The sequence below is a fragment of the Pelodiscus sinensis genome, chromosome 1, assembly GCF_052426305.1.
Source record: "Pelodiscus sinensis isolate ZL-2025 chromosome 1, ASM5242630v1, whole genome shotgun sequence".
NCBI classification, from domain to species: Eukaryota; Metazoa; Chordata; order Testudines; family Trionychidae; genus Pelodiscus; species Pelodiscus sinensis.
The window spans coordinates 332,446,854-332,518,942 of record NC_143052.1 but is presented as its reverse complement, the minus strand read 5'-3'; the positions used below and the strand labels follow the sequence as shown (position 1 = coordinate 332,518,942).

Below are 72,089 nucleotides of genomic sequence, written 5' to 3'. Positions count from 1 at the left end.
CAGTCAAAGCGGTTTGTTTATTTACCGGTGCTGCAGTCTCAGAACCTCATGGCTCCTATTGGCTCCATTTTGCCATTTGCAGACAAGGGGATCCACAGGAAGAGGCATGGGCTGGGCCACTGCTTCTCGCGGCTCCCCTTGGCTGCAAATGGCAAAACAGAGCCAATAGGAGCTGCGAGGCTCAGTGGCCATGGCACTGATAAAATAAACAAACCGGCATGGCTAATTATCAGGTTTCTCAAAGCAGTTTTGCAGACAACTTTGAGAAACACTGGTATAGACAATGAGAGAACACTTCCATTCTCAGTTTAATGTGGACCAAGAGGAAAACTTGTTAGAGTAATTAATTTGATGGATACACTAATTAGAAGGATTGTAAAAACTCTCCTTACATTTCCTGCCATGAAGATGCTGTGGGATTTAAAACCATTATGATTCTAATGGAACTTGTTAGACCACTTACACTGTCAATATTTCTTTGTATGGTGTTAACACATACCTGCTTCTGCTAACATCAGTTTCATCTCATTGTGTGAGGAATCTATTAAATTTTATAACAGCCAGTTAGATTTGAGGCTTACTCAAATGTAGAAACATTGCAATGCAGGTGTTTTCTAATCCTTCTTGGTTCACTACACATAAGACATGCACAAGGCACTGTTATTAGTAGAAAATACATTGAGCTAACATTTCAGTGCCATTCTTAAGATTTCATAGGAAGAATAGAACAGCTGAATAATTTGTCTAGGGAGCTATCCACAGTAATTTCAATAATATCCTGTCCCTGAGGAAAGAATCAAACTCTTTTCAGGTAATGAATACTTAATAGTTTGCCTTTTGTTTCAGAACCCTCTTGTCCATCTCTTTCTGCCCCCTTCCCTGAATGCACCCCTTCACAGCTTTCATGATACCCATTATTATTTTAAAGACACTGTCTTATGTGAAACATGGAAGTAATTCATCTGCCTGTGATAAGAATCCAGGATCCTAATGCTGTAACACTTCTTCTTCCCTACACTCTATTAGGGTATGTCTACACTACCCCCCTAGTTTGAACTAGGGGGGGTAATGTAGTCATACGGAGTTGCAAATGAAGCCCGGGATTTGAATTTCCCGTGCTTCATTTGCATAAAGCCGGCCGGCGCCATTTTTAAATGCCGACTAGTTTGGACCCCGTGCTGCGCGGCTACACGTGGCACAGACTAGCTAGGCTTCCTAATCCGAACTAGCGCGTGTAGGCGCGCGGCACGGGGTCCGAACTAGTCAGCATTTAAAAATGGTGCCGGCTGGCTTTATGCAAATGAAGCCCGGGAAATTCAAATCTCGGGCTTCATTTGCAACTCCGTATGACTAAATTACCCCCCCCCTAGTTCGAACTAGGGGGGTAGTGTAGACATACCCTTACTCTTATTTATCATGCCACATCCATCATTAGATTTGAGGTATTTTGTATTTGCTTTCATTGCACATGTGTAGTAAGCATCAGAACAGAGGATTTGCAACATTGGAGCAGATCATTGGCCCAGTACAACATGCAGTACAGCACTGTGCCTCTGACAAAAGTCCATACCTAATGGGCTGGCTAATGCTTTGCCCTAAGGGCTAGAACTGCTGACTTTTGGCAGGCAGAAAATTCCCGAGAAAATGACATATGTTCCTGCTGGAAACTTGAGCTCTCCATGCTTGAGTGGTGATTCATATCAGTCTTTCTCCAGCCAGATCCTTAAAAACATCAAATGTTGAATAACCCATCACTTTGTCTATCTCCATCCTGTCTTAGTTAGAATACTTGATACTTACACTGTGTCTTCCATCCAAAGTACCATATGGTGTATATAAGACAGCTCATTGAAAGACTGAAGTCAAGAACAAACAAGCAGTACTCAATAGTCCAGAGAGAAAGGATAGTTTTGATAATGGATGCCCACCTGCCTACTTTTACTAAACATGTTGTGGCTCAGTTAGGGTATGTCTACACTTGCACCCTAGTTTGAACTAGGGATGCAAATGTAGGCATTCGAAATAGTCAATGAAGCGGGGATTTAAATATCCTGCACTTCATTAGCATGACCTCACCGGCACGTTACTCCTCTCAACAGCTGTTTCGAAAATGAAAGTGTGAGCTGGGATCCATTAGTTTGAACCAAAGCTTTTGGTTGAAACTAACTTTACTCCTCAAAAAAATGAGGAGTAACATTAGTTCAAACCAAGGGCTTTGGTTCGAACTAATGGGTCCCGATGCGCACTTTCACTTTTGAAACAGCTGTTGAGAGGAGTAATGTGCCGGCGAGATCATGCTAATGAAGCACAGCATATTTAAATCCCCACTTCATTGACTATTTTGAATGCCTACATTTGCATCCCTAGTTTGAATTAGGGTGCAAGTGTAGACATACCATTAGGGGCCTGATTTTTCTATCCATGCATTTAGAGAGATTTTCATTCATATGAAGTTAGACAGCATAAGATTTATGAGCCAGTTCACAGTTTAAGGGTGCATTCCTTGCACTGGTCCTCTAGGAGGTGATGAGTTTCACAAATAATCTGTATATCCAGATAACACAATCATCCATGCAAACCCAGTACCTGCAAATTAGGTGTAAGAGGTTACAAAGTGAGATCTTTGATGTTCCTTGTAGAGGACACTACCAACTATAAACCAGGTAATCTGACCTGCTTTGTCCTCACTAATGCTATTAGTATTACATCTAACACAGAAGATCAAATTATGAGAGGAAAAGATTTCCTGGAGACGATGAAGAGTGAGCACCTTTGTTTCATCTTAATGATTATCGTATTGTGGTTTGTTATTGAAGAAGATTAAGGGTGAGAATGCTTTTTGAACATGAACACTGTTTGATTGTGAAAGCTTACAATTCACATTCATTGAAGGATCTAAAGCTAATCCTATTTCCCCCTCTGAAATGAGTGTTGTTTGGATATGATTTAGGTATATAATTTGGCTTTCACCTGATGAAGAAAAAAGGCTGTCATTTTAAATTAGGAAGTTGATTTCTAAAGAAAATGCATTGATTTTAGCAGCTGAGGTTTCTAAGTGAACTGATTATTCACAGGAGATTAACATGTGGACATAATTTTCTAAAGGATTTCCCTGAGGGCTAATATGGGAAAATGAGTCAGATGTGTTACATTGATTAATGCAGCCATTGGGCCATCATCATTCGAGCAATCAATTAAATCAATGTAATGGGGCCAACAGTAACTGCCCAAACTATATTATAAAGGGGAAGTCAGTGAGATGGTAAGGAATAAATAAAATGCCTTCACAGCAAGAACACATGCAAAGGTTGTGCCACTGAATGTACCAGTAGCTTCTATTTTTATTTTAGATTGACTAACCATCAACCACAGATATACTATCATAATCTTCACATATATATGATTGTTCAGAAGTGCTTATACTTCAAAATGTGTGGCCTGGCCTGGGGGGGAGGGACAGCAACTGAAGTGTATGATTATTGGCTATAACCTTTATTCTTGGACTGAAAAAATAAAGAAAAATAAAGACTCCTCGCCATCAGCTGTTGTTGACTTTCATACAAGATGTCAGACTGCCTATTTTACACACACACACACACACACACACACACACACACACACACACACACAAAGGGCAATAATTTGATGTTTGTCTTTGATTTGTAAAAGACCCTCAAATCAGACACAGTAGCAGAATAAATTAAGAACAAACTGACATAGAAATAAAAATCAGCACTAATTTAGTTGGGGGGAGCGAAAGGTAGCCACTAGAGATTAAAGATAAGTTGTCAAGATAAAAAAATATTGAAAAATACCATTACAACAGTTACTATCAACTTTTGATTACTAAAGCTGTAGGGATCTCTCATAACTAAGCTACATGTCCACATTTACCCTGGTGTATTTGGGATTATGCTAACTGGACAATGAAACTAGACTGGGCAGCTTCAATTGGATTTCTAGACAGCATCTCTGCTCATCAGCAAGGCACACCAGGCCTTAGGCAGCCTCATCCCTCCGATCTGTTTGACATTTCATTAGTGGCTAGTTTAGGTGGCTTCCTACTCAATTTCCTGATTTTTCAGGCCCCTTTCCTTAGCACTTAACTCTCACCATTATACCAGTAGGTAGCAGATGGCTGGTAGGTAGATGTTGAAATAGCAAGTGGAATAATGACTAAGTACATTTGAGGAGCTGGGCCTAAGTATCTAAGTCACTTTTGAATATGGGACTTAGCTGTTCAAGTCTTTTAGGCCTTGCAATACTAAGCCAGAACCACACCAAAGTACTTCTAAAAATCTGGCCTCGGTGCCTCAAGTGTGGCATCCAAAAGTTGTGACTCTTAAAATCAGTAGCCCCTTTTAAAATGTTGGGCTTCCATTTCAATTTAAAACTTATGATTTTCAGGTTATAAAAATTTAAGGGCAGAAGGGACCACCATGATCACTAGTGTGACCTCCTGCATAATGCAGGCAATAGAATTTCTCCAAGCGATACCTACAGCTCAATTTGTGGCTGAACTAGAGTATGTATCTAGGTGGGAAAGTCAGTTTTCTGAGTAATGATTTTAAAGCTAAATGGAAGTGCACACTTATAATCTGTCACTAAAATTTCAATCCTAAATGCCTATTGTGAGGGTTCAAGATTCATATTACACCTATGTGGAGGACAGATTTTCAGAAGGACAGATTTTCTATTGAGGTCAGTGGAGATCATATGTCGCCACTTACCCGGAGATCGATGCTACGGAGATCAATCTCCCTGGGTTCAATTTAGTGGGTCTAGTAAAAACTTGCCAAATCAACCATGGGGGAGCTCCCATAGACTCAGGTACTCCACCAAGTCACAAGGAGTCAGGGAAGTCATCACGAGAGTTTCTCCAATAGACCTCCTGCAGTGGGGATGCCATGGAAATGCGACCTAAGTCACATTGACTTCAACTATGCTATTCTCATAGCTGGAGTTGTGTATTTTAGGTTGACTTTCTTCCCCAGTGTAGTCCTGGCCTGAATTCAGATCAGGCCTCTAGTTTCTCCACCCACAAATACAACAAGTCTATATTTATTTATTTATTTATTTATTTATTAGTACTATTGATATGCCTTTACTCATTGCCTCACAATAAGCACTCCAGTAACTGCTTCTTGCAGTGTAGGTTTTCCCCCCATTTAAATAGAAATAATTTTTATCATATAATTTTCCCACTTTCCTCAAGGCCCAAATCTTGTAACACATAGCTCCACTATACTCCGGCTGACAGCCCCATCTGTTTGACATATGCATGTACTCTCACTTGAAATTGTTTTCTTAATACGATTAGCTGATTATAAATCTCCCTTTTAAGATAATCTCCTATATGTTCCTTAACATTTGAAAGGCATTTTGCAATGAATTTGTCCTCATTTGCCTTTTTTAATATCCATTTTTTCTGTCTTTCCCTCCTCATTTGCCTTATTGGGTGCTAAATCATATCCCAAATAGATCTACTATGAACAGAGTAGGTGACCAGTGTGTGGTAAAGCCATGACAGACTCCATTGATTTTGTGCTTGCAAATTGTGAAAGGAAAAAAGGGGGCAAAATTGCACACATGCAAGTACTTGTGTGTGTGCAATTTAGGTTATTTACCCACCAGGTATCTGATTTACAGGTGCAATATAGTGTCCAGATGTCTGTAACTTAAATGCAAATAATTGTGAGCAAAATTGTGATCATCCATACATGGAACACATACATATGAACAGCATTACTGTACCTGTAAGTGAACATGTGTAAATATAGATCAAACATTAGTGTAATGTTGCATGTATATGTTTTGTATAAATAGCAAATATTATAGCATTAAGCTATATTAAATAAAACCTCAAAACATTCCCTGGCTTTTCCTGGCTTTTCTCTACTTCAATCTTTTATAGCACTTTTTTCCAATGTCTTTTGTTTTTTAATATCTTATATCTACATAGCTGCCTTCCAAAAGCACCTGGAGAAGTTGCATCACTTCAAATAGTTACTTAGGCTACCTCTAGACTACAAAGAAAAGTCAGAAAAAGATACACAAATTGCAAACCTCAATTTGCATATCTTTTCCTGCTTTTCTTTCGAAAGAAGCTTTTCCGAAATTTGGCACGTCTACACGGCACCAAGTTTCAGAAAAACTTGCTCTTTCAACACATCCCCTATGCCTCATAGAACAAGGTTTACAGGGATGGTGAAAGAGCGCGTCTGCATTTCTGATTTTTTTTTTTCGGAAAAGTGGATGCGTTCCTTAGACACAGCATAGCTTTTCCAGGATTCTTCTGGTATCCCGGAAAAGTGCTGCAGTCTAGACGTAGCCTTAGGCCTAAGTTTTTGCCTGCTTTGCCTCAAAATGACCTTAGCAAAGATCATACTAAGAACCAACCATATTATTTACCATAATTTCTGAACTGGCCAAGAGGTCTAGTGTTGATGGTTAATTACATATATCTCTGGTATAACACAGCCCATTGAATTTCATTCAATTACCCCTGTATTGAGCCCAATAACTTGTGGATTATACACTTTTTACTTAGGTAGCATTAAAATAGCACTTGATATATTGCAGGTGAGGAATATTTGGGATCACACACGTTATCTATCTGTTGGTTTTGAATAGCATGGATCACTGCAGTGCCTAAGTATTGAGAAAGACCTATTCTCCCTCCTTGGCTAACTAGTTCAGCTCTCTTTTTGGGAAGGAGATTTCCCATAATTCTTCACTGAAAAGAATTTCGCAGAACACCAGAAAACCATTGTCACAATGACTACTTGATAACAAGAGGGTTCATGACACTGTCCTAGTTATAACCTTCCCCAGCTTCATTCTGTGCCTTCATTACAGGGACCTCCTGAATGTAAGGAGATATTCAGGCTAAACAACAGTGTAGTCCTTCCCATCACACAATGAGCACCTAAGCAGCTTATTGCAAACAACAAAATAAGAGGTGCCTTTAAACATTGATATGTAGCTCAATAGCTATCTCTGGGTTTAATAATATAATATGTCACTAGCCTCTCCAGTACGTACTTTTATCACCTTTTATACACATAATTGCCTGGAAAGATTGCTCTGTTAAACATCTTACTTTTCCCCAACATATTTCTGGCACCAGAGTAAGGCCTTTAAGTTTGAGCTGCAGATCATACAAAAAAGAAAGGAAGTCAGCTAGAAAAAGAAAAAAACAACCATAGACATCTTTAGAAAATGTACATTTCCCCATACACACTGCTTCCATCCCATGCACCCCTTCTAGCAGAGCCTATCCTGGTGGCCATGGACACAATATTTCTAGCAAGATTTTTGCATCCGATAATAAGAACACCACATTAGGGATGTCTTATGTCCCCCTGATCTGAATGTAGCAAAGACGTTACAATGAGCAGTTGCTTTGGGAAATGTTTGTCTTCAGCCTCTTCTACTTGTCCTGCTTTCGCAGTTGTATGTTTATAGTGGGGCATTTCTTAGTGTATTATGTCAAAGAGAAAAATTAAAAAACAATGAATGGTCAAAGAGGGCGATGACATCACAGCCTTTTCTTGCATACTGCCTGATGGACTGTCATAGATATTCCTGGCCTCAAGTGCACACATCGCCACGTGTCCTTAGGGCAGGTAATCACACATGCTACATTGGGTGCAATAAACAGGATATCCCCCCCCCCCACACACACACATACTCTGCTGCTGGGCTCTGCCTGCATTCTCTCCTACAGATAATTAGATTATTGATAGGCTTTATTTAAATCAGGTAGCTTTGGTTTCAGTTTAGTTTAAAAGTTGTAAAGAATGCCAAGTGTACCTAACCCTCTCATAATAAAATTTCATCACTGAATGGATGAGAAGGAAATGAAAAAGTGAGGCTAAAGGCAGGCTAATATATATATGCATCGGGACTGTAATCTGTTCTGAGAAAGCCTGAAGAAAATAGCAGGTTCATTCTAAAAGCCAACAGTGAACAAAAATCTTCATGGAAATGGGGTGAAAATGTAGTTCTTAATGCCCGTAATGGTTCATATATTATAAACCCTGGACTATTATGAATATTTAGTACAAGCAAATGTACCCAGCATTACTCGTGTCCTTAAGTGTAGTAATGTGTTTTTTTAATTAAAGGAAAAATGTGCATGTTTTATTTAAATGATGGGGTTCAGGGCAGGGGGTGGAGGGTGCAGGAACAGGGAAGGAGGTTGAGTGTGTGGAGGGGCTCACAGCAGGGAGTGGAGGGTGTAGGCGTCAGGGCATGGGGTGAGGAGCTCAGGGAAGGCAGTGGGGAAATGTGCAGGTGTCAGGGCAGGGTAGGGCTTCAAGGCAGGGAGTGGCAGGAGTAAGGGCAGAGGGTGGAAAGTGGGGGGCCTCAGGGTAGGAGCTGGAGAGTGGAGGAGTCAAGGCAAAGGTTGGGGAACTCAGGGCAGAGGGAATGAGGTAGGGGGCTCAGAGCAGGCGGTGGAGGGGCAGGAGGCTCAGAGCATGGGACTGGGAGGTTGGGAGTGCTTACAGGGGCCGCTTGTTGGGCTAAGAGTAGTTCTGCTCAACCAGCAGGTCCTCCGAGGGGGCCAGAGCTGCACTTGCTGGCTGTCGGCTCCTCCCAGGCAGTCAGGACTGCACTCAATGGCTAGAGTCTCGTCCTGCTAGTCTGTGGGGAGCCAGGGCTCCAGGAACTGCCCTGACCTGCAGCTGGTCCACAGTTCCTGGCCCCAGCATTTCCCCCCAGGGGGCCAGTGTGTGGTTCCCAGCCTCTCCTCTAGGGGTATTTTCTGGGGGGCTTCTCTTTGGGTGGGAGCAGTTCCTGGCACCAGCCTCTCTTGGAAGGGAATCTCCTTGGAGGGAGGGAGAGGGAGAAAGAGAGGGGGGATGGGCTGCGCTGCCTGGCCCTGGACTGCGCTCCCTGGCCCTGGCCCTGGCCCTGGCCCTGGCCCTGCGCTGCCTGGCCCTGATTGGCGGTGGGGCTCCCCACCATCTGGCACTGTTTGAGGGGAGGGAGGCCACTTACACAGTCTGGTGGCTAGCAATGTGGAGCCCTAGTCCCAGCAGGACACTCTCTTGTTGGTGTGGCCATCCCGCTGTGTTCAGTCTGCAGTATAGCTGTCCTTCCAATCAGCCTCCTCCCTTTCCATGGACTCACAGACAGACAGATGCATGGACTCTCAGATAGATAGATAGATAGATAGATAGATAGATAGATAGATAGATAGATAGATAGATAGATAGATAGATAGATGACCTACTGCACAACACAGGCCAGAGTATTTCATCCAGTGATTTCTGCTTCTAGCTCAAAAACTTGTGTTTGGGCAATAGCATCTTTTCAAAGCTACCTCTACACTACTAGTTAGAGGTATCTACACATACTCATGCTAGGTTGACAAGAACTAATGCTAATATAAACAGCAGTGTAGCCCTGGACAGCAGTAATGGTAGAATGGGCTACCTGTGCCAAGGACAAACTTTCCTGAAAAGAGTGGGTATGTAGTTAGCCTCTGCTATTGCTGCTCATGTTACTTCACCTATACAGGCATGTCTATTCACACGAGCTACATGAGAGCTTCAGAGCATGTGTGTACACAACTTTGAACTCAAACCTGGAACTGGTAGTATTGATGTAGCGCAAGAAGTCATTTAAACCCAGCATTACTTTACCATCCTTCTACTCTATATTTAAGGCATCCTGTCATTGTAATTTATGTTTACAGATGTTTTAATGTCTTCTATTGTTTCCTGAGTTGAAATTCGAGGTTGCCATAATGCTACTTGATGGCAAGCCATGTTTCATAGATATTGTACATTGAGCTAGTTGTTCAATCCAGTGAATACCTTTGAAGCACTTTGGAGCAGAGTATTTTGGAGCAGACTTCTAGTAAGAGAATGCAGTGGGAAGAAATATTTTAATATTTTACTAGCTGATGGCTCTTTGCCCTCCCTGTAGTATTGCTCCTCACAATGTTCATCTTGGAATTTCTACAGACCTCTTCCCATACTGACAGTGCTTATATGCCACTAATGGCATTTCCCTCCCTGCAGCCTTTATGTTTACCTGATATTTGTGAACTTTTGTAATTCTAGCTTCTCTTTTGTATGCACTCTTTGAACCCTTAAGGTGCAATACATGGTCTCCTCAAGGTGCAATACATGGCTGAGGCCTCATTCCCAAAGAAATTCCTCATTGTGCTCATTAAAACTTGTGATGCTAGTGCAAGCCCAAAGAATAAATGCACAAGTTAATCAGGAAGATGTTGGGTTTTTTTTTTAAGTAAATGTAACACCTGGGAGATGTCCTAGCTTGAAAGATTTGAGCTTCCATTTTTTTGCTGATAAACTAAAATACAGGTGGAGTGCAGTGTTGCTTCCCCCTCCCCACCCTCGCAGGATCCCTCCCATAAGCCTATAATTGAGATTCCATTTTGTGACTGGGCACTACTGCCCCACACTCCAAAACCCCCCGCGCCAGTCATATACGGGGCACAGCGAACCAGGGTGAGTGTGTGCACTGCGTGCTCTTGCACCATCAACCAGCTGCGCGGGCGGTGCCCGTGTGTGATGGGGCGTTCTGGCCCCACCCCTTAAATGCCCCTCTCCCATGTCAGCCAAGGGTGAGGGGAAAGGTGGCAAGTCAGAGTGCGTGCATGCGTAATGTGCGAGGGGGCCGCCAAACAGCTGTTTGGGGCAGTGCCCGGGGAAGGCGCATAGAAGGGCAGAGAGAGCGTGATGTGGGGAAGAGAGGGTGGGGCCTGGATGAGGATGAAAGAGGGAGGTATCCACCGGGGAGGGACAAGATGCCGAGCCTGGACATGGGTAATTTGAAAAGGGAGATGGAGAACCCAAAGGGGTGTAGGGATGAAGGCAGTAGGGAAGTTAAGGGAGCCAGGTAAAGGGAGAGGAAGCAGTCCAGGGCAGGGCATTCGCAGGTCGCCCGCGGGCTAGCGAATTTCGGCGGGAAGCCCCACCAGCCGGACCAGACCTCACTAGGTCCGAGTCCTTAGGGTCCTGGGCTAGGGTCCATCAGTGAGGGCAGGCCCGGACCCCCCTCTCTCTGCTGCTCCAGGTGGCGTTACTAGACTACATCTCATCCCGGTGTGAACTCTCTCAAGACAAGATTTAAAGGCTAATGTTAGCTAGACATGACACGGGGCGGACTTCGGGGCCTGTGGGATGGGTGGCAGTTATGGTGTACAGGCAGTCCCTGGGTTACGTACAAGATAGGGACTATAGGTTTGTTCTTAAGTTGAATTTGAATGTAAGTCGGAACTGGCTCCAGATTCAGCTGCTGCTGCTGAAACTGACCAGGGGCTGACTACAGGAAGCTGGAGGCAGAATTGCTCTGCCCCCAGCTTCCTGGAATCAGCCACTGATCAGTTTCAACAGCGGCTGAATCTCGAGCCTGGGACAGAACAGCTGGGCTGCCAGGTAGGTCCCTGCAGGACCAACCCGACAGCACCCCAGCTGCTCTACCCCAGGGTCCACAACAAAAGCCTGGTCTGCTGGGGGGGGGGGGCACTAGCTGCGCCCCCCCCCCAGCAGACCAGGGACACCGGGAGCAAAGCCTCAGCGGCGGCGGAGTCCCGCGCCTCCCCGGCTTTGCCAGAGCAAAGCCTCAGAGGCGCGGGACCCCTCTGCCTCCCCGGCTTTGCTCCAGGTGTCCCTGGTCTGCTGGAGACAGTCCCCAGCAGACCAGGGGCACCTGGAGCAGCTTTTCTCGCCCCGGAGGTCGAGGTGGCGGGACCGCTGCGCTCTGGGCAGTCCCGCTGCCTGCGAGCTCCGGGGCAAGAAAGCCCCGTTCGTAAGTGCGGATCCAACATAAGTTGGATCCGCGTAACTCAGGGACTGCCTGTATAAATAAAGGCACAGGGTGATAAAACCTTACACATTTCCAGAGGAAAGAGAGTATGAGTTTTATGTCCATTTAATCCTTGAATAACCAAGGTTCATGTAGTAATCATAGTATTTTTTGTTGGTGTCAAATCCAGCCCTCCAAGAATTGGACTGTGACCTCTCCCCAATTCATCTTCTATAGAGAACCACAGAGCTATTTGAACATAACTTTCTGTTGCTGTTGAACTGCAGACAAGTCTACCAGGGCATGTTCATCAGATTAGCTGTGACTCTGTAGCTCTGCTAGGGTTAACTCCTTATCTTTATAAACTGATATTCCAAGAATCAAAACATAAAAAGAATGTAGACTTTGGGTGCTTTATGTGCTGAAGTTGCAAATAAGATGACTGTTGTTTTCATCAAATTAATATTCCCAAATTATTCAATGGGGCTCATGTCTGATTTTGAGATTCACACTAATACTGCAGAACTCTTGCCACATGTTGTGGCTTTATGACAAATCTTCCAATATTTGCTGTTTCTCCAGCTTCTGGAGTCATGTTATGTGGGAATCTCAGTTTTTATTAAAAAACTCCAATATCTCTAACCCTCATGGCTGCAACAAGCTTGAGAACAGAAATTTTAAAGGATGCAAAAACCAAAAGCAACTCCTTCAAATGTATTATTTAAAATACTTGTGATTTTTTTTAGTCAACCTCATATTTGAGAGTTAACTCATTTTTTACTCATTTTTGTATGATTGGGATAGGTAACTATGCTGCAAACACAGTTGTGCATTCAGAATTAATGATGGGTCCAGTTGATAACTACCTCATTTGCAAGCACAGGCAGTTTGTTACCGTTCTGAGTTCCATAACTACATGCTCAGTTCAGATTAATTTATTATGGGCCCAAAAGTATGACTTTAAAATCAGAAACTGAACTGAATCCATTTCAGAAATCACGGGCTTAAACTTCCTCTTTAAAATGGAAAAGATTAATTAGGGTGTGAAGGGAAAGGGGAAAGGAAACGCTTCTTTCTCAAATGTATAATATTTTTATTAATGCCAAACACTCAACTTAAAAGTTTAAGGAATGTTATATATAGTGTGTTAAAACAAATGACAGTCCAAAGGAAACAATTCTAAAAATAAAGTAATGAAGCAGAGAAGTGTTGCATGAGAGTAGCTGAATTTAAATATGGTTAAAAAAATGATTCATTTACATTTATTTTGTCTGGTTAATTTTAGAGAACATACATTACTCTGTGTTCGGCCAGAAATGGTTTTTATTATTATTATCACCATAAGAACCTTTGTCATATGCTTAAATGCAAGTGCACTGAATGTATTTTGCATTAACTATTTCCCAGCAATTAATATAAATTACATTTTACTGCATTCAAATATATTTGCCATTTATATTTAATTAAGGTAGACAAGTTTCTTTAAAAAACTGTGGGCAACCCAACTCCAACAAAAGAAAAGAAAAGAAAAGAAAAGAAAAGAAAAGAAAAGAAAAGAAAAGAAAAGAAAAGAAAAGCCCAATTAGTTATAGATTTAAACCAGAATCAATAGGCTCCAGAAACAAAGTGTCAGCTATGCAGACAATTGAAGATATGTACACAAAGGACATGATGGCCCAACTTTGTATTGTTGGGAATAAGCTAATTTCTGATTTGAAAAAGTTAAGGACAACTTTGTTCTCTTCAATATTAATACATAAGAAGAATGATGCCTGATTTTTAAGAGTAGTCAAATATCTGCTGCTTCCATGGGAGTTCACCCCATCAAATTCACTATACTTAGTCAGGTGTAAGAGAGCCAAATTTGCCTTTCTGTGTGTAAATTTCCCCCTCTGAAAAGTGGGGTTAATAATATTTACATGCTTCTCCCAGAGCATATAAGAATCAGTTAGATCCTGGTTGTACAAAACATTGAAGATACAATGCAACGTCAAAATGCAAAAATAACATAACCATAGTTATTCCTCTGGGCACATTTTGGATGGGAGAAATTTGCAAAGTCTGGCACTAAAATATCAAAATCTTTCCAAAATTCTGAAAAAAAGAGAAACTTCTCTATTGAGAGATGTCAAGCCTTATTTTCCTCTGCCTAGCAATTTGTATGCTCATTTGTACTGTAAAAAGCTAACAGTGTGATGTGAGTGGCAAATTATATTCTGGTATCTTTTTAAACCCATTTTGCACAGATGACAATAACTACACAATGCCCAACTTTCATTTCTTATAGCAGGGCTTTCCAGAAGTTTAGCGAAAAAGCCTTTTTGCCTTGCAATACCCATGGAATTCAAAAGCTCACTCCCCAATACTAGAGAGGACAAGATAATACCAAATATATCAGTAACATGAAAGAAAATCCCATCCAATCAGGGATTGAAATAATAAAACTAAATTTCATGCTCTGTCCAGACAGGATCTAGTCAAAACACGATCACATTCATATTAAATTAGAGAGCATTCTCTCTGAAGTGCTGACATCCTCTCAGCATGCAGAATCTCTGTTTACCCTAGTGGTGTTTGTGCATTTCTGGTTTATTGTAAGTGTCTCATCATCTCAGTAAAATAAAAACAGTGCACAGTCATCAGGAAAAAATCTGGAATGATGTGATCTTTACATACCTTAAAGGGATCTGATTCTTCACTGCATTGCAGTGTTTTCGTACAGCATAACAAAGCGGAACTACTTAAGACCACAGAACTGACATACATCTCCTGCAATCCAGAGAGAGTCAGGGAAGAATTCGGCTCTGATATATGAGATAATGGACAATCTTTGGTTGTTATAAAAAAACACAGGGCTGAACAAAGGATGGGCAGTGGAGAGCTTACCAGACATTGATACAGTAAGTTAAAGGAAAGAGATTTGTTTCTCAATGTTTTATTTTTGTTTCTTTTTAACAAGGAAATATTCTGTTCTTTGGTTAGGCAAAGCTCTCACACGGGCCTCTCTAGAAGGAGATTCCATTTCTGTTTCAGGAGCATTGATTAGAATCTGCTGTGGACAAGTGAAGATGAGGACAGATAAAGCACATTAGTCCCTTTGAGACCTACTTACAACACAGTTTAGTTCAACAATCTCATACATATTAATTTCTGGGAAAGCAAGACACCAGACATCTCTGGTCCCAATGAGGCATTTAGTTCCATAACTAAAACACTGAGTCTCAGAAAGTATTTAGACAGATAAGGCCATGTCTTCACTAAGTGGAAGATTAACACTGTCACTATCGATCTTCCAGAGTTTCATTTAGTGAGTCTAAGAAAGACTTAGAGAGGGCCCCAGTTGGTGCCAGTACTGCTCTTACTCGTGAAGAGTAAGGAAAGGTAATGACTGCTGTGGAGTCAGAGTGGAAACTCGAATTAATGTAATTGACATAGCTGGAGTTATGGATCTTAATTCAAACTTCCCCTTTAATGTAAGACTTGCCCTAAATCCCAGGGAGTCTGGATCTGAGTCCTAGAGGTTGAGATGTTTAGAGAGGTTCAACCCCGAGTATCTCAGGGTATGTCTACACTACCCCACTAGTTCGAACTAGCGGGGGTAATGTAGTCATCCACAGTTGCAAATGAAGCCCGGGATTTGAATTTCCCGGGCTTCATTTGCATGAAGCCGGCTGGCGCCATTTTTATATGCCGGTTAGTTCGGACCCCATGCCGCGCAGCTACACGCGGCACGGACTAGCTAGTTCGGATTAGGCTTCTAATCCGAACTAGCTGTACGCCTCGTGGAATGAGGTGTACAGCTAGTTCGGATTAGAAGCCTAATCCGAACTAGCTAGTCCGTGCCGCGTGTAGCCACACGGCACGGGGTCCGAACTAGCCAGCATTTAAAAATGGCGCCGGCCGGCTTCATGCAAATGAAGCCCGGGAAATTCAAATCCCGGGCTTCATTTGCAACTGTGGATGACTACATTACCCCCGCTAGTTCGAACTAGCGGGGTAGTGTAGACATACCCTAACTGCCCCAGCTCAGATTAGGACCCCATTGTGTTGGGCACTGTACAAACGAATTGTAAGAGACAGTCCCTGCCCCAAAGAGCTTACCACTTAATGAGACAGGCAAAGGATGAGATGGAAAACAGAAGCACCTTCCCCAAGAACAAACAAAAGGAATAAAATCCAGGCTCTATGCACTGGACCCCATGGCCACAATTCAGATTTCATGTGCTCTAGTTGTGTTTGAATAGGTACCCAAGAGAGTTATGTAAATACTGCAAAAACATCCTATAAATATTCTCTCTCAATGCCTTTTGTTTTTTTACTTTCTCTGAGCTTTCATACATTTGAATTTTACTAGAAAAATATGATCAGAAAACAAATTTCCAAGTCTTATAAGCACTTGTAATAACCAAGGAGAGATTAAAAAGACTGTGACTGCTCATCTTAGAAAAGAGACAATGAAGTGTGTGTGTGTAGGGGGCAGGAGTAATGTAACAGAGGTCTATAAAGAGAAGAATGGTATGGAGAAAGTGATTAGGGAAGCCTTTCCATAAGATAAGAACCAGGGGTCACCCATTAAAATTAATAGGCAGCAGACTTAAAAAGAACACAAGGAAGTACTTCACACAATGCAGTCAACCCGTGGGCTCATTTCCAGGGAAATTTGTAAAGACCTAAAAAAGCATAATCGGTTTCAAACAAAAATTAGGTAAATGCATGGAGAATAGGGCCATCAATGGCTATTAACAAAGATGATCAGAGATACAACCCATTGTTTGGGTTTTCATAAGCCTCTGACTGCCAGAAAATTGGAGTGGATGACAGAGAATAGATTACTTGAAATTTCCCTGTTCTGTTGACTTTTTTAAAAAGCATTTGGCACTGGCTACTGTCAGAAGACAGATCAGTAGGCTAGGTGGACCATTGGTCTGACCCAGTATAGCCATTTTTATGTTCTAAACACATTTTAAAAAGACTTGCCCCAGCAATTTTTGCTCACTCATTTAATCAGGGAGTAGGAACAACATAATATGACTTATCTGACTAATCACAAATGACCAAGACAATATGAATAGTTACTGACAAAGTGAACTATTCACAATCAATCCAAAGAGTAAAAAAAAAAACCCCACAAAAAACAAAACAAAAAACAAACAAACAAAAACCATTGGATACTTTTAAATAACACATACATTTGAAAAAAATGCTATCTGCTCATGGATAACCTGTGAGCACAAAAACAGGTTGTGTGTTTGGGATAAATTATTCATTGTTATCTATTTGCTCAGCAATGGTCTGGGAGTCTCTTAGGATTTAAAGCAAGCTGAACAACTGACGATCTTAGTAGAATTCAGGTGTGGTTTTATAATATCTGGTTCAATAGGCTGCATTAGATCACTCTCACTGGCAATTATGTGTTTCACCAGGCATCTGGAAGCCTCCTCTATATTTATATTTTCCTGCAGGTGAAAGAGAGAGAGAGAGAGAGAGAGAAATTAATTAGCCAAATCAGTAGACATACCATGTTACATATCTTCTATATTCTGAGACCAATTCTGGGCAATATGTAATACTTACTTTCCTATGCAAGTGGATTTAAAATGTACAGATTATGTTAATTAGGAATTATACACATCATCATTCAAATATCGATTGAATAACACACAACAGTACTATTTAGTCTACAAAAACTATCAGTCATTTGTATTGCTTTCTGAAAACATGCTGGCAGAGATTTTAAAAAATGGGTACACCTGAATAAACAGCTATATTTTTGCCCCTGATCAAGAAGCCTGGTTTTCAAAAGTGTTGAGTACTCAGCAGTAGCTGCAGCCCTCTATACCTTTGGGGCTGTGTCTACACTAGCATGAGCTTGCGGCAAAGCGGCCGCTCTTGCGCAAAAACTTGCTGCCTATCTACACTGGCCGCGAGTTCTTCCACAAGTAAACTGACATGCTAATGTATAAAATCAGGGCTTCTTGCACAAGAACTATGATGCTCCCACTCAGGAAGAAACCCTTTTTGCAACTGTTCTTGCGCAAGAGGCCAGTGTAGACAGGCAACATGAATTTCTTGCGCAAGAAAGCCCTAAGGTTAAAATGGCCATCAGAGCTTTCTTGCGCAAGAGAGCATCTACACGGGCATGGATGCTCTTGCGCAAAGGCACATGCCAGTGTAGACGCTCTCTTCTGGAAGAGTTTTTGCACAAGAACTCTTCTGCAAAAGAGTTCTTGCACAAAATCATGCCAGTGTAGACATAACCTTGGTGTTTTAATATCTTGTCCATTTTTTTCAGTTGTTTTTTTCTGCCCGTTGCACAAAATGATATGTGATGAAAAAGATCTCTGAATACACAGATACAGAGTTGAGTTTCTCCACATACAAGTAAGCCCGAATGCAACATTGGATCTATTGTTTTGTCTATCGGCATCTATCTAATTTCCAAAAAGCAGTATCACCTTTAGTCCAGCTTTAGAGATATAGGGTACGTCTAGACTACATGCCTCTGGCGACAAAGGCATGTAGATTAGGCTACTCGGCATAGGAAAATGAAGCGGCGATTTAAATAATCGCTGCTTCATTTAAATTTAAATGGCTGCCATGCTGAGATCGGAAGAAGATATGCAAATTCCCATGGAATTTGCATATTCTCTTTCAAATCTTCCCCGTAGTCTAGACATAGAAAGTGACCTGCTCAGTAAGATATAGCTCAACACAGCCACAAAATATAAGTAACTGTCTTGGTGTTGCTTACATATTAATTATTAGTTCTATTATGGAAGCACCGAAGCACTTATCTGACACCCACCCACTGCCCTAGGAACTGTATATGCATATAATAATAATAACAATAACACAAAGACAACAACAAACAACAACAAAATTAATAATAATATCTTCTTAAGAACAAAAATATGCATCAATTTATTTGAACTATGGTAGTTCCCTAAGGTGCCAATCTTAACTTGAGCCCATTATGCTAGGTGCCAGTGTAAGAGTCAAGTCCCCACTCCAGAGGGCACTGGATAGTACAGTTTTACCTTAGTGTCATGAATACATCATCATTTCAAATTAATTGTTTGGAGCATTTTTCCCATATATACATACCAAACAAATAAACAAACAAACAAAAACCAGAGGAATGAGGTCCTTAAAATATTAAATCCAGTTCCAGTTTAAAAAAATTATCAAAGGCATATCCATATGGGTTTGAATACAGAAGACATGACTGTATGAAAGATCAGAATCAAATAAAGGTAATGGATTCTCTGGGACTGGATTTTCCTGCTCCCCTTGTAATCAATAGCTAAAGTCCATTGATTAAATGGACCCAGAACTCATGCATCTGTACTACAGTAATGAGCTAAAATCTAGGGAGAAGATGAGTCTTTTTAATATTGGTCCTAGGTTTTAAAGGATTTCTCTCTCTCTCTCTCACACACACACACACACACGCACGCACGAATGTGCCTCAGTATTTAAACATTTACCTCCAAATAATATCACTTGATTCTAAACAAATAAATCATAACATGAGAAGTTTACAAATCTAATGGCTAGCATAAAACTGGGACTCAATGTACACCACCTGCAACCTCAGAACCAGAGTTCATCACAAGATTTTTTGACACTACACTCTCAAATTCCTCATTCAGGCAACAAGCCATTTTCAGGGCACAGTGAAATTTAATTAGAAGACATAGCCAACAAGAAAATAATCTTAAAGCACTGCGTAGAAAACAGAAGATAAAATAGTATCTTTTCTCTCTTTCTTACTGTTTTTCTCTCACACACATGTACATCCACATACTTCTGCCACGTTGTATTTAATGTCCTTAATGTGGTGACTACCAAGCCATCTACCCCCATGCTGCCTCCTTTCTGGAGAGGCAGGATGGCTGTCCAAGGAAAACTTCATCAATTATCTAAAAACTAGCTGAAGTCTATTAATATTTAGAAACAGTACATAAAAGGCCTCATTGTTAGCTACTTGAAACTATAGGAGCCAGACTTGGCCTTCACTTAAAACTTTTGCTAGCATAGCTCCATCAATTAGGAATGTGAAAAAAATATCATACCCCAGTTGACTAATATGCAGGCAAAATTCCTGATTTAGATACAGATATACTGGCAAAAATGTCCTTTTGCTGATATAGCTTACTTTGTTTGGGAACCTTGTATAACAGGGTGGGGAACCTAAGGCCTGGGAGACAGATGTGGCCCTTGGATTGCCAGGATTGGTCTCCTGAGGCTGAGGACTTCCCTCAGCACTGGGGAGCCAGTTCTGGTGCCCCAGCTCCCCAGCCATTCCACCACAAGGCTGTAGCACACAAAACCTACTAGTCTGGGCCCCCCTAGGCTCTGGTGTGCAAAGGGAATGGAGTGTCATTTTCCTTCTCAGTTGGGGCCATGTTAGTGAGCATTTTGGGGTGGGGTGTTTTGGGGAGGTGGTTTGGGGTTTTTCTTGTTGTAGCAGCAAAAAAATTCCTTTTACTGGCATAAGATGCTTGTCCACTTTGAGTAAACAAAATCAACTGAATTTTTGTGTGGTCTGAGCTTTGCATGGATTCCTTCTGTGGCCTAACGCAAATTATTGAAAGGTAGTAACCATACTGAGTTTCCCTTTTTGTAAAAAGAGGTGAAGAAACTTGCTTTTTGCAGCCACAAGGTTGAAGTGCGGGTTAACTAATTCATGTCTTTGTGTTCTGTGAGTGTAACACATTCCTATGTTGCCTACTGGACACACATACTTGGCGAGCATGTTTCTGGGAGACTGAGTGCACCATTATGTAGGGCTTGTTGACACTGTGGGGGAGATCGATCTAAGTTATGCAATTTCAGCTACATGAATAGTTTAGCTGAAGTCCACATACTTAGATCTACTTACCACGGTGTCTTTGATGAGATATATTGATAATCTCCCAGGACACACAGTAGCAGATTTAAAGGTAGCCATCCTGCAGCAACAAAACTTCAAGACCAGACTTCAAAGAGAAACTGCTGAGCTACAGTTCATCTGCAAATTTGACACCATCATTTTAGGATTAAACAAAGACTGTGAATGGCTAGCCAAGTACAAAAGCAGTTTCTCCTCTCTTGGGATATGTCTACACTACATGGCTTCGTAAACGGAGCCATGTAGATGAGCTTTGTAGACATAGCAAAATGAAGCGGTGATTTAAATAATAACCTCCCTATTATGCCTCGTGAGATGAGGTTTACCGGGGCAGTCGACAAAGGCTTTTGATGTCCATCGCCGAGTGTCCAGACTACCGCGCTGAGCTGACAAACAGCTGATCAGCACAGCTCATTTATTCATTTTGATGTAAATGAAGTGGCGATTATTTAAATCGCCGCTTCATTTTGCTATGTCTACAAAGCTCATCTACATGGCTCCGTCGACCATGTAGTGTAGACATACCCTTGATGTTCACAGCTCCAGATCAGCTGCTAGAAGTGAGCCTCACCCTCCTTGACTGAATTAACCTCCTTATCTCTAGCCTTATTCTGGCCTGCATATTTATACCTGTCTCTGGAAATTTCCACTACATGCATCTGACAAAGTGGGTCTTTGCCCATGAAAGCTTATGCTCCAATACATCTGTTAGTCTATAGGGTGCCACAGGACTCCTTGTTGCTTTTGCAGATCCAGACTAACATGACTACCCCTCTGATACTTGACAGGAGACGTTCTCTTATCAACTCCCCTTTGCGCATCTTATAAGAACATAAGAACATGAGAGTGGCCATATTGGGTCAGAGCAAACGTCCAATGCCAGCTGCCCCAGAGGAAATGAACAGAACAGGTAATTATCAAGTGATCCTTCCCATCACTCATTCCCAGCCTCTGATAAACCTGGCTAATAACCATTGATGGATGTATTGTCCATGAAATTATCTATTTATTTTTTGAACTCTGTTAAATCCTGTTGTTCACAACATTCTCTGGCAAGGAGTTCCACAGGTTGATTATGAGTCGCATGAAGAAATATTGAAGTGGAGTACCAGAGTCAACAGGAGAGCAATTGTTGGTCGATTTATCGGGTCTATACTAGACTTGTTAAATTGACTCTCACTGGATCAATTGATGCCCCGTTGATCCAGCCGGTAATGAAAACAAGCCCTTGAGGTTTTATTTTAAAGCCAATTTGTAAGACTGGTGTAACAGGCTGCATCGACACAGGTTTTAATTTAAATTAGTTATTTCAGTTTAGTTTAAGCCAATTAGGAACATATTTAAATTAAATTGAAATATGTCATTTTTAGGATAAGTCTACTCTTTGAGCAGGGATGATGGGAGGAGAGGTAGAGTGACTCACAGCTCAAGGAGATATATTTGCACTAGCTCCCTTCCCATTAGCATGCTAAAAATAGAGTGTCACCACAGTGATGGAGCAGCGGGAAGGGCTAGCTGCTCTGAGTATATCTCTAGCATCTCAGACATTGACGACTTTGGAAAAACTCTTATGGACTTCTAGGATCAGACCCTAAGTTGGAGAATAAACAAACCTGCAAATCTTGATCCTTTATGTTATGCCTTGTACATCTGTTCCAGACAAGCAGTGTATATTTTAGAGAGGTTTCATTATCACAACATGTGCCTCATTTTATTTCAAACATACCATTCACATACCATCTGCCCCCATATAGCCTTTAGTCTTTTACATCTCTGAATTCAAGCAAGGCATAAATAAACATGCTGCTGCTACACTTGGTGGCCTGAAAAAGAGAGTGAGTCCTTGATTTTTAACATTTAAATTTTCAAATATAATTCTCTAAACATCTTTATTAACATTTTAGTTACTAGAAAGATCTCTTAAACCATTCTCTTTAATTAACCCAAATGAAACAAGTATATCTGAGCATTTCACAAACATTAATGAATTTATCTTCATGTCACATCTGAGAAGGAGGTATTAATCCCATTGTACAGGTGAGAACTGAGATACAGAAAGGTTAAGTGACATGTCCAAGGTCACACAAGAAGCCTGTAGCAATGCCAGAAAGTGACTCTCGTGTTCCCAAGACCTGTTTCCATTCCTTAACCGCTTGCTACCTTATATTTATATCACCTTTTGTTAGGACCCTAATTTCATGGTGTCTGACCATGCCTGTTAGGGCTGTGGATTGATCTCTGCTTGTATTACTGTTGCTGCTCTGGTCTGCCTAATGAAAATATTGATTTTCACTCCCCACCCCCAATATGTTCTTGAAAGAAATCAATATGTAGGAGGGTATGTTCAAGGAAGCAAAAGAAAAGATAATTAACAGAGACAACAGACAGAAAGATGGGTGGTGATGGATAGGTGAGAATAATCAAACATGCTCCAATGTTGGCATTGAAACATTGGAAACTGCTAACTGTTTACCAAGAAATAACATTCATTGTCTTTTAAAATATACAGAAAACACAGGAACAATGGACTGAGCAGCATTTTGTCTTTTCATTCTCCAACCTTACCCTTCCCTTACTAATTGCCTTTGTTCTGTACAATTGAGGCCACAGGACTCCCACTTCTTAATACAACTCAAAAACAAATATTGAAAAATTCAATTCACCTTTGGCTTTACCTTATGTTTTAACCACCTTATATTTGCATTTTGAGTATGCTCTTCCCTTCATTCTAAAGGACACAAGACAGATCCCATCTCTGGGATGGTGCCACTTCAGACTATCAGGGTCTTGGCTCCACAAGTACTGGGAGAGACACGACTCCCCAGCTGGAATTGCTCCTGCTCCTCTTTTAGCCTCTTGTAAAGTCACCTCTATGGACACCCAAAGAACATAGAAGTTCTAGCTATTTAAGCTATGGACATGGCCCCCACTACCGTGGTAGATGGCACTTCACAATCTTCAATGTTTTTATTCTCTCAACCCACCAATAAGCTAGGGAAGTACTAATACCTCCACTGACCCAGTGAGCTACTCAAGCAGAGAGAACTTAAGTGACTTGTCTACAGTCTAATTAATTAGCATAACAGAGAATTGCCTGCTGGTTTTCCACGGCCCAGGTTTGCACCCCTGTTATTTCATTCTTCTCTACTTTGCCAGGAAAGAATATATACAGGCAGTCCTGGGTTACGTACAAGATAGGGACTGTAGGTTTGTTCTTAAGTTGAGTTTGTATGTACGTCAGAACTGGTACATATTGTAGGGGAAACTCTAGCCAAACATTTCTCCAGAGCTCAGTTTTATTCTCCCACACCTCACTTCCCTCAGTCCTTTATTCTCAAGCTGAGGTGTCTGCTGAGAAAAGCCGCTCCGCGTCTCCCTGGTCTGCTGGGCGGAAGCAGCTAGTGCGGGGTTGCCTCACCCCGTTTGTAAGTAGGGATCCGATGTAAGTTGGATCCATGTAACCCGGGGACTGCCTCTCTCTCTCTCTCTCTCTATATATATATATATAATGAAGACTATCAGGTGAGATAGATAGATAGATATATCTCACCTGATAGTCTTAATTTTTAATATTAATATTGGGATCATTGTTGAACACCAGAAAGGAGCACATATAAAATTTTCATTTGCATTGCAATACACCTTTAAATAGAACTCCATAAAAGAAAGCATAACCCCTTTATTTGTGTGCTGCTTTCTTTGGGTTTTACATGAGTTACAACTTTTTAGCAAATTGCTATGGGAAATAATGTCACTGTCTAAAAATGCAATATTCAATGGATGAGGAAATAAACATTTTATTGTTAGGGCCTCCAAGCAATACAGTCTCTGTGTGCTACTTAGTATTCCTAACTTGTTTCCCACCCCACCCCCATTTGTCATCTCATTCTATCACAAATGCAAACCATTAAGATCGAGAGCATTCTGTTTTAATATCCGAAATAAATCCCCTTGGACTAGATTGACTTTTATTTCTTCGGTGATGAAAAAAGACCTTTGTTGATTTTATGGGCCTTTCACACTTCCAATGAAACATTTTGTTCTTTTCAATAGGGAGAGCTTGAATTTATCACCCAGTTACCCTCGGGTGCAAAATTACTCCTAGATTTCTATTGTCAAGCAGTTTCTTTCTATGACTGCAATTTTATTACTTCTAAAATCGTCAGGGATCTATAAATGAGATCATGCGCATGTTGTTGGACCTGAACTTTGGGCTTACAGAGGGAAGAGCTTAAGTCTCTAATACTTGAGCTAAAGGGATCTGACAGGAAAATATCTCCCTGTAACTTCAAGTAGTAGCAAATGCACAAACCTCCAGCCACTAGATGGGGGCACAGACCCACACTCACACTCATCTAGGTGTGAGTTACCCAGGAAAAGGCTTTCTAAGTATTTTCACAATTCTGTTCTATATAGCCAGAATAGCTTTAAAACCATTTCTGTCTACATTCTGTCCACCAAACACTGGAACAGATTGACTGAGAATCAGCAACCTGGGAGTTCATGATCACAGGTCCCCCCTGAAACCAGATAACACTCCTTTTCAGGAAATGCAGCAGAGAATCACCAGAGCAGGGCGGTACAGCAATCTGACCTGGAATCTTGACAGGGGATTTTTGCTCTTATATTGTGTTTTCAGGAATGCAGATTCTGCAGGGAGTTCTGCCAAAGGCATAGCTGAAATCTAAGATTCCCCTTTATTGGTTTGACTCCAGCAGAGAGCCTGTAGCAGCAGCCGCACATACTTTTGCAATCACGTACTAGAAACTTCCTTGGACGAATTAAAAAAGAGATTAGGGAAGAGTGTGTCATGAATCATGCCTGGCAATTTCAAATGGGACACTTTGATTTCTGTTAACTGAAGGCTAGGACTATGACAGGGTTTAAAAGAGAACTAGATACATTCATGGAGGTTAAGTCCATAAATGGCTATTAGCCAGTATGGGTAAAGAATAGTATCCCTAACTTCTGTTTGTCAGAGGGAGGAGATGGATGGCAGGAGAGAGGTCACTTGATCATTACCTGTTTGATTCACTCCCTCTGGGGCACCTGGCATTGGCCACTGTAGGCAGAGAGGATACTGGGCTGGATGGACCTTTGGTCTGACCCAGTAGGCCATTCTTATGTTCTTATATTCTAACACAGCGGTCTCCAAACTACGGCCCGTGGGCCGGATGCAGCCCGCGAGGCCCTCTCATCCGGCCCATGGAGACTGTGACGGGGAAGAAACTCCCCGCACTAACAGCCCCTCCCCTGGAGAAGCGCCGAGCGGCGCAGCGCCGCGGAGCTGGGGCGGGGAAGAAACTCCCCACACTAACAGCCCCTCCCCCGGAGAAGCGCCGAGCGGCACAGCGCAGCGGAGCCCAGGGGAAAGCCCACGGGGAGGGGAGCGAGGGCGCACAGCCGCAGGCGCGGCAGGCGAGGAAGGCGGCAGGACCCAGGAGGAGAAGGGGCAGGGACGCCAGGGTGAGCGGCACGCCCCGTGCGTGCCGGCTCAAAAGGGGGAGGGGCCGGAAGGACAGGGGCGGCCGGCACTCACTTTCTTTTGGGCAGGCAGCCAGGAGAGGGAAGCCGGAGGAGCCAGCGGGACGGAGGAGGGACTCTGGACCCGCGCAGCCCTTGCCCTGGGCAGCGAGACTCCCCGGCTGGGGGTGCGGGGGATCGGAGCCGCCAACGGACGGCCACACGCCCTGCGGACCGACGGCCGAGCCCGAGCTCTGCGCGTCCCTCACAGCAAGAGGGGTTGGGACTTGGCGTGGACAATTGCTCTCTATTGGCCAGTGCGTTCTTATCCTATTGGCTAGCTCTCTCATGAGGTCACTAGTGGGCTGGGCTCTATTTTGGCATCCAGGAAACAATTTCACCATTCACACTAATACAGGTGTTCATGTGTAGTGTATCAATGTGTTATTAAATAATAACTGAATAAAATAATATTAAATAAATAATTAAAAACAACATCCATGTTTTGATTGTTTTTTATTTGGACCTCAAGTGTGTAGTCGGCCCCCGAACTGCTGTTTGATAGTTAATGCGGCCCTCGGGCAGAAAAGTTTGGAGACCCCTGTTCTAACAGATTAGATTTGATGTGTCAAATTCATGTCCCAGCCTAGTTTGTCTTTCTGGAAATCAAAACTAGCTATTCTGTTCAATTGAGAACTTTTGATGTGTCTTGCTTTAAATAGTCATATTTCCTAGTTAGAACCACCTCTACTTAAATAAATAATACATATCTCGTATATGGAACTTTTCATCCATAGATCTCAAAATGCTTACAGAGGAGAGGAGGTCAGTACATTATCTCCATTTACGGGTTGAAAAACTGAGGCACTAAGAAAAGAAAGTGACTTGCTCAATGTCATGCAGTAGGTTAATGGCAGGACTTAAAGAGAGGTTCCCTAAGTCCCAATCTTGCATATTAGCTAGGGTGGACATTCATCCCCTTTTATAGACGACACTCCTGTTTTTTGCTACTCTAGCTTTCTGTCTCTGTTGATACGAAACAGGATGTCTTTATGTCCTCCATTTTTTCTCTTGAGACCAGAGGTGAAAGTAAGCCAGTTCACTTCTGTTCAGTGCTCTGGCAAGAAGCCAGCCGGCTGGGGCATTCGGTGGCAGCTGCTGCCACCTAGGCTCCCAGAGGCTTCTGTAGGCTGCCTTGCTAAGCAACAGGTCAACTGGAGGGTGAAAAGGACTGGCTGGGCGTGCATGTGCCCCCTTATCTGGGGATGCCCCAGGGCCTCGTCTCCCTCCCTGGTGCACTTGCGTGGACAGGGAGTCTGCAACCACACATACCAGGTCTTCTTTCTGTTCCCCTAACGATCAGGAAGCAAGGGGAAAGTGCTCACCTTGTGCTTTCCTCTTGTTCCTGGCTGCCGACGGGAGGATTTCAGCAGGTTGTAAACTTTCCCCATGCTCCCTGAGTCAGAGGAAGAGGAATCACAGTGACCTGGTATATGTGGCTACAACACCCCCCACCCTTCTGAAATGGCACCCTTGCCCCCACCCTTCATTTACCAGCCCTGACTCCTGAACCCTCACTTCCCCCTGCCCTGGGCCCCCTATGCTCTAAATCAGGGGCGGGCAATAATTTTTTGGTGGAGGCCACTTCAGAAACTTTTGAAGTGGTCCTGGGCTGCACTGGAAGGAGCGGGGCCTCAAGTGGAAAGAGTGGGTCTAGGACACTTCCTTGCTTCCCCACCCACAGACCATGCTCTTGGGGAGGGAGGAGACTTTGCGTGTTCCCCCTTCTGCCCCCAGTCTCCTTCTGCCCTGCCAGAAGCATGTGGTGCTTAGAAATGCCACATGCTCCTTTCAGGATGGGGGTAAGGACAGAGGAAACTTCACACGCTTCCCCTGCCCTCAGGCTTGGGGGCAGAGCGAGCGTGCAAAGTTTACTCTGCCCTGCCCCCGCCCTGCAAGGAGCACATGGTGCTTCTAAATGCCACACGCTCCTGGCAGAGCAGGAAGAGACTTTGCACACTCCCCTGCCCCCAAGCCCTGATTGGCCTGTGGGTGGGGGAGCGTGCAAAGTCTCCTGCCACCCTTCCAAGAGCACGTGGCGCTTAGAAGCACTGCATGCTCCTTGCAGGGCAGGGGCAAGGGTAAAGGAATGCCAGCAGGATATATGTATATATGTGGCAGGAGTGAAGAAGATGGTGTAATGAAACTAGAAGCAATCTTGTGCAAAACAGTACATACAAAACTTTAGCAACTTGTAGTACATTTTTAAGCCAAGACTTAAAAGAGTATCTAGTTTTGCCTGACCTGGCTTGTTTCCACATACAAATAACTTCCGTTTCATTAAAAAGTGTCAATGAGGCTGAAATTATTGCCTTTGTAGGCACAGTTTAAAGCCCATCTATTTTAACAGGCAATAGTGGTGATGTCGTAGGGGGTGTACTGAAAATCCTGGATATATGCTTGATAGCAAAATACGGAGGAAGTTTTCAGCTTTATTGGACATATGAGGGCTATTTAAATGGTGTGTGACAGAAAGAAGTCTTGCTGCTTTAGATGTTGCATATTTTGCATCTGCTATGATGTTGTGGCTTAAAATGTGTGACAGGATTGCCTAAAAAATTTGGAGTTTTTTAGGCTGAAATCTATACAAATAAATAAAATACTGGGAGGTAAGCATACATAAAAGAGAGATCAGGCCCCAAGTGAAAATATAACAATAAGTGTATGTTATAACTGTTTTATACTCTGCTCTTACACAGCAAGGCAATCTGTCAGAGTGAATCCCCAAATACTTTTCAGAGCACTGAAGACTGAAACAGATTAAATATTTGCTTTAAAAATATAAAAACCCACCACAATGTGAGTTCATTCTGGATCCCCCAAACGTTTTGTTTCTAAGATCATTAAGTTAAAAAAAATAGTACTAAGGAATGATACAACAATATACTCTCATGTAATTCTCCAACAGTTTCAGATGAAAGATTCAAACCCATGACAGTCTGAAATATGTTCTGTATGCATATTACACCCAGCCTCTGCAATGTGTATCCTGAGATAAAGGGGGCATTTTTATAAATAATCACCTTTTTTCCCCAAAAGGCATGAATCATATTCACTCTGCTCAGAGATCTCTAAAAATTCCAAGCATGATTCCAAAAAACCTCTGGAGAGCTAATTACACTAGATTGAAGGAAAAAAAGAGTCATTACCTGTTTGAACTGCTAGCTATGGTTTGATAGATTCTCAGTCAATATTAACCTACTTCAGAAAATAATTTATATTTTCTATGTAAAATATAGGTGGATCTTTATTTCCCCTACACCTGAGTTCAATTATTTAATTTGCCCTAGGCTGAAAAAGACTAGAAACTTTCCAGGTTTTAAAGTAATTGAAATCATAACTTAAAAAAGGATACTTGAAAAAAAGATGCATCTGACAAAATGGGTCTTTGCCCACGAAAGCTAATGCTCCAATACATCTGTTAGTCTATAAGGGTATGTCTACACTACCACCCTAGTTCGAACTAGGGTGGTTAATGTACGCAACCGAAGTTGCAAATGAAGCCCGGGATTTGAATTTCCCGGGCTTCATTTGCATCTTGCCGGGCACTGCCATTTTTAAATGTCCGCTAGTTCGGACTCCGTGCCCGCGGCTACACGCGGCATGGACTAGGTAGTTCGGATTAGGCTTCCTATTCCGAACTACCGTTACTCCTCATGGAACGGATTAAGCCTAATCCGAACTACCTCGTCCGTGCCGCGTGTAGCCGCGGGCACGGAGTCCGAACTAGTGGACATTTAAAAATGGCGGCGCCCGGCAAGATGCAAATGAAGCCCGGGAAATTCAAATCCCGGGCTTCATTTGCAACTTCGGTTGCCTACATTAACCACCCTAGTTCGAATTAGGGTGGTAGTGCAGACATACTCTAAGGTGCTACAGGCCTCCTTGTTGCTTTTTTTAAAAAAGCGTAACAATGTGGCCTTTAATTGAGAATTAAGACCAAATTGGGAAGCAATTCTGATCTCAGACTAGTTACACACTGATGTGACTTCACTGCAGCAATGGCCCTTTAAATCACTACCAGCCCTGGACTTTACTGATTCAGCGGACTCTTTCCTCATTTGAAGCTTCCTAAGATCCTAACCTGTAAACAGGTGCATATATGAGTCACTTTACTCCCAGAGTAGTCTCATTGGATTTAATGGCACTACTTAAATGATTGAGTGTTTGCAGGATACAGTCCTAAGGTGAATCAATTAGGTTCACAAAGTTCAGACTCAAGGACAATATTTATCTGAATTATTTGTACCAGTTAAGCCTGAAAAACTGGTGTGGAACTTTACAAAGAACAGCTTCTCAGGATACCTGTGGCACTTTTGTGTCTAATCCCATTTGGGAGTAAGGAATACCTGAACATTGCAAGACATCAAATCTTCATCCATTTGTTTCTGGGTGCAAAAGATAGAAATGATAGGTGTTATGCCCACTGCCCATTAAATAATAATTGGTTGTCCACTTAAACATGGATGCAGGATGCAAAACGCAGTCATAGTGATTTCTGCCACACCTCAACAAGGCTTGAACCTATGCATTGGGAACTATTTGGCTAGTAGAGATGTAGGATATGAACATATGAGATCTGAACCAGAGTTTACTCTAATTTAGAATTACTAAAATCCAACCTCTTTTAAAAGAACCACAGACATTTAGGGTTGTAAAAGACCCCAGGAGGTCATCTACTCCAACTCCCTGCTCCAAGCAGCAAGGCCAAGTACAAAGCCTGTGAGGTAGCCACAGTCAGAGAAGAAGCATGGCTCAGACAAGGAGGAGCATGCCAAGCTGCCCAAATCACCTAAAACAGCTGAAAAGATCAGGCAGCAGAGTGTCATTGGAGACTACCTCACTCACTTCAAGGTGGGGGGGGGAGAAGGAGGTAGAGGCACACCCCCACCATCACCCCTATACTCCCTGCTGTGCCATACTTGTCAAAGCCCTGGCTGGAATGATTTCATAGAATCGTAGAATCATAGAATACTAGAACTGGAAGGGATTTAGAGAGGCCATCAAGTCCAGTTTCCTGCCCTCATGGAAGAACCAAGCTGATCCCGGTCGCAGGGTATCCTGCTAGCTCTCCCCCCTCTGAGATGGGGTTGCACTGCGGACATAAAGGGTTAACCAGTTACCCAGTAAGCATTCACCTTACCAGCTTGCTTACCCATGGTACCAGTTAACTGGTGGCCCCACCCATGGTGTGGTATGGCAGAACCTTCCCAGCCTGGCTGGAGCAGTGTGTGGTGGGCCCAGCCTGGCCTTAAAAACCTCTAGGGATAGAGACTCCACCTTCTCCCTAAGTAACCCATTTCAATGCTTCACCACCCTCATAATGAAATAGTTTTTCCTAATATCCAGTCTAGACCTTCCACACTGCAACTTGAGACCATTGTTCCTTGTTCTGTTATCTGCCACCACTGAAAACAGTCTAGCACCATCCTCTTTGAAACCTCCCCTCTCAAGTAGCTGAAGGATGCTATCAAATTACCCCTCATTCTTCTCTTCTGCAGAATAAGTAAGCCTAGTTTCCTCAGCCTGTCCTCACAGCCCCCTAATCATTTTCATTGCTTTCTGCTGGACTCACCAATTTGACCACATCCTTTCTGTAGTGTGAGGACCCAAAACTGGATGCAATACTCCAGATCAGATGGCCTCAACAGTGCCAAAATAGAGGGAATGGCAATATGCTGGCAATGCTCCTACTAATGCAGCCAAATATGCTGTTAACCTTCTTGGCAACAAGGGCACTCAGTTGACTCATATCCAGCTTTTCATTCTCTGTTAGCCCCGAGTCCTTTTCTGCCAAACTGTCACTTAACCAGTTGGTCTCCAGCCTGTAGCAGTGCATGAGATTCTTGTCATGAGTGCAGGTCTCTGCACTTGTTCCTGTTGAACCTCATCTGATTTATTTTGGCCCAATCCTCCAATTTGTTTAGGCCACTCTGGACCCTATCTCTGCCCGCCGACATATCTACCTCTCACCCCAACTTAGTGTCATCTGAGAATTTGCAGAGCGTGAAATCCATCCCAGCGTATTAATTAAGATGTCAAACAAAACTGGCCTCAGGATTGATCCCTGAGGCACTCCACTTGAAACTGGCTGCCAAGCAGACATCAAGCCATTGATCACTATCTGTTGAGCCTGATGATTTTGCCAGTTTTCTATCCACCTTATGCTTCATTCATACAAGCCATACTTCTTTCACTTGCTGGCATGAATACTGTGGTAGGCTGTTTCAAAGGCTTTGCTAAAGTCAAGCTATATCATTTCCACCACTTTCCCCGTATTCACAGTTATCTCATCATAGAAGACAATCAGGTTGGTCAGGCATGACTTGCCCTTGGTGTTGACTGATCTTGATCACCTTCCTTTCCTCCAAGTGTTTCAAACATACGAACATCCATAATGAGTCTGATCAAAAGTCCGTCTAGCTCAGTATCCTGTTTTTAGACAGTGGCCTATGCCAGGTGCCCTAGAGGAACTGAATAGTACAGGTAATAATCAAGTGATCCCTCCCCAGTCACTCATTACCACTTTCTGACAAACAAAGACTAGAGATACCATCCCTATCTAGCTTAATAATAGTCATTGATGGATCTATCCTCCATGTTCTTTTTTTAACTCTGTTATAGTCTTGGCCTTCACAACATCCTCTGGGAAAGAGTTCCACAGGTTGATTGTGTGTTGTATGAAAAAATACTTCCTTTTTTGTTGTTGTCTAAAACCTGTTGACTATTAATTTCATTTGAGGACCCCTAGTTCTTGTGTTATGAGGAGAAAATAGTACTTCTTTATTTACTGTCTCTACACGAGTCATGATTTTATAGACCTCAATCATATCTCCCCTTGGTCTGTTTTCTGCAGAAAAGTCCCAGTGTTATTAATCTCTCCTCATACAGAAAAACCATTCTGGGATACCAAGGATTTATATAGAAGCAATATCATATTTGTCTCTTGTTATATATTCCTTTTTTAATAGTTCCCAACATTCTGTTTACCTTTTTGACTGTCACTGCACATTGAATGGATGTTTTCAGGGAACTATCCACAATGACTCCAAAATCTCTTTCTTGACATGTAAGAACTAATTTAGACCCCATCATTTGTTATGCATAATTGCATTTATCAATATTGAATTTCATCTGACATTTTGTTGCCCAATCACCCGATGTTGAGACATTCTTTTGTGGCTCTTCACAGTTTGCCTGGGACTTAACTAGCTTGAATAGTTTTATACCATCTATAAATTTTGCACCTCACTGTTTACCCCTTTTCCCAGATCATTTATGAATATGTTGAATAGACACCTAACCTCTTGGAACCAGATTGACACCACTAACTCATTTCTCGCAGGTCAAACACCAACAATCAAATCAATGATTTTGCTGGCCTGAACTGATAACCTAGAATTATGTAACTGAGAAAAGCACAATATTCTAAAAATCAATGTCTTGGCTCATCTGTTCCCCCGATATTTATTTGTACGACTTTGAGGTCAGGGAATTTAAAGTTAGCTACTTTTCATAATTGAGCCCAGACTTTTTGAATTGTTCTTTTCTTCAGAAAGTAATTTAGACAATTTTATTGAAAAAATAGATAATGTTTCTCTTTCATGCTTTTTATTCTCTTGGTTTCCAGTCTAGCCTGGATATGGATGTGTCAAAATACCATAAGAAACCAGATGCTATTGAACTATAGCCACCACTAGCAAGAGTGAAACAGTGGACTCTACTGGCCAGTTACTCACCTAGCATAAGCTAGCCAAGCTAAGGATGTTAAGTATTGTGTAATTGACTAATCGAATAGTCGATGCATTTTTGCATCGACTATTTAATTAGTTGATAGGGTGGCACTGCCCCTTTGAAATGCCACAACAGTGTTTCAAAGCGGCAGCACCGCATGGAGCAGCTGACCACAGGCTCCATGTGGCGCTGCAGCTTTGAAGTACCCTCCTTTTCTCCCCCTCCCCTCTCACTGCTTCTATCAAATAGAGGCAGCAAGGGGGCGGAGGGACCAGTTGACTATCCTGTTGACTATTTGATAAGTATTTGCTTATCAGATAGTCGACTAGTCTTTCACATCTCTAAGCTGAGCACCACTGACTTCAATTGAGCTACACAAACTTACCTTAACTGAGCATCTAGCCCTGGGTATACAAGGAATTTTAGCACTGGAAAAATACTTTTATTAAGTAAGACATGCTACAGACTTTGGCCAAATTGATTCCCTTAAAGTAATGGTTCTCAGCCAGGGTACACATATCCTTGGGGTACACAGAGGAGATACATCAGCTAATCTAAATATTTGCCTAGATTTACAACAGGCTGAATAAAAAACAGTGACAAAGTCAGTACAAACTAACATGTCATATAGACGACGACTTGTTTATTCTGCTCTATACACTGAACAGTAAGTACAATATTTATATTCTAATTGATGTATTTTATAATTCTATGGTAAGAATGAGAAATGAAAAAAAAATTTCAGTAATAGTGTTCTGTGACACTTTAAGTGAGGTGAAATTTGGGGGCACGCAACACAAATCGGACTTCTGAAAGGGGCACGTAGTCTGGAAAGGTTGAGAAGCACTGCCTTAAAGTAGCCTACTCAACTAGTTTAGTGGTCTACTTATTAACAAAGTAAAGACTATGAAGTCTGATAGCTTAGCAAATTGCACTGCCAACAACTTGTGTAGTGGCTTTCACGTGGTTCATTCTTTTACCACAGCACCAAACTTTTTCTCCGTGTGAGAACCTGACAACTCAGATCTTTCAGACCAAATACTTAGAACTGCTCTAGTTCACCACAAGACTGTCCCTTCTGTGTGTGGGAATGAAGGAACTCATGGTATCTTTCATCAGAAGAGCTTTGTTGGCCATTGCAAACATGCCTTCTTCCTCTGACACTGTTGTGCAGGATGCTGTGCCTGTGATACACCCTTAGTAGTGACTGCATTTCAGAGTGGCTTGAAAATGCTTTTGGATCCTTTGAGAGGAATGATCCCATACATTATATTTCAAAAGGTCTTGTTTTCTTAAGAGAGTTTTTATAAGTTTACCCTTCATTGATTCATCAGAAATAAGAGCTGTGCATGGTTGACATTGCCACTGAGTAACCTATTTTAGCAGTTAATGCTAAAGCATTTGGGGAATGCTTCTCATTAAAAAAGAAATGTCAACATTACCTTAGCTGATGTTTCAAACCATCCCACAAACCCATTCTCCTTGCAAAACTGTTCCATCTTGAGACCGTTGTTCACGAGCACATCTTTTCCCTGGTCGCATTTGTTTGCCAAGAGAACGGCTGCCACGGGTTTGCCGTTCGGGAGAATCAACTTAGAGTCCAGATCCTCTTTCCATTTTGTCACCGCTTCAAACGTCGCTGGTCTCGTAACATCAAAGACAATAAATGCTCCCATGGCTTCTCTGTAATAGACCCTTGTCATGTTTCCAAACCTTTCCTGACCTGTGATGATGAAGGTGGGAGGGAAAAAAAACATTTGAATCACCACTTTCAGGCTCAATCAATATTTCACCTGCCTGTATGTTTTCTGGCAGAACATTATCTAGCTTGGAGCTTAATGTTGTAAATCTGGCAAGCTACAATTCATCTAAACAATAATATAGAGTGATAGACTCATTTGTGTGAAAATGCCAGTGGCTGTGGAGAGCAGAAAGAGTTTAATAAGACAAGAGTCCAAGAAAACGTAGTAACTTTATCATAAGCTCAGATATTATGCCAGAGTCTGATCAATCCAGTAGGTTTCCAGATCTAAGGGAAAATATCGAGGACTTTAGCAGGCTTTACAGGGCATATAAATGTTATCCCCATTTTACAGATGGGAAAATAAAAGCACTAGAGAAGCTAAGGGCAAAATTCTAGCCTTACAAGTGTAAAATGCACTGTGGGGAATAGGGCAGCCGTGGTTAGGCAAAGGGCTGCATGATTCACATAGGTCCTGAGATCAACATGCTGTTCCATGTAAAGCCCCTGATTACTGCTTCAAAAAGAAGTAATATGCATCTTATTACAATAGAAGAAATAGGTACAAAACTAATGTCTGCCCATGCTGCTAAATTGTTTGGTAATATGCATTTGGAGTCTGGAGCGTTCCTGTTAAAATAGCCCCGTGCCACGGGTCTACTGTATCTGTGCTGTGGTTTTAGACAGGCTCTCAGAAGAGCCAAGGGGATTCACTCTTCCTTCAGGGTAGGCATCACAGCCTCCCTGCCTCCTAGACTGAGATACTGGGCTCCTGCATTCCTTGTTTACTCTGTGAGCTCCATCCAGTGAGTCCACCTGAGAGACTCCTGGTAAAAACTTGTACATTCTTCAGCTCCACCCCACTTAAACTTAAAGTGACCCTCCAAACAAACAGAGTAGGGTTTAATAATGAGGTAGAACCCAGCATTGGAAGTCCTTAGGTTAACAGAGAGAAAGAAAGATTCAAGTAGAGTCCATTCTGGTCAGCTCATCGCACTTTACCATCCAAGCTCTGAGGAACTCCATTTGCAGACTCTGAGGTTCTCTAGTTGGCACAGGTAAGAATTCTTCCACAGACCCAGCACTGTCCACACTGAGGATTGAGTTGGCTGGACTGTGCTGCTAGGGAGGTGGACTTACAGTAGAGATGACAATTGTCAAGGGTAGACCAGACTTTAGTCACTTCTAAAATCAGAGAGGCCGAGTTTCTCCCAGAGCCCACACTTGTCCTCTCTCATTCCACCCACTCCTTTGTTCCTGAGCTGGGATCTCCATTTAGCATCCCTGATGAAAGGTGGGGAAAAGTTCCTTCCTCTGGGTTGTTTGTTGGTTGCTCCCATTGTCTTCTCAGATTTTTCCATTGATATGGGTTAGCCTTATCCAGCCTTTTTTTTTAAATGACCCAGTCAGTCCACTCAGGTAGCTAAGTGACACACACACACTTTGCCTGCACTGACAAGCTTCATCCTGCCACTGCCCCACCTCTGGGTAGGAAAGCAAAGTATGGGGAAACTGAGGCACAAATAGGCTTCATAGAAATGTCACAAAAATTCACACTAGAGCCCCAGCTAGTATTCAAAGAAATGCTAAATCTAATGCACCCTGCTCCCATTGCATGCATCTGAGGGTATGATGTGAGGGCAAGGAACCTCCCTAGCGCTTTGCCCCTACATAAGGACAAGGCAAGATTTTGTAGAATGGGGTTTTATGAAGTCACTCAGGGCGGTTAGGTGCAGAGTATGGCTACGATGCAGCTGGAGGTATGAGTTCCAGCTCATACAAATGCACACATACTCACTTTGATGGAGCTTGCACACAAAAAATAGCAGTACAGGCAGTCCTCGGGTTACATGGATCCGACTTACATCGGATCCCTACTTACAAACGGGATGAGGCAACCCTGCACTAGCTGCTTCCCCCCAGTAGACCAGGGAGACGCGAAGCTAGCGTCCCCCTCCCCCTAGCAGACCAGGGAGACGCGGAGCGGCTTTTCTCAGCAAACACCTCAGCTTGAGAATAAAGGACTGAGGGAAGTGAGGTGTGGGAGAATAAAACTGAGCTCTGGAGAAATATTTGGCTAGAATTCCCCTACAATATGTACCAGTTCCGACTTACATACAAATTCAACTTAAGAACAAACCTACAGTCCCTATCTTGTACGTAACCCGGGGACTGCCTGTATAGATATGGCAGCATAGGTAGCAGCTCAGCGTAGCCACCCAAGTACACACCCAAAATCTTGGACAGGATTGTACTCAGGTACCCACCCCAAGCCATTGCCTGGGCTGCTGCAACACTAGCTCAATCAAAGGTTGAGTGTTATCTCCCCCTGGGCTGGCAACAACACTGTCAGTGGCAGTGCAGATGTATCCTGCCCTGACCCATGAAATAGAGTTCAGGAATCTGCACAACTGGAACTTGTGCTCTCATCGTCAGGCCCCATTGCCTTTCCGTGCTAGAGGGATTGTTCTTGGAAGTCCCACAGAGCAAGCATCCCCATCGCGAGGACGTGGAATTCTGAGAATGTGCATTACGCTGACCACTCCACAGCTCTGTGATACTTAGCTTTTGTTTTCTCAATTAACATGCAGGCTAATGAGGAGAGATTCATTCACATGATATAGAAGCCAAGCACGAACTTCCGTCTTTTCTAAATTAGTCTTGGTTTTATATACCTTAAACAAACACTGCTCTGCATTGATGGTACAAGACATGCACATGTCATTTCTGGGAAACATAAGATCATGTTGAACTATTATTACAGCCGTGTTTTATAATAGAGTCTCATGATCTCTCTCACTGTAGCCCTCTGAGAAGGATCATCAGATGAGTGGGTGTCATGTGTTATTCAATAAATCTACTTGTTGGGAAGATTTTTTTCAGATAAAAGTGAATTTCTGTACAAAAGCCTAGGTTCGACAGCAGCAGGAGATATAAATAATGTTCATGCATCATGGCTCAGAAACACTTCTTATTTTTCATGGCAGGCTCTCAGGGGGCTGACACTAGAAGTATAAAATTAGATTAGTAAACCTCTGCCTCACAGTGTCTTTCTGATGGGAGTTATGATTGTAACCATTTTACAGAAGGGTAGACTGAATCATAGAATCATAGAACCATAGAGCTAGAAGAGACCTTAGAAGGCCATCAAGTCCAGCGCCCTGCCCAACGCAGAATCAATCCCAATTAAATCAACCCAGCCAGGGCTTTGTCAAGCTGAGACTTAAACACCTCTAGGGATGGAGACTCCACTACTTCCCTAGGTAACCCATTCCAATGCTTCACCACCCTCCTAGTGAAATAGTTTTTCCTAATATCCAACCTGGACCTCTCCCACCGCACCTTGAGACCATTTCTCCTTGTTCTGCCATCTGTCACTCCTGAGAACAGCCTTTCTCCATCCTCTTTGGAAGCTCCCTCCAGGAAGTTGAAGGCTGCTATCAAATCCCCCCTCACTCTTCTCTTCTGCAGACTGAGTCCCAGTTAACTTCAGCAACCTGCTAATAGTCACTCTGCAGATCAATGGCAGAGCTGGGAACAGACCCCACCAATATACAAAGTTCCCAGTCTCTTGCTCTCCAAGGGCTAAGCATAGCTTGCCTTCATGTGGAAATAGTACCCCTGCCTTCTGTGCACTCTACTTGGCTAAGTAAAGACTGAGCGGACTGCAGTTCTGGCCACAAGAAGGGTGCATGCCAGATACTGCCCCTTTAGGGTATGTCTAGACTACATACCTCTGCCAACAGAGGCATGTAAACTAGCCTACCCGACATAGTCAAAGAAGCCGGGATTTAAATATCCCCGGCTTCATTAAAATAAACATGGCTGCCGCGCTATGCTGGCTCAGCTGATCTTCGGCACAGCACGTGAGTCAAGACACAGATCGGTCAACAGGGGAAGCCTTTGTCAACCGCTCCTGTAAACCTCGTTTGACGTTTAAAGTTTATTTTAATGAAGCTGGGGATATTTAAATCCCGGCTTCTTTGACTATGTAGGGTAGCCTAGTTTACATGCCTCTGTCAGCAGAGGCATGTAATCTAGACATACCCCCTAAGTTGGAAGGGATGAGAGAGAAGAGAGATGTAGAGGGCTCCTGGTTCCACCCTGTTTCTTGCACTCACCAGCCAGAATAATTAACTAGGTGCGGGGGGAGGAGGGGTAGTAACTTCTTCCCTCCCCAAACAAAGCAGGATGGGACTGACCGTGCATCCAAGGCACACTTCCTTCCCAGATCTCCTCCAGAGGCAGTGTAGCTACCTCTCTACTTCTTTCTCTGGGCTAAGTTAATAGTTCACTCTAACTCTGATCAGGGCAGTATATAAATAACATGCCTTAGTCACAGAAGAACCTTGTGAATCCCATTAATGCACCTACTGCACATTTCACTCATCCCCAGGACTGGCCTCTCTTCACCTTCCAGCAAAGAGTTCACAGCCAAGTGCTGCAGGGAGGGGAGGCCCCATGTTACTAAATTGCTTTTGCAAAATATGCTGCAAAACCTGGACTAGTTTACCATGAAAGAGCTACTAAAGACCATGCTTGCAAAAAAAAAAAAAAAAAAAAAAAAAAAAGAATGTCCATGGATGCATCAAAGAATCAATAAGATATCACTGATCTTTCACAACTGGACATTTGCCTTGCCCTTCACAATGATCCCCCCCCCCCCGGCTCTTGCGCTGGGAAGCTCACCACTATAGCCCTGCAGCTAAGTGTTGTCCTCCCTGCCAAGCTCATGCCTACAACGCCATTTGCACAGAGGAGCCTTTCTTCTTGCTCAGGCACAGCCTCTTGTGTGGCATTCCTCTTGTCTCACTAACCCAATCCAAATAAGGGAGCTGTGGTGGCTGAGTGCCTCTTACCACCTCCCTGAGCCAGGGTCAGAAATGGAAAACTAAAAAGTTATCCTGCAGAGCAGGGAGGATGGGACAAAAAACAAAACAAAACAAAACAAACCCCTAGACATGGGATGTTTATTTCGCTTCTTTCTGCAGGATAAAGAAAACCTGGAAGTTTTTCTGTTTGGTTTCAAAGTCTGAGAGTAGGTCTACACTTGCAGCCTATTTCAGAAACGTAGGCATTCGGAATTGCAAATCAAGCCCGGGATTTAAATATCCCGCTTGATTTGCATCTTCCCGGCCGGGCGCCATTTTTGAAATTTACAAGCCTGGAATAACTGCTCACGTCTACACGCAGCAGTGAAACGAGCGTTCGAAATAAAACCCTATTTCAAACTACCCTGTTATTCCTCCTGCAATGAGGTTTAACAGGTAGTTCAAAATAGGGCCTTATTTTGAATGCCCGTTTCACTGCCGCGTGTAGACGCGAGCAGTTATTCCAGGCTTGTAAATTTCAAAAATGGCGCCCGGCTGGGAAGATGCAAATCAAGTGCAGGATATTTAAATTCCGGGCTTGATTTGCAATTCTGAATGCCTACGTTTGCAGCCCTATTCCGAAATAGGCTGCAAGTGTAGACATACCCTTATTTTCTGCATGTTTTTTAACAGTTGAAATTCCTGGAAAACTCTCTGGCAGCAGAACTAGAGGAATGACAACATCACAGTAACCTCAGAGTGTGAAAGCTGAGCAAATGAGAGGGGGAAGGAATTTCAGTCAAGGCTGCTTAAAATTTTGGTTAACATCAATTTTGCTTCAGTGACTGATGAACATTTTGAACGTATTTTGAACCTTGTTAAAAATTCAGCACCCTCTCACCTCCTCAAATAAGGGCTTAGAGAAAACAATTTAGATCCTCTGAGATCACCTCCAACAAGCCAACCTACAAAACTAGGGGAGTCCAGAGTTGACATTCCTTGTATTTCTAAGATAGAAATAAGCTTGTCAGGCCTTCATTATACATCATGAGCATAAAGAAGGTAATGGCTCTATTTAAAAAAAATTCTTCAAGAGTCATCGTTATAAACTGAAGTCATCTCTACCAGACCTGCTTTTAAGGCATTCGCTCCCAGTTCAGATGCACATTAGGGGTGTGTCTACACAGCACCCTTACCTCGAAAGAAGCTATGCAAAGGTCATTTTGAAATAAAGAGCTATTCTGAAATGTCCCTCAACCCTTGTGGATAGAGCACCCATTATTTTGAAATATATTTCAAAATAACAGGTGCATTTAAAAACATGGAATTGCTCTTTCAGGATGCTTTCAGTATGCTGAGGTAGTGCCATTGTCTAGACGTAGTGTAGGAGACTTACTGTGAATAGGGCAAGGACACCATGGAGGCAGGCATTCCCCTGCCCTCAATGCAGAAAGGCTGCCTAATGGCAAATGGAAGGGGGAGTGGCCAATGTTCTACAAATGTGAGAATCCCAGACCAAGAGAGTTACTTGCTGGTGTGCTCATTTTGATGGAATGAACGAGAGTCTCAGCTGTTATCATGATCCTGTCACCAGAGAATAACAAAAAGTTAACCCTAGTTCAAGGTTTTGAGTGCAGAAACCTCAGCCTACTGAATCCCCTGGCAAACAAAACAAAGAATTCTGAAACTGAGTGGCTACGCAAAATGAACAACCAAAATTTATCAAAGTCCCTTTTTTCAGACAGAGATTGTAAGTTACAGCCCTTTATGCTGTCAAGCTAGCCTGCTTACTGGGGAAGAAAGGATTGGTTGTGTTGATTTTTGAGATGACTGCTGTGAACAGTGGCTATTTTTTCTGCTTTGACAAAAGACACAGACACATAATAAGAGATAATGTAGAGAAGGTGGGGAAACATGGCTTTTGTTGATATTATCAGGATACAAGGTGGCTGGTCAGTCATGGATGGTAAGCTGCCGTCACAGCTGTTGCTCTGGACCCTGTATGAGTTCCCCAGTCTGGGACACCATTTGGCTGGCCTGAGCACTCACCAACTGCACAGTTGCTGTGCAGTCTAGGTGGTCTCAGGATCAGGTGACAAACCAAGAGAGAGGACATGAGGAAGTTGGAGAACAGAAAGGAACACAAGCGAACTGAAGACAGAGCAAGGTTTCACACATATCAGGCTGGGGTCCTGGCATGAGCCAGTGGTGATGGTCAAACAGCCTCATTGGTATGATGGTCTCAGCATCCCAAGGTGTCTGACCACTGAAGGACAGAATTTCTGGAGCCAGGCAGAAGCCTTTGACCATTTCTCAGGGAATCCCTAGGACTTTCTTCTTCCATTTCTTTGTAGGCAAAGCAAGACAAACAAGGGATGTAAAATCTCATTTAATTAGGCTTCTAGGAGTTGGCAGCCTCATGAGGGGCTGGAATCGGCAGCAGAGGGGGAGAAGGGGAGAGGGTACCAGCTACCAGCCTGTGCGACCTTTCCCCCACAGAAACCGCTTCTGGCCCCACACAGACTGGGAGTTAGCAGCCCAATGCGAGATGAAGCAGTCTTCCACCCACATCCCGTCCTGAGGTAATGGTTAATTGATACCAGGTGAGCATCACCCCTTAAGTGTGATACTTTCTGGGTAACCAGTTAACCAGTTAGGGTATGTCTACACTACCCCGCTAGTTCAAACTAGCGGGGGTAATGTAGTCATCCGCAGTTGCAAATGAAGCCCGGGATTTGAATTTCCCGGGCTTCATTTGCATGAAGCCGGCCGGCGCCATTTTTAAATGCCGGCTAGTTCGAACCCCGTGCCGCTTCTAATCCGAACTAGCTACTCCGTGCTGCATGTAGCCGCGTGGCACGGGGTTCGAACTAGCCGGCATTTAAAAATGGCGCCGGCCGGCTTCATGCAAATGAAGCCCGGGAAATTCAAATCCCGGGCTTCATTTGCAACTGCGGATGACTACATTACCCTCGCTAGTTCGAACTAGCGGGGTAGTGTAGACATACCCTTACTTTCCTAAGGGTATGTCTACACCACAAAGTTAATTCGAACTAACAGCCATTAGTTCGAATTAACTTTAATAGCGGCTATACATACAAACCACTAGTTTGAATTTAATTCAAACTAGCGGAGTGCTTAATTCGAACTAGGTAAACCTCATTCTACGAGGACTAACACCTAGTTCGAATTAAGTAGTTCGAATCAAGGGCTGTGTAGCCACTTAATTCAAACTAATTGGAGGCTAGCCCTTCCCAGGTTGCCCTGGTGGCAACTCTGGGCCAAACCAGGGAAACTCTTCTACCCCACTCCCAGCCCCGGAGCCCTTAAAGGGCCACGGTCTGGCTACAGTGCTCGTGCCAGTTGCAAGCCTGCCAGCAACCAGCCAGCAGACCCTGCACCTGGCACAGCACCTCATGCCACCCAGCCCTACGCCTCTTCTAGGACCAGGCTGGCTGCTCCCAAGAGCCTGCCCAGGGCCGCAAGAGGTGGGTGACTGCATGGTCTAGGGTGAAGATCGTGGATCTCATCGAGGTTTGAGGGGAGGCCTCCAACGTCCACGACCATAGCTGCCAGCCTGGCCACCAAAGGCCACATGCAAACTGAGGAGCAGGTTTGAATGACAATCAAGTTGATCCGGTGAGACCCCTGACCCTGAGCCCTGAGCTTAGAACAAAAGTACATAAGAATGGCCGTACTAGGTCAGACCAAAGGTCCATCTAGCCCAGCAGCCAGGTACCCCTGAGGGGATGGACCGAAGACAATGACAAGCCATTTGTCTCGTGCCATCCATCTCCAGCCTTCCACAAACAGAGGCCAGGGACTCCATTCCTATACCCTGGCTAATAGCACTCCATGGACCCAACCTCCATGAATTTATCTAACTTCTCTTTAAACTCTTTTATTGTTCTAGCCTTCACAGCCTCCTGTGGCAAGAAGTTCCACAGGTTGACTATGTGCTGTGTGAAGAAGAACTTTTGCTTATTAGTTTTAAACCTGCTATCCATTCATTTCATTTGGTGTCCTCTAGTCCTTCTATTATGGGAACTAATGAAGAACTTTTCTTTATTCACCCTCTCCATACTATTCTTGCTTTTATAGACCTCTATAATATCCCCCCTCAGTCTCCTCTTTTCTAAGCTGAAAAGTCCCAGTTTCTTTAGCCTCTCTTCATATGGGACCTGTTTCAAACCCCTAATCATTGTAGTTGCCCTTTTCTGAACCCTTTCCAAGGCCAAAATATCTTTTTTGAGGTAAGGAGACCACATCTGTACACAGTACTGAAGATATGGCGTACCATAGTTTTATACTTCCCCTCCTCCTTCTTCCCCTGGCTTCCCCCTTCCAGCTCCCTCCTCCCAGGTTTCCCCCTCCCCGCTTCCACCCTCTCTCTTCCCTCTCCCACCTCCTTTTCCCAGTCTCCCCTGAGGTTTCCCCTCCCCCCCCACCCCCAGTTTTGGGGGTTCCGACCAGCCTTAACTTCAGTTCAGGGTCCACTCAATGTGGACATGCTATTTCTATTTAACAAAATGCTAATTCGAATTAGTTGTTAGGTCTAGATGCACTAATTCAAATTATCTTAGTTCGAATTAACTAAATCGAATTAAGTTAGTTTGAATTAGTGCTGTAGTGTAGACATACCCTAAGACAAACTTGCGCAAAAGGGGAGCAGCAAAAAGAGAAAATGCAGCTTTTATGTGATGCTGACTCTAACTTGCAACCGCTGTAAGATCTGTCAAACTTGTACCAGCACAGGGCTGCTTCCAGAATTCCTTTTAGCTGCAAAAGATTCAGTCTTGGCCAGTTAAGCCTGGGTCTTATTAAACAAAGGGCAAAAAGAGAGTTAGGAAAGAGAAATAAAAAAGTGGGAAGGAAAGTGACACGTGAGGAAGGGGGTAGAAGCAGGAAAATCATGGCTCACATTCTAGGGGTTTAGGGTTTAACTAAGGCTGGTGGAGATGAGTGTCATCTAGGTCTGTCTCTCTGGCTCTGCCTGGTCAGGACAATGAAGGTCTGATACAAGGGGGCAGGAGGTGATAATGATGCTGATGGAGCTCACTCATTTTGGTCTCACCTGTCCTCCACATTTTGACACCCCCACCCAAAAAATCTCTTTTTAAAGACTCCAAGAAAGGGACAACGAGTGGACTAGTCCATGCTCTAATTTTATTCACCAGCAAGGCCTAATTTTTTACATGCCATTTTGGTCCATTCATTTCCAATTCTAGACTCTTAGGGTATGTCTACACTAGCCCCCTAGTTTGAACTAGGGAGGCTAATGTAGGCATTCGAAGTTGCAAATGAAGCCCGGGATTTAAATATCCCGGACTTCATTTGCATCTTCCCGGGTGCCGCCATTTTTAAATGTCCCTTAGTCCGAACTCCATGCCCACTGCTATACACGGCACGGAGTAGGTAGTTCAAATTAGGATCTCTAATTAGAACTACCGGTATACCTTGTTCCTCGCGAATGCCTACATTAGCCTCCCTAGTTCGAACTACAGGGCTAGTGTAGACATACCCTCATTCATTAGGGATGTTCTTAACACAGTCCTTGGGAGAGGGGGATCAGCAGACTTTTTTGCTCAGACTAATCTAATCTGTCTTTACCTTTTGGGCCTTATTCTAAACAACGTACTATAACAGTCTGGGCTGAACTTTTGTTACGTTGGACAACCTAGAGTGCAGGTCTGTGCACAATAAGTAGATACCGTACTCTGGGATCACTAACTGAAATCAATTTCCTAGCAGACAAGTTCCTGCTAGCAAGAACATGTGAGGTAATGTGCATTTTTTTGTGTCATGGAAAAAGCCACATTGTATTTTATCCCTTTTATAGAAAAGATCATCTGTCATCTTTCATACACTCACACTATTTCTTGGAAACCTTGGTGGTTCCAAGCCCATGAGCCAATGGGCAAGAATTGTCTCCTAAGTATCCAAACAGCTTTATCGTGTACACAAAATAAACCATTTTCACTAAATGCCATTAGTTTCTAAGGAAACCATGAGCTAAATATTCTGTATGAGCTAAAGTTTTGCACCATAATTGTTTCACATCACTGTGTCCAGAAACTGACTGGCTGGTAATACTAATGACTGGTAAATTGGCACAAGACATACTCTGTCCCTACTGAGACTGTGTAAATAATGGCCTCATTATTCAGTCCAGTTGTTGCGTGTCTTTCAATTCTTTGTTAGGATGGCATCACAGATGTTCTGGGCTAAGTTTGAAGATTTTATTAAGTCTCACAAATTGATTTGAGAGCATAGCAGCTCCAGTGTTGGTGCTTCTTGGGGTTACCCAGGGTTGAGAAGCACTTTGCTATTTTGCCCTTAGTATGAGAAAGATGAATCTGTCAGCTCCTCAATTCCACTCTCTGCAGGCAACACAAGCATTTCCCTCCAGGCTTGGTAAGCCCCACTGTCACTCTGCAGGTTAGCAATTGGCACAGCTCTCTCTGAGGGTATGGCTAGACTGCAGGGTTTTTTCAGGATACCAGAGATATCCAAAAAAAACCCTCTCCCGCGTCCAGGGAACACTTTTTTTGTGGAAGAGCAAACACGCTCTTTCAGAAGCCCCTGTATTCCTTGTTCCACGACGAAGAAGAGGGCTTTCAAAAGGTTTTTTTTTCCCAAAATTTGGCCCAGTTTAGATGGGACAAATTTCAGAAAAGCCTCTTCCGACAAAAGTATCAGAAAAAGATATGCAAAATGTGGAGCGCATTTTGTGCATCTTTTTCCAGTAGATTCTTGCAGTCTAGACGTACCCTGAGTGTCTAATCCCTAGACCAGAGGGAGACAAACTGCAGCCCATCTGACCCTTATGTCTGGCCCCTGAGCTCCCACCTGGAGAGGCTAGCACCTGGCCCCTATCCTGTTCCCCCCAGCTTTCGCCCCCATCCCACCCCCCAGCTCCTCAGCAACATGATCACTAGCTGCCAACCCCAATGCTCTGGGCAGCATGGCTGCAGCTCTGGCCAGGTGACACAACTGAAGTGCCAACATCCCTGGTGCTCTGGGAAGTATGGTCAGGAGGTGGGGAGCAAGGGTGTCCCTGGTGGGTGCAGTTGGGAAGATGTGCAGAAAGTGGAGCCAACAGCTGAGCAGAGTAACCAAGGCCCAGATCCTTAAAGGTATTTAAGCATCTAGTTCCCACTGCCCTCAATGGGAATTAGAAGCCTGAATATCTTTGAGGACCTGAACCTAAATTCTTTCCTGTTTAGAATTCTTTCTGAATTACATAGATGCTATAAGGATGTTGTATAACTATGAATGGGGAAGGAGATCGTCCACAAACTACACGTGTTTTATTAAGATATGATCCTCATTAAGGAAAAATGATCCCTTGAGTAAATGGCTGTATGGTGCTTTGATGTGCTCTTATAGCCAGTGCCAACCAAACTCCTTTACTCCAAGGATTCTGACTTGCACCAGCTAGGAACTTATTCTGCAGATGTATCTAATGAAGTCATTTCAATCTGTGTGATTACTCAGGGAATACAGCACAATTCACTGTGAGTTCAGAGGGCAAAATCTGGCTTTACAAGCAGGGAGTTACACCAGCACCTGTGGTAGCAAGCAGATCAGCCATTATGCACTCAGCAATATCTCAAAGGAAGCCTTGAACATTAGAACCATTTTTACTGCAAGAGGGAGGGTTGATCAACACACCAGTATGATCTTCTTTTCATCACAGGATCTTTGTTTTCCCCTACACAGAGCTGGGCAGAAGGAGGCTGGAATGTAACTTCATCAGAAGTAGCAGAAATTTAAGGAAGAGGCATTTGCCTGGCTCATAGGTACAATAATGCATCTCTTTACAGATCATACAATTGATTTATTTATGGCCAGATTGAGATTACCTGCCCTCGTGTATTTTACTCTAGAAGTGACAGCCAATGAGCTTGAGGCACTGGGAGGAAGGCCAAAGACAACATGAGCAATTTGGATCTAAGTAGTATCTTACTCCACAAGTGGTATCACTGGGCTTAATGGATCTACTAGTGAGGAGCAAGGTATCATTCGACACAAATAAAGATAAAGGGCACTGTGACACGGCTCTTGCCCTGCACTGGCCCTTTAAGGGCAAAACTCCAGCCTGGAGCAGGGACTAGGAGCAAAGCCCCAGCGGAGGCAGGTCTAGCTGATGAGGGCCCAGCTGGGAGCTATATAAGGGGGAACTGACAGCTGCTCTAGAGAGAGCACTGAGGGCCTGACTGCTAGGGAGTCAGGAGGCTCCCTGGAGCTAGGGCAGTGCTGGGGAGGCAAGGCAGGCCTAGGGGAGCTCTGGCCAGGCAAGCTCCCAGGCTAATTTAGCACCTAAGGAGGAAATCAGGGTGTTCTGGGAAAGTGAGGATCTTGTGAGGTGAACAGACAGAACAACAACTTCTCCTGGAAGGGGGGCTTGGACACTGAGGTGGGCACTGCTGGAGGGCAGTGTTTGGAAGAGGATGCCATGACATGAGGAGAAACATGGGGTGACACCACCTAGAGAAAGGCGTCCAGCGAGGCACGAAGAACTAATTCCTGGAACAGCTGGCTGGTGGCACTGAGGTGGTGAGTCAGCCCCTCACAGGCACCAAATCTGGGCTTTGGGACTTATAAAAATTCACCCTACATCCTGTCACCAGAAACCACAACGTAATTTATACTGCAACCATCGAAATGTAGCTGACCAAAGTCATATTACAAAAGTCACACTTTACACACTCTAATCCTATTGTATCTGCCCAGAGCCTGAAGAATGTAAACCAAAAGTTAGAACAAGCCCTCCCTCCACATTTTACAGCAGTGTAACCCCTTCCTCCCAGCCTTGTCTGGCTAAAGTCTGTGGAACAGAAAGACTTTGCAACAGGCCCCTAAGGACAGCACTTGAGCAGTCAGCACGGAGGAAATTAATTTCCAGGATTGAGAGCCCTCCATTAAAGAGGGCTGCCAGCCACTCCCAGACATTTAAACCTAGGTGTCCTTGATTTCAACTGCTACAGAAGACCATGAAGGGAGAAGTGACCTCTTGGGGACATAGCACCCAAACACATGGTGCTTTATACATCATTGAACTGAGAAGCAAAGAGAAAGTCAAATACTGGAAAGGCAGCTACTTTCCTGCAGCCAGATACCACATTCCCATATTCTGAATTTGTCAGCTCACTCTCATTCAAGTCCATATATCAAATGCCTTAGAAAGCAGGGCCACTAAAGCACCTAGTTTTGGTGGCGGTGTAGGAAAGAAGAAAAACTGACATACAGGCAGTCCCCGGGTTATGTCAATCTGACTTAAGTGGGACCCCTCGTTACGAACGGGGGGGCGCAGCTAGTGCGGGGTGCCTCCCCCACTGTCGCCGCCTCTGGTGGCGCGGGGGGCACTTCCCCCCAGCAGACCAGGGAGATGTGGAGCTAGCGCTCCCCCCCCCCCCAGCAGACCAGGGAATCGCGGAGCGGCTTTTCTGGCCGCGGAGGACGCGGGCAGCGGGACCACCGAGAATCACCGCGGTCCTGCCGCCTGCATCCTCCGCAGCGAGAAAAGCCACTCCGTGTCTCCCTGGTCTGCTGGGGGGTGGGGGCGCAGCTAGTGTGCCCCCCCAGCAGACCAGGCTTTTCTCGCTGCTGATCAGTTTCAGCAGTGGCTGAATCAGGACGCCTGGGGTAGAGCAGCTGGGGGCTGCCGGGTTGGTCCCACAGCGCCGAGGTGCGGCACTACTGGACCAACCCAGCAGCACCCCAGCTGCTCTGCCCCAGGCGTCCCCAAGTCAGCCTCTGCTGAAACTGACCAGCGGCTGACTACAGGAAGCCTGGGGCAAAGCAGCTCTGCCTTGGGCTTCCTGTAGTCAGCCGCTGGTCAGTTTCAGCAGTGGCTGAATCGGGGACACCTGGGCTGTGTCTACACTGGGCCACTTATTCCAGAAAATCAGCCACTTTTCTAAAATAAGCTGCGAGCTGTCTACACTGGCCCTTGAATTTCCGGAAAAGCAACGATGCTCTACTGTACAAAATCAGCTGCTATTCTGGAAAAACTATTCTGCTCCTGCTTGGGCATAAGTCCTTATTCCGGAACACTGTTCCGGAAAAGGGCCAGTGTAGACAGCCCAGTAGTCTTTTCTGGAAGAAAGCCCCGATCGCGAAAATGGCGATCGGGGCTCTTTTCCAGAAAAGCGCATCTACATTGGCCATAGACGCTTTTCCGGAAAAAGGGCTTTTCCGGAAAAGCAGTCTGCCAATGTAGACACTCCTTTTCTGGAAAAACTGAAAACAGAATAGTATTCCGTTTTCAGCATTTCCGTAAATTCATGCCAGTGTAGACACAGCCCTGGGGTACAATATGTACCAGTTCCGACTTACACACAAATTCAACCTAAGAACAAACCTACAGTCCCTATCTTGTACATAACCCAGGGACTGCCTGTATATGGCTACGTCTAGAGTGCAAGCTTCTTTTGGAAGAAGCTTTTCTGGAAGAGATCTTCTGGGAAAAACTTTTTTTGAAAGAGAGTGTCTACACAGCAAAAGCGTAACAAAAAAGAGATCTGCTTTTTCGAAAGATAGCCTACAATCAACATGGACACTATCTTGCATTTCAGTTGTGATTACTGTGGGCAGAGTGGCCACCAGGGCACCTGTGCTTTTTCCTGGGGGTCTGTTCTTTCGAAAGAAACACTCTCTTCGAGGTCCACACACATCTAAAAAGACTTCTTCCTCGTAGAAAGAGGTTTATCACTGTCAGAAAAACCCCTCCGTTCTTTTGACTGACAGAACGAATGCAATAGCAGTGTGGATATAAGTAGTTTTTCTGGAAAAACAAAAAAATCTGCAGTGTAGACATACCCATGCTGATGATACTACAGCCCAGACTACCTGGCTTTCCTCCTTTCCCACCTAGCTGTCTTATTTATATGAGGAACAGGGGTCAGAGGATATATGCTCCCAGGTACAATGTAGATCTGCCCAGAGGATCAATGAAGGATGGCATTAAACTAGCACTTCACACCAGTGGGACAGTGTGGAAACAGGATGTGCTCATATATTAGAACTGTAAGGCTGTGCCTAGACTGGCATGATTTTGCGCAAAATCTTGCCGCCTGTCTACACTAGCCACAAGTATTTGCGCAAGAACACTGACATTCTAATGTACAAAATCAGTGGTTCTGGTGCAAATACTCTGATGCTCCCGCTCAGGGATAAGCCCTCTTGCGCAAGTATTCTTGCGCAAGTGGGCAGTGTAGACAGCAACGTTAATTTCTTGCACAAGAAAGCCCAAAGCTAAAATGGCCATCGGAGCTTTTTTGCACAAGAGAGCGTCTACACTGGCACAGATGCGTTTGCGCAAAAGCAAATCTTTTGCACAAAGGCACATGCCAGTATAGACGCTCTCTTGTGCAAATACTTTTAATGGAAAACTTTTCTGTTAAAAGTATTTGCGCAAAATCATGCCAGTCTAGACGCAGCCTAAGGATGTCTAGGTAAGAGTGTGGCCATTGTAGGTAATAAAAGTGACAAAGAGTCTTGGAAAGAGTGGTTTATTCTTAAAATGAAAATGGTTCACTTGGCTATAACTCCTGGGGGCTGCCTGATAGAGATCTTGTAACGTGAATAACTTATTTATCCCCAGAGATGCTTGTTTCTTTGTTACCTAAGTTCTTGTGTAGGCCTAGACTGTGCAGCCCGACCCACATGGTTGAGCACTGGCTGCCAGCAGTAATCAGTTTGTGGTAGGGTTGCATGTTCTAGCCTGTGATATGCATGTGCCCTGTGTTGTTCAGTCTTGCAAAGAATCTGTTAGCCTATAGTGTGCAGACTGCCCTGCAACCAACGGATTTGGGTCCATCTTTGTCGCCTGGGTAAATACTTTTTTAAAGACTCTCCAGGGACAGGAGATTGTGGAAGGTTAAAGGCCTTGTCACAGCTGATCTGATCTTTCCTCCATAGCCACATCCCCTTTATGCATTTAGGAATTGGGCCTCCCATAATGAACAAGCGAATGGAAAGTCAGTGAGCGAGAGAGCAACTTTGAATGGGCCACTGACTAAATGTACCAGTCTTTCCTTCCTCGGACAGCTCAGTTCCTACCATCTGGTCAGAGGCAAAAGGGTTCTATTGATCTGAGGACTCTTCTCCCCTTGAAAATAAAATGGTTGATGTAAGAATTCCGTCCCCTGCTTTAAAATAGCTGAGCCCAAACTCCCTTTTTTATCCCTATTCGCTGGTGAATGGCAGGGCATTTCCTTCTGCCTCTCCTTTCAAGTAAAAATTAAAATGAAAAATCCAGTCCAAACCAAGCCCAGATCCATCTGCCTGCCTACCAGGAGCTACAGGATATCAAATTCCTCCTTTCCTGTGGTCTAAGTAACCCCCAGCTTTTGCTGGGAAAATGGACAGATCCAAAAATTTTCTTTCTCCATCTGTTCCCCACTTCCCCGAAGAGAGTTGCTTTTTTCTGGGGGTGTTTCCCACTCTCCCCCTCAGAATGGCATTTCTCTAATTATGGGATTGACTCTGCACCATTTTAATCACTGTGAATTTTGTCATTGGCTTCAGTGGGAGCAGGACTGGATCTTACATTGGCATGCAGTAGATTAAGCATCTGCCATCAACTTGAGGCTTGGAAAGCAGGCTGCAAGTAGACTGCATACATAATGTGCTGGAGAGATCATGACTGATCGCATTACAGACCACTGACAGTGTCTGTGCAACACTAGAGGGAAAGAAGAAGCACCCCATTGAAGTACACGGGGCTTCTTATTTATGACTGCTGAGATGTACTTTCATGGGAGCTTAGCTGAGAAATCACTGTTACTATCTTCTTTGTGCATATGACCCAAAATGTTTGGCAGCCCACTAAAAGCGTGATCTCCTGAGGATGTAATGCATTCAACATTAATGAAAGGCTTGTTTGCTCGTGATACAGCCTAATGCTATTATAGACATTACAGCTTTTTAAACATTTGAATAGAATCTGTGCAAATGTATGTCTCTGAAGGTAAAAACGGCACGGATGGGAAACAAAACCATTTGCAATTCAATGCTGCTGTCTTCAAGATGAGGGGCACAGGCAAAAAATAATGGGAATCGATCCAAGCTAGGAAAATGAAAGCAAATATATCAGAGAAAGAAATAATCTGACATGCATGTAGTGAATGGAACAGGGAAACCTGGCAGAAATAATTCTGTAAGGCCATGTCTACACTAGGAAACTATTTTGAAGTTACTAAATTTGATTCAAGAACTCCTGATTTAACAAATTCAAACTAGCGTGTCCTCACTATGGGGAGGCATCAAAATCAGTCTGAGGCAGGCTCTGTTAATGTGGATGTGCTACCATCGACATTGAACCCCAGGAAGCACTCTGGGGAACTGCGAGAGGCCTCCTGGAGGTCAATTACTTCAAATTAGTGGCACCAAAGCATCCTCACTACCATTAATTTGAAATGACTACTTCAGAATTAGCATTACTCATCATGAAAAGCAGGAGTACAGAGTTTGAATTCAACAGCCTGTTATTTAGAAGTAAAGGGTTTAATAGTGTGGATACACTGCTTATACATTCGAAGTTGGGGGTTATTTCGGAATAAGGGCCTAGTGTAGACCAAGGCTAAGAGACCCAGGGGGTGCGTCTAGACTGGCAAGATTTTGTGCAAAAACAGCCGCTTTTGCGCAAAAACTTGACAGCTGTCTACACTGGCCGCTTGAATTTGTGCAAGAGCACTGACTTTGTAATGTACAAAATCAGTGCTTCTTGCGCAAATACTTTCATGCTCCCACTCGGGCCAGTGTAGACAGGGAAGAACTGTTTTGCGCAAAAATCCTCGATGGCTACAATGGCGATCCCGACTTTCTTGCGCAAAAATCGCATCTAAACTGGCCACGGATGCTTTTGCGCAAAAACACTTTTTGCGCAAAAACATCCATGCCAATCTAGACGTGCTTTTGCGGAAATACTTTTAATGGAAAAACTTTTCCATTAAAAGTATTTCCGCAAAATCATGCCATGGAGTGATAGTGAACTGTAAATTAGACATGAGTTTGCTGTGTATTACATGATCTGAATTGTATTTGGGAGGTACACCAAACAGTTCTGGACTGCATTTAGGGTTGCCAGGTGTCCGGTTTTGAACTGGACAGTCCGGCATTTGAGCTTTCTGTCCAGGAAACAAATTGAGAAAATAATGGACATATAAATGTCCGGTATTTTCTAATTACGTAAGTTTTATTAGTATCATGAGTATCAGTACGTAGTTGCGTACTGCCTGGCAAGTAGACATGCTCACGCTGCGTGAGCGTGTCTACCAGCCTGGCAGTACGCAACTATGCAGTTTGGGAGGGGGGGGCAGGGGCGGGGCAGGGGAGGGATGGAATCCTTGGGGCCGGACTCACCCGTGTGCTCTGCCAGGACCATGAGCGGGATGGGCAGTGCCCCGGGATCTGCATGTGCCTGGGCCAGCCCTGCTCCCTGCTGGCTGGTTCACTCCTCCGCCCCCCCCCCCCCCCGCTCTCCTCCCGGCCAGCCCTGCTCCCCCCCAACCCTCACTCAGCCAACCCTGCTTCCCACTGGCTGGTTTGCTCCCCCCTCCCCCAATCTCCCCTGGCCAGCCCCGCTCCCCCCGTCCTCCTCCCAGCCGGCCCCACTCCCCTCCTGGTTGGTCCCCACACCCCATCTGAGATCAACTGTGTCCGGTATTTTCTTTAAATCATCTAGTAACCCTAACTGCATTTGGCAGGCACACCACTGCAGGCCAAGTAGATAATTGTGTCTGTCTCCAAGACTCTGGTTCAAACTATGCCTGGTATTTTTTGGTCTAAAGTTTAAGAACCACCCTCCAAAAGTATACTGATAAATTGGAGGGAGCTCAGAAAAGAACAACAAAAAGATAAGGGGGATGCAGGGACTGAAAGATTAACAGAGCTAATGATCTACCTCTTGGTTAATCAAGGGGGATTGGAGAATAAACTACAAATATTTGAAGGGTGTGAAAGCCAAGCTGCAGGAGTATTTAAGAAGGTGGATACTCTGAAATGTAACTAGGAATAAAAGGATGAGGTTAAGATATGGAAAGATAGGCTGTGTATTAGGAAAATCTTCCTGGAGTATTGGTTTCTGGAATGGCCTCCCCATGCATGTGCTAGCAGCACAGATGCATGTTATTTTTTAGAACTTGCAGTTATTAAAACACTTAAATTCATAGATTTTTTTAAAAGGCCAAAATGGACCATTTGATCATTTAGTCTGAGCTCCTGGAGAAAACAGGCTGTACAATGTCATGCAATAATTTCAACATCAAGTCCACAACTTCATTTCCGTGTATTTTTGAGAGAGGTATCCAGTCTTAACTTCAAGACATCGAGTGAAGGAGAAGCTGCCTCATTCCTTGTTAAATTGGTCTAATAGTTAATTACCCTCCCTTTTTAAAGTTTGTGCTTAATTTCTAGTCTAAATTTAATCTAGTTTCAGCTTTCAGTCATTAGAGCGCATTATGCCTTTTTTCCGCTACAATAAGAGTATTGTCTGTCTATGTCTGTCTCGAGCTATATTGTGTGCAGACACCTCACTGGAAAGTGTAAATTCATTCTATAGATATTGCAGTCAGCTGAGCTCTAAGCTCCAGCAGTGTTGTAACAGCAATTTCCAATGCTCAGTGCCACTCAGAATCAAGCCCATACTAATTTTACTGCTGAGCAAATGATGGGCTCATGGTTCAGTTTACCACCCTGAAAAGGAGGATTGATCTACTCCTGCAAGAAAGCACAATGTTTGATGGCACGTTTAGTGACCATTGAAGTGGGGAGCCATATAAGAATTCAGACTGATAAATGTGCAGGATCTTCTGCTTTAAATGTTGCCCTAATACAAAGCCAAATCTGTACATGCGTTTTGCAGGATAAAAGGCATGGGTGGCGGGTATAATAGGCCAAGAGAAGCTCAACCTCCCCTGATCCAGGTTATGGCCCTGTCCTTATTCCCCCTTTTTCCAAAGGTGGCAGCTTGGGCAGGGCTGGGGATCAGTCCAGGGCTGAGGCTGGCTGGCAGCCTGGGGGTCTGGATGCTTTGGCTGGGGCTCCTACATCTGGGGCCCAGGGCAGAGGTAGTCTCAGGGCTCTGGATGAAAGGGGGCAGGCCTTGGGAAGAAGGAATGAGGTGGGGAGGGCTAGTGTCTCCAAAGGGGACTTGCTGCCCATGCGAATGGGCATTGCTTCCTCTGCAAAGCTAAGCATTACATTATAAAGACATTTTCCAGAATGAGAACCAGAGCAGCTCTGGAACTTCACATGTCCCTCTTCTACTTTGTATATTTGCATTTTGCTCGCTGTAGCTCTTGACAGTCAGAGTAAAAGAAACAAAGCAAAACACCACTTCTGTTCACTGCCAATCAAATTTATTTCTCAAACTTCCCAATCAGATTTATTTCCCTCTGATTTTTAAGTAATGTGGGTGTCACTCCAGCCAGCTGTCTTATACCTGGTGTCTCTTAAACCAGAATCATGCTGATTTGAATTGACAGTGTCACTTACAGAAGTTATTTTCTATTTTACATCAGTCAACAACTAAAAACTCGCTAGACACCAGATCTTAGAAGTTGAATGGGAACTTCTCTCTGTTATTGAGCATTCTATTGACCTTCAGTGAGATTCTTGGAGTTTAGCAACCAGCTTGAAGTTTAGAAAGTCACTTGATTAATTCACACAAACCCATTACTGTAATTCTCTCTGTCATGTGTGATCACTCAGAGATGGTGCTAGTCATTGAATACTACTGCTTGGGGTAATTGCCTTCAAACCTTCTACTGCCTGACTGAAAGCTACATCATATGATCCAACAGCACATGATCAGCAGTTTAATATAGTTTCTGGAGCAAGGCATACAAAAGAAGTTTGTAAAAATAGTGACTACATGTCTCCTTAGCGATGCTGCAACATGTGTTTTTAAAGGTTTGGTTATAAGATCATGCTTTGTCTACTATGGACTATTCCATCTTACAGATGTGGATTTTTTTAATAACATTATAACTAGGCCTTGGCAAGCAACTATAATTCATGTTCTCATTGCCATTTTAGCATCAGAAAACCATAGGGGCACATAAATGTATACAAATATCAGAGGTTGTGCATTTTTACACCAACCAGCTTCTGTGGTGTTAGTAGCGTAAGTTTTGATAGTACAGTGCCAACTTTAGAGCTTAGCTATGAGCTAGCTCCTCTGTTTATGCCAAGTACACAAGTATATAAAATCCCCTTATTCAAAAGGAATGCTAAGAATTTTCTTTCTTTCACTGGCCTTAGTAGGTGTAATTCTAGAGTAAGTCAATAAACCCAAAATACACATCAGAAGTCAGAATGTAAGTAGCGGGCATAAAATTTTCTCTGCAGTTTCTTGCTCGTAAAGATAACTGCTTAATTCATTTGAATGAAAAAGACCTTACTTTATGTTATAGAAGTATAAAACATTCTGAGTTATAGTCGAAGTTAAGATTCCTCTCTTATATAGACTAAATAAAAAATTGATACTGACATCATGATAAATAAGCTTTGGGACATATTTACATTTTGCCCACTGAAAACCCCATAAATGGTTATGAAAAGAGACTGTGAAAATGAAAATCCATGGCTTTAATAAGAAGCAAAATATAGGACAATGCAAAAAAATATTTCCCAAAAAATCTGTTGCAATGATATGGAATTATTCTGCTTTAAAAGTGAAAATAAAACAGGCATGAAAGGATGTTTAGTTTTGTTTTCTCTCACGATGCAGAGTAATTTACTGAAATTTGCTGCTTTTACTGTACAATGTCTCAGAAATACTAGCAAACCAGTTATTAACAAGTGAGGTTATTCCTCAAATAAAAGTAGTGATTTAAAAAAAAAAAAACAGTATGAATGCTATATGATTGCAACAACCTCCCCTCTCCTGAAAGTTTAAAAAAATCGAAGAAGTTTGATAAAATAACCCAACAAGTGTTTTTTCTTGGTTAACTACAAAAACCACATTATGGATCCTAATGAGTCTTTTTTCCTCTGGAAAATGCATGAGCAGGCCATTTCTCCCTCTCCCACCACAATAACCCAAAACCTCTTAGGGTTGTTAGGCAAGGTCAGTGACAACAATTTGAATGAGTGGGAAATTGTAACAGTGATGAGAGAGACTGTAAATGTGCCTCTGGCACAGTGTGGACGGTCAGGGATGGGGAAGAAAATAAGTGAGACTAGACAGAACTGCCTTAGCACTAACATCCCAAGCAGAGGGTGGGCTTCCCCTCCCCTTGCTTCGCGGAGAACTCTGAAGTGTTGCACTAACCCAAGGAATTCACTCCTAGGTCTCCTCCATTGTTTTTAAAGCATCAATAGTTCCCACTTCAAGGCCTGATTCTGACTGGAGTTAGCACTTTGTGCTAAACTACACAGAGATTTGGGGCAAGGGAATTGGAACCCTCCCTCTATCCCTTCTCTTCTCCTCTGTACTAACCAGCAATGTCCCAGAGCTGCAGCCGTATCACCGTCTCAGCATCCCAGTTGAGCACCTTCAAGGCAAAGTCCACCCCAATGGTGGCCCGGTAGTGTGGGGAGAAGTTCTGGTGCACATAGCGCTTGATGATGCTGGTCTTGCCCACGCCCAGGTCCCCAATCACCAGTAGCTTGTAGAGATGCTCTTTCGGACTAGGCTTCTGCATCTTCCCTGCTGCTGCTGCTGCTCTCTGATTGCATGCTCTGCTTTTGGGATCCTGCTAAGCTGAGGAGGAGAGGGGGAGTGAAGAACCAGGCAGGGAAGAAAAGAGGGGAGGTGGAAGCTCCCTCCCCTAGCCTAGGAGCAGAAACGCCCAGACCCAGCAGCCAGCCCAGCTGCAGGGTGAAAGAAGCAGGAAAGCAAATCAAGCAGGAAAAGTCTCCCAACAGTTTTCTTTGCAAACTTTAGTGTGAGGCGTGGCTGTGTGATAAGTAATACTGCAGGGACTAAAGGGTTTGCATGGAAGATAGTGTAATAGATAAACATTGAAATGTTTCACTGCTTGCTGCAGGGAGATTCCCTGCAGTTTTTAAAGCAGTTTTTAAGGATGCTCAGCCTTTAACGATGGATATTTTCCTCCTCTCTGTGTTTCAACAAGCATACAATATACGAATCATTAAAAAAAATACAAGAAGAAAAAGAAATTTTGTTTCAGACCATCAAAGCTTGGGTAAGACAAGACCTACACTTAAAAGTTTTACCTTTATATCTACGGTTAGAGGCATGGTAGTTGTTGTTTTACCATTATAAAGGCAATTTAGTCTCTTTTCTGTAACAGTTAAACCAATCTAAAGCATCTTTATATCAATGTCACTCCATCCACATTAGAGGATTTTTATCACTTTAACTATATTGCAATAGTTAAAACAGTACAGTATTTAAGGGTAGGCAAGTTCCTAGCTCCTAAATACAGCATACAATTGATTTACCAAAGATCTGTTGTGTTGCTCTTCCTGTTTATAGAACTGGAATTTCAGATGAAACATGATTCACACCCTTTCCAGCAGCATTTTCCTGGGATGCTGATAAAATGCACTTATGAGAAACAGGGTAGTCGTTGCTTTGTTTACCCAAATGAAAAGCCCCAACCCTGCAAAAACATGTGAATGCTTAACTTTTACAGGGTTAGAGTAATCCCATTTGCCTAGGCTATGCAGCCTAGGCTTTCATTTTGAGAACTATCGTGGTAATGAATGTAAATCAAAATTTAGGAATTGTAGAATATTTATAAGGCAGACAAGGGACACAGCGAAAACTCTAGCCAGCAGTAATAAGGACAATAAGAAACAGGCTGTTTTTTAAATATATTAACAACAAAAGAATCCTGAATAATAATCCTGAATAATAAAATAAAATAATCAACAGTAATGCAGACAGTACAGAAGTGCTCAGTAAATACTTATGTTTTGTATTAGGAGAAAAACGGATGATATATTCTTAAAATATGGTAAGGATAACACTCTTTACACTCCATTAGTATCTCTGGAGGATGTTAAACAGAAAGTAATAATGTCAATAGGTCCAAATAACTTACATCCAAGAGTTTTAAAAGAGCTGGTGAGGAGCTCACTTAACTGTTAAGATCTCTTTCCATAATCCTGCGGGCATTGGGAAAGTTCCACAAGACTAGAAGAAAGGTAAAGGTGTGCCATTATTTAGAAAGGATAAAAGGGATGAACTGGATAATGATAAGCCTGACATAGGCTACATCTAGACTGCTGCTTTTTTTCCGAAAAAAGTACACAAATTGCACTCTGTAATTTGTGTACCTTTTTCCAATTGTTTTTTCAGAAGCGGCTTTTCCGAAATTTGGCCCATCTACACTGGGCCAAATTTTGGAAAAACTTCCTCTTTTGGAAGATACCTTCTTCCTTGTAAAATGAGGAAGACAGGGCTTCCGAAAGAGCACGTCTGCTCTTCCGCAAAAAATGTCGGAAGAGTAGACGCGTTCCCCTGGATGCAGCGGGAGTTTTCCCAGGATACCTTTGGTATCCCAGAAAAACTCTGTAATCTAGACATAGCCTCTTTTCCCACACAAGCCTCCTGTTACCATCTAGGACATAAAAATCAAATTATCACCTTAAAAAAGATGATTTTATTAACAAAAGAGAAAGATATACTTGATAAGGAATACTTGGTTGCTAGGTGTTTCAGAGCAACTAAGGAAAGAGCAGATTAAAACACAGAGAAAAAATGATATATCTGAGCACGAGCTTGGGGCATAGTGAATGGGGGGAGGGAGGCACATGGATTCACATAGAGAAGTTTTACCAAACAGCAAAATAAAGAAAAATAACCTGATCATGACTAAATATACATTTCCCCTCTACTCCCAATCTGTACGGATCTGTACTTCAAGGTCCAGTCCAGTCCCATGCCAATATTTCTTGAAGGCATAATTCTGGTTGATTATTTCATCTTGTTCCTCCAGTTGCTGACTTAGAACTCGCACAAAGAGAAAGGGCAGCAGGATTTAAATTGCAGCACTATATCCCATTGGTTCTTCTGTCCCCTTGCCAACACTCTTAGCTACCTGAGTTTAACCCTTTAGGCACGAAGTGCTGGTCAGCACTCCTCCTTTCCATCACAACACCTCTCAGCAATTTCAGCTGTTAGTGGGGAAGCCTCACTGGTGGTACACACTAGACAGTCTCTTGCATCAGAAATACTATCCTGAGTTTAACACTTAAATCTAGACACCAGTGATTTCAGATTTGGGGTATGTAACAAGATAGTCAATTGAGTATAAATTAACCATTTTATTAAACAGTGGAGAAAGAAAGGCTCAGATGATGACTGATAACCTTAACCAGTGCCCCCAATACAAGCCCCTAACCCCACCTTCTTCTTACACACTGGGCTTTGGAACCCATGTCACCTACCTAGCAATTGCTATTTAGTTGAGGATGAGTCCCTCAGTACGGGTATGACAAATACAGTTCTGCTGTCCTTGATTCACACAACAGCTGTGTCTAGATTGCATCCCTTTTCCGTAAAAGGGATGCAAATTAGACACATTGCAATTGCAAATGAAGCAGGGATTTAAATCCCCCCCGCTTCCTTTGCATAAAAATGGCTGCCACTTTTTTCCGGCTCAGAGCTTTGCCGGAAAAAAGCGCCAGTCTACACGCGGATCTTTTGGAAAATAAAGCCTTTTCCGAAAGATCCCTTATTCCTTATTTTAAGACGAATAAGGGATCTTTTGGAAAAGGCTTTATTTTCCAAAAGATCCGTGTGTAGACTGGCGCTTTTTTCCGGCAAAGCTCTGAGCCAGAAAAAAGCGGCAGCCATTTTTATGCTAATGAAGCGGGGGGGATTTAAATCCCCGCTTCATTTGCAATTGCAATGTGTCTAATTTGCATCCCTTTTACAGAAAAGGGATGTAGTCTAGACACAGCCAACCAGATTAATAATGCTTTATTACTCCTGTCCCAATAAAAAAGAGATGGGGAATCCAAAATCAGCTTAAAGCAATCATTTGGGCGAGGAATCACATCATGCTGAGCAACTTACGCAGGCTGGGTGTGGTTATACAAATCTCCTGAAGGTCTCTTCCCCAGCTCACCAGTAGATATCAGGGGAAAGCTCATTCAGATCCTGCTTACATTTATAACTGGGGAAAAAGAGAATGTAGGCCACACTTAGAAGATGGGAAATATCCTGGGAAGCAGTAACTCTGAAAAAGATTGGGGAGCAGGGCACAATCAGCTGATCATGAGCTCCCAGCATGATGCTGTGGCCAAAAGAGCTAATGTGATCCTGGGGCGCATAAACAGGGGAATCTTGAGATGGAGTTGAGAAGTTATTTTTTCTTTGTATTCAGCACTGGTACAACTGCTGGAATAATGTATATAGTTTCTGGTGACTACAATTCAAGAATGATGTTGATATACTAGAGAGGGTTCAGTGAGGAGCCACAAGAATGATGAAAGATTGAGAAAACGTTCCTTACAATGATTAAGTAACTCAAGGATCTCAATCTATTTAGCTTAACAGAGAGAAGGCTAAGGGGAGACTTGATTACAATTAATAACATGGAGCAGCTATTTAATCATGGGCTTTTCAGTCTAGCAGAGAAAAATATAACACTATCCAATGGCTGAAAGTTGATGAAGCCAGACAAATTCAGACTGGAAATAAGGTGTAATTTTTTAACAATGAGGGTAATTAATGATTGGCACAACTTATCAAGGAACATGTCACTGACAATTTTTTTTAAATCTGGTAATGGAAGTGGCAAGAGAATTTAAATAGAAAGAAGCCTGACAGAGATGAATAAGAATATTAATAAAATTTTAAATAGAAAATATTTTGAAGGTGTTTCCCTTTTGCCAAGTTTGAAATTAATCCACTCATTCTTTTAAAAAAATTGTTGCAAACATGTTCTCTCAGAAGTTTTTATCCAAACATTTATTTAAATGGCCAGTAAAATTTTTTATATATTCAAATACAGATTTTTTCCAAGCACTCACAACACATCTGTGAGGAAGAATGTATCAGTGATCATATTATACAAATGAGAAAACTGAAGCTCTGAGTGGTTAGGGACAGAGGAAACATAGGAACTGACATACTGGAGTAGACCCAATATCCATCTTGTCCAGTGTCTTTTCTTTCAACGTGGCCATACTAGATGCTCAAAAGAAGATGCAAGTAATCCCATGATAGGCATAGGATAATTTGCTACATATTAATGTTTCATCTCAATCCCTAATAGTAAGAGAGAGACTTAAATCCTAAATTTCAAGGTTTTATATCCATGTTAACATTTTTGCTAGCATTAGCTATTATCATGCTGGATATTCCTGTAACTCATAAAAATGTCCAATCCCTCTTTGAATTTTGCCAAACTCTTGGCCTCAGAGACATTTTAGAATAATAGAATAATAAAATCATAGAATTATAGGACTGGGAGGGACCTTGAAAGGTCATCCAGTACAGTCCCCTGCACTCATGGCAGGACATAGTATTATGCAGACACTTGATAGGTGCTATCTGCTTTAAAAATCTACAGTGATTAAGATTCTACAACTGCCCTAAGAAATTTATTCCCGTGCTTAACCTCCTTGACAGGAGGTTTTCCCTAATGTCCAAACTAAACCTCCCTTGCTGCAGTTTAAGCCCATTGCTTCTTGTCCTCCAAGGTTAAAAGGAACAATTTATCTCCTTCCTTGTAAAATCCTTTTATGTACTTGAAAGCTGTCACTATATCACTCCTCAGTCTTCTCTCATAGGTCATGCTTTCTAGATCTTTAGTCATTTTTGTTGCTCTTCACTGGATTTACTCCAGTTTGTCCACTTCTTTTCTGAAATATGGTGCTCAGTACTGGACACAATACTCAGATGAGGCCTAAACAGCACAGAGCCTGGTGGAAGATTGGTTTTTTGTGTCTTGCATACTCCTGCTAATATATCCCAGAATTATTTCTACTGTTTTTGCAACAGTGTTACACTGTTGACTCATACTGTGCTTGTTATCCTCTCCCCTCTTCTCCCAATCCCTTTCTGAAGTATTCTTTCCTAGGCGGTCATTTCCCATTCTGTATGTGTGCAGCTGATTGTTCCTTCATAAGTGGAGTACTTTCCATTTGTCTTTATTGAATTGCATCCTATTTCCTTCAGACCATTTCTTCAGTTTGTCCAGATCATTTTGAATTATGACCCTATCCTCCAAAACACTTGCCGCCCCTCCTAATCTGGTATCATCCATAAAATTTAAAAGGGTACTCTCTATGCCAGGGTTACTCAACACGCAGCCCTTGGACCACATGTGGCGCATGGCCTGTTTGTTTGCGGCCCACAATGTGGTTTGGGTTTACGTGGGGCTCAACATGCGGCCCGCGGTTGGGATCCTTTGAACATGGCCTCCACTGGGAACATGCTCTACAACGGTGAGTCAATATAATGGTCTTCTGTTGATATGCATTTTAGTAGTTAAATTCCTGGATTGCCATTGCTCATTAAAAGTGCTGTGGAAATCAGGTAAATATTGCATTTTATTATTATCAGCAGAACTGATTTAAATGGGGACTGTATGTTGCGTAGTTTTGCTTTAATCTTTGTATTCATGCCCGTCAGTGTAAAAGACTCTATTTGCATATATTTGCATATATATTTGTGTGTCCATGCAACCACACTTAAGATGCAGTCCTTGGCATGTGCTGTGAGTATCATTGTGGCCCCTGGGGTTTCCAAAGTTGAGTAGCCCTGCTCTATGCCATTGTTTAAATCATTGATGAAGATGCTGATGTTGATGAAGATATTGCTATCTTGTGACAACTAGTTCCATATAAGCTTACTTAGTCACCCAGAAAGTTGATGATGATGATAGAAATGTAGGTCCCTATTCAGCGAGTTGCATAAGTATGTGCCTAATTTTAAGCATACAAGTAGCCCCATTGATGTCAGTGAGACTACTTGTATATTTAAAGTTAAACATTTGCTTAAGTGACTTGAGGTATATCTACCCAGCAAAGAAAAACCTACAGGATATCCTGTGCCAGCCAGTTTGGTCTTGTGGGGCTCCAGCTGCAGGACAGTTCCACTTTAGGGCTGGCACCAGGCTCTAGGGCCCTGTGGGATAGAGAGTCCCAGAGCTCAAACCTGGATGTCTACACTGCAGTGAATCAGCCCTGCAGCCCTAGCCCCACAAGCACATGCCAGGTGGCCCATGCCAGCCACAAGATTTTCCTTGCTGGGTAGACATAGCCTTGGAGGTCAGATACTTAACTTCCAGCTAGCCACAAGACAATCTTTTCTCTCTGTTGTTGGTGGATCACCTTATTCTGTACATCTTAACTAGCCCACCAATCTATTCTATAAGAGCCAGGATAAAAACCTACATTAAACAAAATGTCAAATTATTTAGTACTTCAATGTTCAGATTTTAATAATCTGGGTCTCCTCTAACAAACACAGATACACTAACTATTACAATGTCAATACAACAAGCAATTTTAGAAATGATAATGTGCATATGTGGCAATAATATTTTCTTATATTCTCTTACATTTGAAATCTGTGTATTTTTAGTCCCCAGTCTCCACCCATACTTATTGTCATCTCTTGCGATGCTATGTCTGTTTTTGGTATAATATCCTTGTGACAGGAATTTATCATGCTAGTAACTGGGTAGGTACTCAGTACACCCCTGGCATTCTACAAATAATAACAACACAAAGCTGCAACAAACTAAATGTAGTTGTTTAGGGGTAAATGTGTAACCCTTTCCACAGTAAGGTTTTGTTTATTTTATTATATCTCTCACTTCAGCTCTTACAAGCCAGGGATCATAGTCTTTGATCATTAGTAACTTGGGCCTAGTCTTTCATCATGTCTTTCTACAGCACTTAGCACTGTAGGGTCTCAATCCTCACTAGGGTCTTTGTTTGCTACTGTAATAAAAGTAAATAATATTTTCCTCGGTGTTGAAATGGCTTCATGCCAAGGTAGGTGGGTTTCCATGACTTTAGTCAAAGAGGATGATTGGGACTATGAGAAATGCATGTACTTAACTGTTATGAACTATCTAGGTTTTAATACAAAATTCATCAGTGCGGTTTCTGGTTGCTTCACATATCTTAGATGAAATAGACTGTACTCTCAGTCAAACAGTAAACAACAGATTTTGCATTATATAGAGCAGAGAAGGAAGCAAAATAAAAAAGATCTACACAAAACTAACAACACAGGACTATTTTGCACTCTAGATGTTTCTCTTTAAAAGTAATATGAATTATTGAAAAGAAATGGGAAGCCTAGACTTCTGCCAAACTCTGAGATCATAGATTATTTCTTATGCTGTGTCCTGATAACTTGCTAAATAAGAGAGACACACTTCAGATTTTATTGATAAATTATGTCCTTCATTTGCCATGGCACATTTACTGACTCTGTTAGGAGGGTGCTACCATGTAGTAGAAACATCCTTTTTACCAATAAATATACTGTTTCAGGGAAAGCAGCATATTTCCTTCCAATTTTCTTCTTAAGACTAGAAAAAGAGAGCAATCCAAACTGAGGTATATTTCTTAAGTTCTCCTGATGAAGACATTCCTTGGGGGGTGAATCATGAATTGACTGTTGACTCATCAAACATACTTATAATGGAATGGCTGTTGACTTACCAAACACAGCTATAGTGCTCCATTGATTAAATTATTGTGTGTTTAAGTTATAATTAACTTGCAGACAGACATTTTATCAGAAGAGACATTGGCATTAATATGCAAACAATCTCTTTCACAATCCAGAGAGGTAGCTATTAACTGGTTCATGTGGTCAAGGTTATTATTCTGAAGTCCTGTCATTTTAACATGCATTGGCACTAAAAGCCCAGTCCATGTGAAGGTTGAAATTATGCTATCTGAGGAGTGGTTTATATGGCTTCTCTCTCCTGAATTATGTTCTGACTGTTATTTAAAAAGGCCAGAGACAGTTTTTCAGGGGTAGTCTACAATAAAGTTTATTTAACCTCAGAAGCACCCTATCCAGAATGGTTGGGAACATTTTTCTAACACAGTTAAGTCACAGTATAGAGAAGGAATTAAAGTGTATGTCTACACAGCAGGGAAAAGTTGAATTAAGTTACAGTGAGCCCTCGCTACTTCGCGGTTCGACCATCGCGGATTCACGACTTCGCGGACTTTTTTCATTACGTATGTATATATTATAAAAGAAATATATCGCGGATTTTCCGGAAATTTCGAAAATAGCCGCGATATATGAAGACCCCAAATATTTCGTTAATTCCATTAATAATTAGTAATATCTGCTCTTACTGATGGTTCATTGCATTACATATGACATATAATTCAGTACAGAAAGAAATAAAACACGAAAAGAGAATGTGATCATACGATAATTCAGTGCTGTGCGTGACTGTTTGAAGTTGAACTTTTTGTTGAACTTTCTGTTTAACCCCTGCAATGGCTCCCAAGCGTTCTGCTTCTGCTAAGGCTGGTAGTGAGCCTAAACGCCACCGAAAAATGATGACGATTGCTGAGAAGGTGACACTTCTCGATATGTTGAAAGAAGGCAGAAGTTACGCGGCCGCAGCCCGCCATTTTGGAGTGAACGAATCCACCGTTCGCTACATTAAGAAGGACGAGGCGAACATTAGAAAGACAGCTGCCATCACCTTTAGCAGGTCAGCGAAGCGAGTTGTTACTGCTCGTAATAAAACGATCGTCCGTATGGAAGGTGCTTTAGCAATCTGGATTGCCGACTGCCGGAAGAAGAACATAGCCTTGGATACGAACACCATCCGAACCAAGGCTTTGAGTTTGTATGAGAATTTTGCGGCAAAGGAACCTCAAGACGACGATGGCGACCATGCTGAAGAAGACGAAGATGATGTACTAGATGAACCTCAAGCAGGGACATCCACTGATTCCCAGCCTCAGAAACAACGTTTTTCCGCCAGCAAAGGATGGTTCGCGAAGTTTCAGAAACGCTTCGGCCTGAAAAGCGTTTCCCTGCATGGCGAGGCTGCTTCCGCTGACACTACCGCTGCTGAAACTTACGCGAATGAGACATTTAAGAATATTATCACTGAAGGTGGATACAAGCCCGAACAAGTGTTTAATATGGATGAGACCGGCTTGTTTTGGAAGAGAATGCCGTCGCGAACTTTCCTGTTCAAAGAAGATGCCAAAGCCTCTGGCTTTAAAGCATTCAAAGATCGTGTTACCCTCGTGATGTGTGGCAATGCTGCTGGATTTTTGCTAAAGCCGGGGCTTATTTACAAATCGAAAAACCCTCGCGCTTTGAGAAATAAAAATAAGAATCTCCTTCCCGTGTACTGGATGCATAATCCAAAAGCATGGATTACGAAGATGCTGACCTCCGACTGGTTCCACCAGTGTTTTATCCCGCAAGTCAGTAAATATCTCTTAGAGAAGGGCTTGCCATTTAAGATCCTTCTCCTTATGGATAACGCTGGTGGACACGCAACTGATCTGTCGCATGAGGGCATTCAGGTTGAGTTCCTGCCACCCAACACAACGTCATTAATTCAACCGATGGACCAGGTGGTTATCAGGGCGTTCAAGGCCCTCTACACGAAGAATACCTTGGCGGATCTCGTTGCGTGTGTGGATGCTGCCCAAGATGATGAGGATGAAACATTCAATTTGAAGGCGTACTGGCGGCAGTACACAATAGCCACGTGCATGCAGAACATCCAGAAGGCACTGAAAGAAATGAAATCTGCTACTGTTAATGCGAGCTGGAAGAAGTTGTGGCCCCAGATTGTTTACGATGACGAGGGATTTACACCTGCTGAGATTCAACACTCTGCAGTACGGAAATCTGTGCAGTTGGCTGCGATAATTGGAGGTGACGGGTTTGGCGACATGACGACTGAAGTCGTCGACGAGTTGTTGGACTGCCATTCCCAGCCGCTAACTGACGCAGACCTCGAAGACCTGACGAAATCGGCCAGTGACGAAGACAGTGAAACACAGGAAGAGACCCAAGAAATTGTCGAAGAAACGGGCTTAACATTAGAACGGCTTGCCAAGCTCTGCAACCTTGCGAAGGAGTTGAAAGAATTGTCGCAAGAGTGGGACGAGGATATGGTTCGTTCTCTGCAATTCTGCAACAAAATCGATGAAGACATGACTCCCTACAGGATGCTCTTCGAGCGAAAAAAGAAGCAGCGGCAGCAACTTCCGATCACAATGTTCTTCCAGCCTCGCAAAAAAGAGCCAGTTCCTCCTGCTACTATGCCTTCGGAAGAAATTGAAGAAGTGTCCCAGGAAGAAGTTGAAGAGGTGTCCCAGGAAAAGACACCTCCGTCTGAAGAGACGTAAAATACTATCATTGGCTGCACAGTAGAAGACATCATCAGCTTCATCATCATCATTTCTACTGTGCAGCAAATTCATCGCCATCATCATTCAAGTTTTTCTTCAACTTCTTTCGTGGTGAGTACAGTAACAATCTTTATTTTTTTATACTTTAATATTCTAACATTTTAATATTTGTGCCTGTTTTAGTTTAGGGTACTGTAGTACATGCATTAAGTGTTCTGTACATTAAAGGGTGGTTTGTTAACAGTACTACGTAAAGGGAGGGTTTTAAAAGTCTGAATATACATGTTAAATAAATACGTAAATATGGTGTCCCTACTTCGCGGATTTTCAGCTATCGCGGTCGGGTTTGGAACCTATCTACCGCGATAAACGAGGGTTCACTGTACTCAAATTCAGCTACGTAATTTCCATAGTTTACGTCAAAATAGCTTAACTCAGCTTTTGGCACTGTCTACACAGGAGGAAGTCCAATAACACTCTTCCTTTGACTTCCCTTATTCCTCATACAATGATGGTTACAGGAGTTGGAGTAATAAGTCTTCCAGCTCAACATTATTTCGAAATAAAGGCTTGTAGTGTAGATGCGCAGTTATTTTGGAATAATGTCAGCTATTCCAAAATAACGCTGCTGTGTAGATTTACCCAAAGTGACTTAAGTTCATATTGTATCTTGAGCCCTGATCCTGCAATGAAGACATGGACAATGTTGGGGAGAAAGGGCAAGGAGCCAGCAGCCAGCTGTGCCTGAGCGTCTCTTCTACCTGGCTGCTGCACTCTCCCAGACAGCTTCCGGCCATGCTGCCTGGGAGACAAGACATTGCCCGGCATGATGCAGCAACAGAGGGACAAAGCCCTCCTTCCCCTGCCATGTAATGGGATGGGGAGGAGAGGAGAGAGAATATGGTGGTGCAGCAGCACTCTCTCAAGTCCTAGGCAGACTCTGGCCATGGTGGAAATAGATTTCAGTGACGGTGCAGAGGAGCAGGACAGACTCCCCGCTACCCCAGGTAATGTGAGATGGGGAAGGTTGGGATGGGATCAGCATGTGGGACCTGGGCTACGGGTGGTGAGGGGAAGAGTCATATGGGGCTAGGGAAGTCACATGGCCGGTGCCTCTTTTGTGTCCCTCCCCACTAGTTGCCTATGATAGAAGATGCTTTTTGTTTTTGAGGAATGTTAAATTTGGATGAAATTATAGGGGGAAAAAGCAGCTTTCTCAGAACTGATTCTTGTACAGCACCTGTCTACATCATGGTCTTCCTGCCAGTCAAGTCAATAACAAAACTCCTACTTACTACAGTGTAAGTGGGAACAGACTCTAAATCATTTTCTCTGCGATAAACAATTTATTAGGATTTTAATACAAACTAAACATATGCACGCACACACATACACACATGCTGGGCCAAATTCATCCCTAGTATAGGTCCATTGACTTCAGCTGAACTGCACCACAGATGAGTACAGCACATTACATAGAAGGCATCAAGACATGTGAGAACATAAAAGACAAAAACAAGTATACAGTAAAACCTTTTTTGGCCAAAGGTGGGTGCAGGTAAGTGAAAAATTCTGATTAGTAAGATGGAGGGAGTTTGGGTTCAGGAGAGGGAGCAGGACTGGGGTTTGCAGTGTAGGTGGGGGTGCAGGACACAGGTTCCAAGAAGGAGTTTGGATGTGGGATACAGATCAGGGCAGGGCGTTGGGACATGCACTGGTTTTCAGGGTGCTGGATCCAGGCAATGCTCAATGTGCGCCATTCCCCACAAGTAGCTCCACAGCTCCCATTGGCCAGGAATCACAGCCAATGGGAGCTTCAGGAGTTGCATCTGCAGGTGGAAGCAGTGCTCCGAACCACCTAGCTGTGCCTCCACTTAGGAGGAGCAGGATATGTTGCTACATGTGGAGAATCATCCGAGATGAGCACTGTCTGGATCTGACACCCTGAACCCCTCCCACACTCCAACCCCCTGCCCCGACCTACCTCCTCCACCCAAAGTCCCTCTTAAAGCCCATATCCTACACTCCATCCTGCAAGCCAAACCCCTTGTGCTTCTCTTCTGCTTAGGAGAAGAAAGGACACGTTGCCGCTTCTAGGAAGCCATATGGAGTTGAGTAGGGAGCCTGCCCACCCTAGGCCAACTGATCTACAAACCCAACTTTCTATGAAGATTAGAATTGCTGGTTTATAGAGTTTTCCAGTTGGTATAGGGCTGGATAACACCAACCTTCTAGATGTCAGAAGTCTGGAGGCAGTCGAGATGTATGACCAAATGCATAGAATGATGCATAT

General features: G+C 43.1%; 1 protein-coding gene across 1 annotated transcript; it reads right to left on the bottom strand.

The window, feature by feature from the left end:
• Positions 1-15,738: 15,738 nt before the first annotated feature.
• RAB38 (RAB38, member RAS oncogene family) lies at positions 15,739-59,198 on the bottom strand. Its single transcript, XM_006118370.5, has 3 exons — positions 58,941-59,198; positions 35,380-35,660; positions 15,739-17,243 (listed from the first exon to the last, which is right to left on the bottom strand). Exons 1-3 carry the CDS (start codon positions 59,143-59,145, stop codon positions 17,091-17,093), a joined length of 639 nt encoding a protein of 212 aa, XP_006118432.1. The 5' UTR covers positions 59,146-59,198; the 3' UTR covers positions 15,739-17,090.
• Between the last annotated feature and the right edge of the window lie 12,891 nt (positions 59,199-72,089).

Coding starts and splice junctions, on each gene's coding strand:
- RAB38 (XM_006118370.5), bottom strand. CDS start 59,145: ATGCAGAAGCCTAGTCCGAAAGAGCATCTCTACAAGCTACTGGTGATT. Junction 35,661..58,940: donor GCAGCTCTGGGACATTGCTG/GTTAGTACAGAG, acceptor TCATCATCACAG/GTCAGGAAAGGTTTGGAAAC. Junction 17,244..35,379: donor GGTTTGAAACATCAGCTAAG/GTAATGTTGACA, acceptor TTTCACCTGCAG/GAAAATATAAATATAGAGGA.